The sequence below is a fragment of the Pelodiscus sinensis genome, chromosome 1 (assembly GCF_052426305.1).
Source record: "Pelodiscus sinensis isolate ZL-2025 chromosome 1, ASM5242630v1, whole genome shotgun sequence".
Classification (NCBI taxonomy): Eukaryota; Metazoa; Chordata; order Testudines; family Trionychidae; genus Pelodiscus; species Pelodiscus sinensis.
Window position 1 is genome coordinate 65,671,398 of NC_143052.1, and position 56,912 is coordinate 65,728,309.

General features: G+C 46.7%; 1 protein-coding gene and 1 pseudogene across 1 annotated transcript in view; both read left to right on the forward strand.

Annotated features, from left to right (window-relative positions):
• Positions 1 to 2,824: 2,824 nt before the first annotated feature.
• Positions 2,825 to 17,654, forward strand: LOC149525580 (lysozyme C-like; annotated as a pseudogene).
• A 35,408-nt stretch (positions 17,655 to 53,062) lies between these two features.
• LOC102463153 (lysozyme C-like) overlaps positions 53,063 to 56,912 on the forward strand; it is a 5,615-nt gene continuing 1,765 nt past the window's right edge. The window contains exons 1-3 of the mRNA XM_006121579.5: positions 53,063 to 53,290; positions 53,973 to 54,137; positions 55,663 to 55,741. Coding sequence (XP_006121641.2) covers positions 53,155 to 53,290; positions 53,973 to 54,137; positions 55,663 to 55,741 — 380 coding nt within the window. The 5' untranslated portion in view covers positions 53,063 to 53,154. The remainder of the gene's footprint in view (positions 53,291 to 53,972; positions 54,138 to 55,662; positions 55,742 to 56,912) is intronic.

Genomic DNA, 56,912 nt, shown 5'->3' on the forward strand with positions numbered 1-56,912 from the left:
AGCTGTGCATGAGGAACTGCAAGGAGAAGTGGTACATTTTTTTTAACAGAAGTCTGAAATTCCTGTGTCTACCTGGAGCAATCAGACCATGCAATACACACTGGCAATTCTCTCCTTTTTGCTGCTCGGTGGTGGCTACTTGTAACTCAAGGCCTGGTGGAGCCTCCCCTACCTTTTATGTTCTCTTTGTCCCTGGCTTAGGGATGATCCATAAGAGAGTGGATGTTGTGATCCCATCCCTGCAGAGCAGGGCTTTGCTCTAGCATGATGTACCACCCCTAAAGCTCCTTCCCTCCCATGGAGTTGAACTGCATCAGTTCTGCTACCAGATGATCTCTCCGTTGCCAGAAGCTTGGATTGTCCTGGAGTCTGGGGGGACACCTGCTGTAATACTCCACATTGACCCCGTGGTTTGACACTAGTCTATGGATCCAGGCCTGGATGAGGAATTTACCCACCACTCAGCTTACACAATGATTTTATCGGTTACTGTAGTGATTCTGAAATTGTGTAGGCACATTAAAACAGTCTACCGAATGCTACTGCAGTTCCCCCTGCGGCTGAGTATCCTCCATCAAGCTGACCAAAGCGGGTTAGCACCCAGCTAGATTCTTAATGGCCTGACAATTGTGTTTATGTGGCTATTGTGAGGTGAATTGGTCTTTCTTCATCCCTCCTTCTGTTAATACATGAGATCATGCAGTAGCTGAAAGGCCATATTTTTGGCATTAAGCAAAGGGAGATGGGGTGAGCATGATGTTCTTTAGAACAGGCAAGCCGGAGTAAAGAGCAGTAACCTCCCAGCAAGTGCTATCAGGGGCAGACGGAGACATCAGTGAAAATTAGAAGGGGGAAATGGAAGTGCTGCTGCAGAGCCCTCAAGGTAATCTCTGCCTGCACTTACAGCTTTTGCCCTGAAATATGGTGTAGTGTCCACCTGTCATGGTCTCATAGGCACAAATGTTTGGTTGTCACTCCTAATGGGTGTGCCCTGGTCTGTCATGGTTGCTATGGGAGGTGAGCTTATTTGTGAGCAAATGAATTAACATGTCAGAAATATCCTGCGGAACAGCAGCATCTTCTATGTAAACCATCAGCCCCACCTTCTGGTTCTGAGAGCCTCCCACATGCTTGGTCTTTCCGGTGAGCTTGGTAAATTGCACTGACACCTGTGGGCAGCCACACTCTAAGGTCTGGAAGTGGAATGGTCACACTGGAAAACAGAAGCAGTGAGTTGTATGCTCCACCAATATGAGAGCACAGAGGCTTAGTGCCACCCAAGTTTTGGGGCCAGGTCTCTCCTCAGTGCACCCCCCAACCCTGCCTCACCCCTGGGTGATTTAAAAGGACCTGGAGACCCCACTACTACCCCTGGCATTGCAATAGGGCTAACGCAGCTTCCTGCCTGCTTGCTTCTTGCCACTTCCGAATTCAGAAGCAACTGCTGGCATGTCCCTGTGGCCCCTGGGAGAGGGATGGGGGGTGTCAGCATTTTCCTCCACACTGAGCACCCCAGCAGCCAATGGGAGCTGCATAGGAAGTGCTTCCAGACAGATGCACATGGAGGCCCCATCATATCCCACTGCCTAGGAACTGCTGCCAGAGCAGGGGTGCAGGTGTCTTGCAGGAGCTCTCCAGGTAAGCGGCACACTCCTCAACCCCCGACCCAGCCTAGAGCATCCAAACTCTTCCAGAGCCTGACGTCTCACCCCTCCCATACCCAAAGTCCCTCCCACAGCCCACACCCCTCCTGCACCCAAACTCTCTCACAGAGCCTTAGGCAGTTGGGGAAGGGGTTGAACTTGAACCTCTTTTGGGTACCACCCAGAATAAAAATTGTACAAATCTGCCACTCCTGCTGGAAGGGTGGCAGAAAAGGGCAGCGTGTCCCTAAATCAAAGTCCAACCATTGGGCATTCTTGCTTTTATAACAACAAAGAACAAACCCTAAGTGAAGGAGTGCCTCCCCTTTTTCTCTCCAGTTGAAGATAAGTTTTAATTTTAGATTTTGGGATTTTATACCACCTGAGGAGAGTCCATAGTCCCTCATATGAAAGGATTATTTCTCAGGGGAACAAAATATTCAAAGTAATGCAGATTGTACACATCAGCTACTCCAGTGCAATAAATCCCAACAAGAACCTTGTCACTAGCCAAATGAAATAGATAAACATGGGAAATTCAGAGTAACTGATACATGGGAAAGTGTGTAAATTCAACATTAAGCTGCCCATACTAGACTCAGCTCTGGGCTTGTAGGCTAGTACAGAGATGTACTCAGTAACCTAAATGTGATGTGATCTCTTCACATTATTTTACTACAAAGTAACAAATGTATATTCATCCTTCTCCCTCTCCTGTCCAAGAAGTTTTGTTTCTGAACTTTTTAAGATGTCCAATTCAATTCAGGGGTATTAGTAAAATCTTTCCCCATAAACCTATTTTATCAGTTTTGAAGCCAATACTCTGGCTACGTCTACACTGGCCCCTTTTCCGGAAGGGGCATGTAAATTTCACCAGTCGTCGTAGGGAAATGCGCGGGGGATTTAAATAAAAATGTCCGCCGCTTTTTTCCGGCTTTTAAAAAAGCCGGAAAAGAGCGTCTAGACTGGCCCCGATCCTCCGGAAAAAGTGCCCTTTTCCGGAGGCTCTTATTCCTACTTCAAAGAGCCTCCGGAATAAGAGCCTCCGGAAAAGGGCGCTTTTTCCGGAGGATCGGGGCCAGTCTAGACGCTCTTTTCCGGCTTTTTTAAAAGCCGGAAAAAAGCGGCGGACATTTTTATTTAAATGCCGCGGGGGATATTTAAATCCCCCGCGCATTTCCCTACGACGACTGGTGAAATTTACATGCCCCTTCCGGAAAAGGGGCCAGTGTAGACGTAGCCTCTGTGTTTGGGCATTTTAGCTGGAGTGGCTCAAATCAGGCTTGTAATAGAAACACTGATAGCATTAACTACAAAGCAGCTATTGTCATTCCTCAGTGTTACAGAAACACAAGTCTCAGGATCTGAGCCTGTAGTGTTTATACAAACAAAATTTCCATTCGTTTTTTTTTAAGTTTACAGAGCACAGTCTGCAAAGCACTATAGGGATTTCAGATGTGACAAACATAGTCTGTTGGTATCACTGTAGATGGTGTCAGTACCCTAATGTACCTACATCCCTAAAATAAATGTGTTCTAACACTGGAGGATATTATAAAAGGTCCCTGTAGGGTGTAGAAAGCCAATCATTATTTAGACTTATAAGATTTTGTAAGTTACAAAATCGCATTTGATCAGAATAAGCATACCTAGTAGCTATGCAGAACATACCTGCCTTAGTTAGCAAAAACAGTAAGTATAAATATGCCTTTTCTGTATATGGGGAAACAGAGATGGGGCAAAGTAACTTGCTCAAGGTCACACTCTAGCCTTAGTATCCCACAGATGCTGCATCAGTTTAAGAGCTAACTACAAAGCCCACTTCTTCAAAGGAGACTTCTGGATAGTATTTGGTCCTGCCATGAGGGCAGGGGACTGGACTCGATGACCTCTCGAAGTCCCTCCCAGTCCTAGTACTCTATGATTCTATGAAACTAGCCTTCACCCAGTCCCTCCACCAAAACAAATACAATCAGAGGGAGGCAGCAAGGGCAGAGAGCAGGAGCTGGTGCTGGGGGGAGACAGCTTAAATCCAGTTCTGCCCCACAGCACCACCTCCGAGGGGAGGAGGGAAGGAGAAGCAGTGGTGTAGCAGGGGACTTAGCAGCTCTTACTACGTTTAAAAAACACAAGTGCAAACAGGGACAGCTGATTCCTGGCTCATGCCCAGTCCTCCCTGCTGCACTTCAGCCCTTTAAATGTATCAAGAGCCTAGTGGCTCTTGATACATTTAAAAGACAGAGCCACAGTGGGGTTAGTTCCTGGGGCTGGAAGCTAACCCCATTGTGACTCTGCAGTTTCCCCGTCGTAACAACTAGTTGGAAATTCCATCTACTAGTCAATTAGCTGATTAAACGCCATGTAATATCCCTAATTCCAACCTTTACCTCTGTCAAGACTGCAAAAAGTGAGCCAGATATGGTAGTGGGATTTGTGTGGGGCACATGGATGAATGCCCATCAGATCATGAATTCTTTATAAGCCCCTGTAGCAACCCCTGCAGGTTACTATTTTGGCCTGTTAAGTCTTGAATCAGAATTGTAGCAGGGATTGAGCAATAAAATACCAGGTGAGAGAGCTAGCCGGCTCCCCTTGACTAAGTGATTTTAGCCTCTGAGCAGTGACCCCAAGAGTATTGAGAAATGTTCAGGATGCTCATGTCCTGTTTCCACATAGCTCAGGAAGTGGAGCCTCCAACTATGGAGGAGGAGATTCAAAGGAAAGGGACACTGGTGAGCCTGTAGTCTTAGTGGAAGGAGCCTGGGTTTGTCAGCATGAAGGCTTTGTTAATCCTGGGGCTTTTCCTCCTGCCCTTAGCTGCTCACGGGAAGAAATATGAGAGGTGCGAGCTGGCAGGAGCCATGAAACAGCTTGGCCTGGATGGGTTACAGCCTGGGACATTGTAAATCTGCTGCCTTGGAGATTTCTGTGTGATTCTGTGGGTGGGAAGGTGATTTACGCATTGAGTTTATCCTTGACATTAGAGATGGAAAAACCTCCTAAATCATCTAATCTGTCCCTCTCCTGGCACAGACTGGTTCCCTGCAGTGTTTGCCTACTTCTGGGCTCAGTCTTCTTTAAAATCTCTTGTGTTGGGAATATCACTTCTCCCCTGAATCCTCCCACAGATTAATGGTTTGTGCCATCAGGAACCTTCTCCTGAAACCTGCCTGAAAGACCTTACCCCAATCCCATCTCATTGTTCCTAGTTACCCTTTGTGCAATCCCATGTTTGATGCCTGCACCCCTCTTGCACCCCACTCTTGGAGCCTCATGCAGCAGAGCAGCAAGGCAGTGCTGGACTTGGGAAATAGAACGTAGGGTGAAGGCCAGGTTGGGGGGGGGGGGATCATCATCAGCATCTCAAAGCTGCATCCAAGCTTGTGTGATTAGATAAGAGATGACGGGGTGCAGGAGATGGATCCCTAGAGAGTCTGGGAGGAGAGCAAAGTGCAGGGAACTTTTAGAGTGAGGAAGAAAGTGACATGGAGAAGGGGGGGGGGAATCTGGAGTCACAGAAGAGCATCTAAAGCCAGGTATAACTCCAAGAGCGAGAGAAGGATGAAGGCTTTTCTTCATTGATTAGCAATGACGATAGGAAATTATTATTAACCCAGTTTATTTGTAAGGTTTGTTTACCTGTGTCCTGAGCTGCAATACAGAAAGTTAAACACATGGGCTGTGTCTATACAGGCAAGTTTTTCCACAAAATCATCTGCTTTTGCGGAAAAACTTGCCAGCTATCTACACTGGCCGCTTGAATTTCTGCAAAAGCACTGACGATCTCATGTAAGATTGTCAGTGCTTTTGCGGAAATACTATGCTGCTCCCGTTCGAGCAAAAGTATTTTTCCGAAAGACTTTTGCGCAAAAGGGCCAGTGTAGACAGCAGAGATTTGTTTTCCGCAAAAAAGCCCCGATTGCGAAAATGGCAATCGGGGCTTTTTTGCGGAAAAGCGCGTCTAATTGGCCACGGACGCTTTTCCGCAAAAAGTGCTTTTGTGGAAGCGTACTGCCAATCTAGACGCGCTTTTCCGAAAATGCTTTCAACAGAAAACTTTTCCGTTAAAAGCATTTCCGGAAAATCATGCCAGTGTAGACGTAGCCATGATGTTCACGCAAGTAGGGCCGGATTATCTGTTAGGCACAACGGGCACAGTGCTTAGGGCCTACGAAAAGGTTTAGGGCCTATAGAAAGTTTAGGGTCTAAAAAAAATCATAATTGACTTTAAAATAAAACTGCTAAATCAAAGTTAATAATTTGCTGTATTTAGTCAACAAACAAAGTACAGGTATAACATACAATTAAATATTAGATGTATAGGTAATAGGGCATTTCTCCCTTATATATTTATGTATAGTCTAATTTAAAGGCCTACAATTATGAGAGTGCCTAGGATCTATGAAGACCTTAATCTGACCCTTCATGCAGCCCTGAATATCTCAGCTCAAAAGAACCCTTCCTTCTAACCTGGCTAATTCAGAACCATTTACAATAAATGAGGAAAGAATAAGGGTGCTTTGCTGACAGTTTCCCATCATTGCTAATGCGTATGCAGCCCCATTCATGGAAACAAAGATGGAATCTCAGCAGGACCTTTTTTCCTGCAGGATTGGACAACACAGTATTAAAATGCCAGTGGCTCCCTGGAGCCCTCCCTATAGGATATCTTTCACCATTGATCCTCTCCCACTCCGCTGGAAACAGCAGGAAAGAAATGTTCCATCTCATTTAAATCCACTTTTGGAGTGCTAGGGTAAAAGGGGAAATATTAAATTATTCATCACATGCAGAGGTATTCTCTGCCAGATAAATTTTGACATTTCCCCCATCTTTCCTTAGAAATACTTGTTGGTTTTGATTGACGTGTTTCTAATATTTTCTTTAGAAAGGTGTTCTGTCTGTAGAGCTTTGCACCCCAAAAGACGGGTGTTTCCTTCAAAGATGCAGGCCTGTGCAGTATTCAGATGACAATCAAAGGTTTTACATGCAGAATTCTTAAGGATTGTGAATTTGATCAGAAGAAAAGAAAGCATCCTGCTTGTGTGTGTGCTTTGTGTTAAATAATGATTTGCATCAGCTACAAACAGGTGATACATTGTGTTTAGATTTGATACTTCTCTCAAATGTCACCCTATATGAGGAACTTTTATAACTATAGAAAATACATCACTCTGTGTGTGGTTATTTATTTTTTTAATGGAACCTTCACAGGGATGTGCACAGCAAGATATGAGAGCAACTTTAACACACGTGCCACAAACTATAACAGACCTTCCAGAAGCACTGATTATGGGATTTTACAAATTAATAGTCACTGGTGGTGCAATGATGGAAAGATGCCTAGAGCCAAGAATAAATGTTGAATCCAGTGTCGTGGTAGGTGCAATATAATGTTCCTGCAAGTAACACTAAGAAGGCTTAATTCTGCCTTTGTACGCCATTTTGAGGTGACTATATTACAAAGTTATAACTGCAGCCACGTTTTGCACCTAGTATCCCTACATATAGAAAACCCAGTCCTCAGCTCTACAGACAGAAGAATGAGGTTGCAATGTTTGGGGATGTATGTGTACTATAAAAGACGGGTTCCCAAAGGATTTTTCCAGTAGGAATTGTGTTCCTCGTTTTTCAGACTTTCGGTTTTACATTTCTTCAGCAAAAACAATTCTCGTTCAAAGAAGCATTTGAGGACACACAACTTTGTTTTCAGATGGTGAAATTCACTGCTGTGCAGAAGGCCAGCAGAAATGCTAATTCCTGGCCTTGCTTCATTTTAAAAATAAGCATTTTAATCTTTGTAATTTAAAGACACATAACTTGAAATCTAACCCTTTCTGGGAAAGAATTAAGAGTAGTTTCAAGTATCACAATTTCTCCTCACTCCCCTGCCAGCGTTTGCATTTTTACAATCACTTTTTAAAAAAAATTTCTACTCTGTTGCTGTGAGAGAGACCCAAACAATACAGAAAACTGTCTGAATATACACAAAAGCAGCAAAATAACTAATGACAAGGAGTAAATCCAACCCTTTTGGTGAGGGTTAGCACAGGACTTACAGTCTTAGGGTACGTCTACACTAGAACCCTAGTTTGAACTAGGGAGGCTAATGAGGGCGACCAAAATTGCAAATGAAGCACGGGATTTAAATATCCCATGCTTCATTAGCATGTTCCTGTCCGGTTGCCATTTTAGAAACTGACTAGCCCAGAATAACTGCCCATGTCTACACGCGACAGAGAAGCGCAATTCCGAGATAAATCCCTTAGTTTGAATTAACAGTTAAACCTCATTCCAACCTCATTCCATGAGATTTAACTGTTAATTCGAACAAAGGGGTTTATCTTGGAATCGCACTTCTCTGCCACATGTAGACGTGGGCAGTTATTCCGGGCTAGTCAGTTCCCAAAAATGGCGACCGGCCAGGAACATGGTAATGAAGCGCAAGATATTTAAATCCCGCGCTTCATTTGCAATTTCGGTCGCCATCATTAGCCTCCCTAGTTTGAACTAGGGGGCTAGAGTAGACGTACCTTTACTGAAAACATATTTCACCCCAAAAGCTGTCAAGGGCACCAGCTAAAGAAGTTGAAAAAATACCAAACAATATTTTGTTCTCATTTCTTAAATGGCTCGTAGGTACTACTTATAGTAATAATTGTTTTTAAATGTTCCGATAAGGATGTGATATGCAAGCAAGTGGTGTGGCATCCCTTTACAGTACAGGCAGTCCCCGAGTTACGCGGATCCGACTTACGTTGGATCCGCACTTACGAACGGGGCTTTCTCACCCCGGAGCTCGCAGGCAGCGGGACCGCCCAGAGTGCAGCGGTCCCGCCACCTCGACCTCCGGGGCGAGAAAAGCTGCTCCGGGTGCCCGTGGTCTGCTGGGGACCGTCTCCAGCAGACCAGGGACACCTGGAGCAAAGCCGGGGAGGCGGAGGGGTCCCGCGCCTCTGAGGCTTTGCTCTGGCAAAGCCGGGGAGGCGCGGGACTCCACCGCCGCTGCGGCTTTGCTCCCGGTGTCCCTGGTCTGCTGGAGACGGTCCCCAGCAGACTAGAGGCACCGGGAGCAAAGTGGCAGCGGCGGCGGAGTCCCGCGCCTCTGAGGCTTTGCCAGAACAAACCCCGCCGCCGCTGCCGCTTCGCTCCCGGTGCCTCTGGTCTGCTGGGGACCGTCTCCAGCAGACCAGGGACACCTGGAGCAAAGCCGGGAGGCGGAGGGGTCCCACGCCTCTGAGGCTTTGCCAGAGCAAAGCCTCAGAGGCGTGGCACCCCACCGCCGTTGTGGCTTTGCTCCCTGTGTCCCTGGTCTGCTGGGGGGGGGGGGGGCGCAGCTAGTGGCCCCCCCCAGCAGACCAGGGAGACGTGGAGCAAAGCCACGGGCCTGTGGTAGAGCAGGTGGGGTGCTGCCGGTTGGTCCCGCAGCACCGCTCCTTGGCGCTACAGGACCAACCTGGCAGCACCCTAGCTGCTCTGCCCCAGGCGTCCCCAAGTCAGCCGCTGCTGAAACTGACCAGTGGCTGACTACAGGAAGCCCCTGCCCCGGGCTTCCTGGAATCAGCCGCTGATCAGTTTCAGCAGCAGCTGACTTGGGGATGCCTGGGGTTCTTAAGTTGAATCTGTATGTAAGTCAGAACTGGCGTCCAGATTCAGCCGCTGTTGAAACTGATCAGTTTCAACAGCGGCTGAATCTGGACGCCAGTTCCGACTTACATACAGATTCAACTTAAGAACAAACCTACAGTCCCTATCTTGTACGTAACCCGGGGACTGCTTGTACTAAAAGACATTTGCTTTGACATAAAATCATTATGTAGAATTTAGGAAAGAAACCAACGGAGAACAGAAACTGTAATGGAGAGGATTAGACCAGTAATCCTTCTAGCCTTATACCACAGATGTGGGGAACCTAAGGCCCAGGGGCCAGATGTGGCCCCTGGGTTTCCAGGATCTGGTCTCTGAGGCTTAGGGCTTCCCCCAGCAGTGGGGAGCCCGCACTGGCACTCCAGCCCCTCCCCCCCATTTCCCCTCTCCCCACAAACCTCCCTGAAACCTCAGCCCCTGACTGGTTTTTCTGTGGGTCAGTGGCCCCCAACCCAAAAATGGTTCCCCACCCCTACTATACAGTGTCTCCTAAAGCAGTGGCCAGTACTACATGCTTCAGAGGAAGGGCCAAGACACCTTACCGTAGTCGGTTATGGTGTAACTAACCCACAGACTGACACAATTCTAATGTTAGGACCAAATTGTGGAATTAACATCATGCTTGACTCTGTTACATTGTTCACTCTGCTTGTGGGTTCCTTTTCTCACACCAAGGGGCTGTCTTTCTGTTATATTGTAAGGGCTTCAAAACAAGGACCATGTGCTACTCTACTTACACAGTGCTTGACACCTTGGGCTTCATTCTTGGTTGCTCCTTAGATGCCATAGTAATAAACTTGATTAATAGATAAATAATAATGATGAAAACTAATTTCTTTATCAGTTTCAGGATGACAATAAAATGAAGAGGAAAATGTTTTTTCCCTCCCACTATATTTCTTTTTTAGCTTTACTGGTAGCAGACATTACAGCAAGTGTCAACTGTGCAAAGAAAATTGTTCGTGCTTCCAAAGGCATGGGTGCATGGTATGTTTCAAACGATTACGAGAACTAATAAGAGTGACATACTTGTATGTGTCTGTATGTATAAGTAGGGGAGAGACTACTTAGAGAAATATATTTGAGTATCTTAGGTTCCCAGGAGTTCAAATCCCAGATCAAAACCAGTGTCATGAATCCATAACTATCAAGAGCTTCAAGATTGTCTGTGCTACTTGATATTTCATGGTGACAGTGGGGATAAGGCTTACATCACCTTAATCCCCTACAGCTGTAGCTAAAAGGGAATGTGCAACTGTCTTTAGCATAACAGAACTTTAGGCAAAACTGAGCAAATGCTATTCCCTCCAGTAAAGGGCAGTCGTACAAATATCTCAATTTTCTGTGGCAGGAATAGCAGCTCATAAGTGGGCCCCTGGCAACTATGTGGCAACCTTTTAGAAAGTGTTCATAGACTCAAGATTTATTCGGGCATGCATAGCTCCAGGGACCAGCTGGGCTGTGCAAAGCAGGCAGGTGCTGAGCAACTACCGGTACCATGCCAGTGGCAAATTACCTATTAAATTAGCTTAGATGTCTGCAGAAAAGTTAAACATACATTAATGTAAAGTGGCGAGGAGTCCTGTGGCACCTTATAGACTAACTGAATTAGACTAGAATCAGAATTCTGGCCTGCATATTTATACCTGCCTCTGGAAATTTCCACTACATGCATCTGACAAAGAGGGTCTTTGCCCACGAAAGCTTATGCTCCAACACTTCAGTTAGTCTATAAGGTGCCACAGGACTCCTCGCCACTTTTGCAGATTAGACGAACACGGCTACCCCTCTGATAATGTAAAGTGGTTGTTTTTTTCCTAGGGGAGAGGGTCTCTGCATTAATGGATGTGCTTGCCATAATCAATTAACTTGATTTTTAACTCACACATGGTGGCATGGAAAAAGTACTGCAGAGGGCAAGATGTCTCTCAGTGGGTTAGGGACTGCAAGTTGTAAAATGTTGGTCCCTTGCAATAAGCAGCTTTCTACATAGAGCAAATGTTCCCTCTGCTTGCATCTCTTTTACAATGAATCATGTTCAAAACAAAACAAACTCAAGAGAGAGGTTTGTAGGGCAACTGGGTGGGGAAATGCAAATACTGTACTCCCTGCTGATAAGACTGTGCTTTCCATGTAACAAGTTACAGTAACTTATTTTTGTGTTATCCACAGTTTAAAAGATGCATGATTATTTCTATTCCTGGGGGGAGTCAGCGGTACTGCATATGTAGATAATTAATGTGCCACTCCGATTTTCAGAGACTGGGAGGTTGGTTCAGAAACTACTTCTGCTGGAAAGTTGTTGGAGTTTGACCTTTGTCCACCAGAGGACACTGTGGTTCTAGAACAGAGCAGCTACTTCTCACCAACCTCAACAGAAAATAACTTTGGCTGGAAAAACAAAAAAGCAGTCATGTAGCACTTTAAAGACTAACAAAATATTTTATTAGGTGATGAGCTTTCGTGGGTCAGATCCACTTCTTCAGTTCATATGTCTATTCACTTTCAGAATGACCATTTTATAATAGAGGGATACAATGAAAGAAGGTAAAAAAAAATGACAAACTAACAAATAGGTTCATAGAACAGAAGGTGGGGGCCTAGGGGGGAAGCGACAAGGAAAGAGGAAATTGCTTACTGTAAGAGCCAATTAAGTTGCTAATGTGGGGTCACTACGAATATCAAAAGGTAGGGAGGCTGTCTTTGTAATGTGTAAGACAATTATCATCTCTGGAAACAAGTTCCAGAAGGGTAGCTGTGTTAGTCTGTATCTGCAGAAACAATGAGGAGTCCTGTGGCATCTTAAAGTCTAACAGATTTATTTGGGCCTAAGTTTTTGTGGGCAAAAATCCGCTTAATCAGACGCATATCACTAACAATTCCTCCCCCATCAGATACATCTGACAAAGTGGGTTTTTGTCCACAAAAGTTTATACCTAAATAAATCTGTTAGTCTTTAACATGCCACAGGACTCCTTATCGTCTTGGTTGGAAAGTTGCTGCTGTTCTGCCTTTTGCTCACCAGAGGACACTGTGGTGCTGGAACAGAGCAGCTGCTTCCAGCCAACTAGGGAGGAGAAAGAGCCTCTACTGCCTTCTTCACAGTGTCTGTTGGCCAAGGTCGGGAGACAGGAGATAAGGGGAGAGTGACAGCATGGAGCTGCTGAGGGGTCAGAGACAGGGGCTCTTAAGGGTTAGTGGGGGAGAACAGACTAAGGCAGGGGTTGAACGGGAGTGAAGGCACTGAGCCACAGAGGGGAGAGAGATGCAGGGCCATGTGATGTGGTACATGGTGCAGGGACACATAGGACAGGAGAGAGGGGTGCTGTAGTACATGGGAAAGGGTGGCTGTGTGGGGCACTGTCACATGGGGGAAGGGCGTTTAGGGCCACAGAGGAGTAGAGGGAGTGGGCTGGCTGAGTGGAGGGACACGTGGATGAGCGCAGATGTGACTGACTGAATGGGAGAGGTTAGGATTCAGCCAGGCTCTGAATGAGGGAAGCTCACTAACAATCCCTCCCCTCCTCATAAAAAACCCATGTCCACACTTTTCCCTTCCGCACCCAATAACCCTCTGAATCAGAGGTGGGAAAGCTAAAGCCCTTGCCTGGATCTGGCCCCCAAGGCTTGGGGCTCCCCTTCCAGCCCACTTGTGCACTATTCTTCTTACCCACACTCCAAGCCTGCTTCCCAGCAGCCCCCTCCCTCCCACACAGTGAACCCTTCATTTTGGCCCCACCCCAGGGCCATGGGAAGGCCACAAAATCTACTAGCCGTCCCCCACCCCCCGGCTCTGGTGTACAAGGGGAATGTAAGGAGTGTCTTTCTCCTCAGTTGGAGGACCACATCATTTTTATGTGGCTCCTGACTGATTTTTCTGTGGGTCAGCAGCCCCCAACCCAAAAAAGGTTCCCCACCCTGCTCTAAATTCACAGCCAGGCTCCTTCCCAGTAATTATTTCCCTCTCCCTCCGCTCCTCCTCAATCCCTGACTTCCCCAAGCCTTTGCATTGCTACTGAGGGATATGGAAAATTTGGTTCTGTACTGTACTTTAAATGAATTAATATTCAGTTCTGTATTAATATGCCTAGCAAGGAATCTATTTATCAAAAAACATTTCCTGAATCTTTTTTGTTGTTTTTATTGCTGGAGACATACTGGCTGACAAAGATTTAGAATTAAATTACCAAACTAATTGAAAGTGGTATGATTATATTGTGTTATTTTGACCAATAAACTATGCAGAATTTTGAAGAATTTTAAAATATTGTGTGCATAATTTTCAATTTTTGGCACAGTATCTTTAATTTTTTTGTCACATAATTCCACCAGGGCTACGTCTAGATTACATCCCTTTTTTGTAAAAGGGATGTAAATTAGACGTATCGCAATTGCTAATGAAGCGGGTATTTAAATCTCTATGAAATAAGGGATCTTTCGGAAAAGGCTTTATTTTCTGCAAGATCAGCGTCTAGACTGGCGCATTTTTCCAGCAAAGCTCCGTGCCGAAAAAAAGCAGCAGCCATTTTTATGCTAATGAAGTGGGGGAGATTTAAATCCCCGCTTCATTAGCAATTGCGATACGTCTAATTTACATCCCTTTTACGAAAAAGGGATGTAGTCTAGACGTAGCCCAGGACTGCTCTATATTATATCTACACATTAGGCTAAGTCAGATCTGTTTTTCCTACTACTGTTTTATTGTACTAACTAATAGTATTATGTCATCTTGCGTGAGAGCTTACATTCATTACAAGTAATAAAATACTTAATTTGCACATAGTTTTTGTGATTGTTTTTTGGTTAGTATACAAAAGAAACTGAATATGAGTTTAAGAACTTGGGCCCTTAGTAGAACTGGGTCTGGTGCTATGAAACAGAGTGTAAAAGAAGCATGTCATTAGGGAGACCTAAATATTTTATCTCTTGAATATCATAGTTTGTAAAAGTATGGTGGGGAATTGTAATGTATAATATAATTATATTCAAAAAATGAATGTGTGGGTTTAATAAAATTTAAGTTTCTTAAGCAAATACCTAATATCCCTCATTACATAATTTACACACCCAAGCACTTCAAAGCAAAGAAACTGAATTGTCCATAATACCAGACCTCTTACATTGTCTACATGGCAAACATACACATGCTGGTCCCGGTTTAGCAAGGTATTTAAGCACCTGTGTCATTCACTGAAGCCAGTGGGAGAGAAGAGGTTCACCCAGTACTCTGCCTGCAAACACAATCTAACAGGTGCTCCCTGGAGTGGAGACCATTCCCAGCGGGCAGAATTGACTCTCCACTGGAGCTGGGACACAATAAGAGGAAAGAGAAAGCAGGGAGCTGTCATCACTAATTGATGGTTCCCTCCTCTTCTGTGCTATGCCAAGTGGAGTTCTGATGCAACAGAGAATCTGGCCCAGAATACCTTCCTTGCCTTCTCTTCTCTGTTCTAAAATAGTCAAATTCATCAACATTTCTCTACATTCTTTAGTTCTGTTCCACATGCTTTTGAAGTAAAACAGCCCTGCTCCTGTGCTCGTAATGAAGATAAACTCAGTAACACAGGAGGGCATTATTTCACTGCTTCTCCTCCTGAATGATAAAACTGCTTCATGAAGTTTGAGCTCCCTTTCAAGTTAGAATCGCACCTGGTACTCATGATGAGGTTCACTCAGGATGCTGTTATACCTAAAGTTGGGTGAAAATTTTCAGCCAAAACTTTTTTTGGGGAAAAAATGTAAATTCAGTGCCACCAAAATGGTTTGCAAATTTGTGTGTTTTTTGCCAAATTGCTCATTTGGAATTTAAAAAAATGGGGAGGGGACATGAATAAATGTTTTATTTTCACATTTTCAAAAGGCATCTTTTTAATTTCCTGGGTTGCAATGCCTTTTTTACTCAAAATTTTCTTCAATTTTATTTAAAAAAAATGCAAGAACATTTGAAAATGGTTGAAATCAAATCATTTGAAATAAATTTGTTACTTTTCAATTTGCAGAAAATTTTCATTTTCTATCTGACCCCAAGCTAAGTTTTTCCCCCCCTACTTTTCAAAATTGACAATAAACCAAACCACCCCCTAGCTACCCTGTGTTGTCACATTCCAAATACCTGGCTACTGATGTGAGTGCTGCTCAGGAGAATTCCCTTCTTGCTTCCTCCAGCACTTTGCTAAAGCCTTGCACTCCCCAATCTTTGCTGGCCATTCCCCAGTACAGGAAACCTATAGCTACCTTACAACATGGTAATCCAGAAAACTTCTCCTCTCCAATGTCCTTCTCTAAGACTCCCTTAAATAAAATCTTGGGAGACAGTAACCTTTCCCAGAAGGGATCTATGAGCTGGGACATCAGTGGGAGCTGGTGGTTTAAGAATCACTTCCATGCTCTGTTGATAGGAGAATGCCTCTTCTGTCCCCAGATCTCTCCAAAAGAGTTTACTTGTTGGGACCATGACTGGGCTTTACTTTAAATCCAGCTTCATGAATCCTTTATAACTCCCTGTCCAATGCTTCCAAATTCTCTTCCTTGGGGTCTCAGTGTAAACCAGGATGTTATCCACATAAGAAATCACACATTCTCTTTCCAGCATCCCATTCCACATCTTAACTACTGGGACATGTCAAATAATTGGGGCATTGTTCCAGCCCAGGAGGATTCTGGCAAAACACAACTGCTTCCCTTGAATGATAAAAAGTATATATGCCCCCACACATCTTGTAGGTATAGTATTCCATCCCATCTAGTGGCACCAACACCACTTGGAGAGAGAGTAGTAAGTCTGCTCTGTAGCCTTAGCTAAGAGATGTGTGGCTTTTGGCTCATGTAATAGAGCAGGGGTCAGCAAACCAAAGAGCCAAACTACATCAAAATCCAGAACAAGTGATCAACAAAGAGCCGATTAAGAATGTCCATTTGCATGACTTCAAATATACAACTTCATATTATTGATAATTGACATAATGATTAATTTAATATATAAAGGAGAATGTTTCTATGTTTGTGCGCTAATACCTTGGACACTATAAGACCTACCGCAACCAAACTTTGCATGGGATAACCTTTTATCCAGGAGAAGATTTTAAGGTACTGTGTGAGGGAAGAGATGAGAGACCGACACCTCTCCCCGGGGCTGCACAGAGCTTGGCAGTGCAGGGAAAAACGGCTTCCCAGGGAAAGCGGCGGGGCCAGTCACTCACTAAGGCCGGCGGAGGGACAAGGAACCGGAGGGCAGGCTCGGGCGCTGGCAGCAGGCGTGCGGCTCCCTTCCCCCTCCCTCCCTTCAGGCTCCTCACCTCAGTTGATATAACTGTCAACTTATATTTCAATAATGTATACTGACAAAGAGCAAGGACAGTCACTTAAAGTAGTTGGAACTGATTTGGAGACATCTTGCTTTTCACATGGACTCTATGTCGCGTGTTCAAGAGTTGGAAGTGGAAAAAATTTGTACATATTTGTTAAGAATAATGAGATGAAATATAGTTTACAATAAAGTTTTTTATGATAACATAAAATTGGTTGTTTTATACTTTTTAAATATATATATTAATCCCTATAGAACTCAGTGCAACTTTTCTACCATTCAAAAAATGATAATGGACTACTGTTTTTCTGGGGATGTGAGGGCGCAGGAATCTGAGTTGGGGTCTATGAGGGGCTCAGGGCAGGGAGTTTGGGTGTATGATGGACTTGGCACAAGGTTGGGGTGTGAGGGGATGCAGGAATATTATAGCGGGGAGGTTGGGATGTGTCTGGGTTGAGGTGTATAAGGGGCTTAGGGCTCGGATGTGGTGGGGTACAGGAGTGTTATGACACTGTGGCCAGATGGGGGCTGGGCCTTAAATGGGGACTTGTTGGCCAGGCTTTATTTTTAAATAAAGTAAAATATTATGTCCGACACAGAAGGTTTCAATGTTTTCTTTATTTATGGCAAAGGGAGGGGAAGCTTTTATGGGTCAGGGGCCACTGACCCTAGGGACCACACAAGTGAGAACAAAAAAAAAATTCTCCAAAAAACCCCAACCCTCACTGATATGGCCCCCAACTGAAACACCTCACTCCCCTGGTGCTCCAGCCCCATAGTGGGTGGAGGAGCAGGGAGGAGTAAAGTTCAAGGCCTCAGGCCAGGTTAACTCTTTTGGGATTCTAGGGTTCGTGGATTTTGTGGGCCCCCTAGTCTCTAGGTTGGGGCCAAAAATGAGGGGTTAAGTGTGCAGGTCAGGGTTGCCAGTGAGTGGGATACAGATGGGGTGCAGGATCTAGGTGGGAGGTAGGGTACAGGAGCAGTCTGGGAGTAGGGTGCCTAGCCGGGGGGAAGGGGCAGGAGCAGGGTGTAGGTGGGTGTCTGGCCAGAGGAAGGGGGCAGGAGTGGGCTGGGGGTGCAGGCTCTTGGTATGGGAGGAGGATGGGGGTGCAGGATCTGGGTGGCACTTACTTTTTTTTCCAATTTCTGTAACAGGGTTTACTGTAACAGATGCAAGTGACTCCCACGTGGCAGCCAGCCACTGCTCCACACGGGTCGTGGAATTGGTTAGCGGCACAGAGGCCAACTGTGGAATGGAGGCTGCACAGTGCAAGGAATCTGGCCGGTGGGCCTGGGTGCAGATGGGAACCATCCCACTCAGTCATGCTTCTGGTAGCTCTCCAGGCTGGCCAGGATCCAGCCCACCAGGAAGAGGGTGATCAGGCCGATGATGGACTCCAGTGGCCCTCGGGGCTTTCCGGCAGGTGCAAGTGCACGGCAGACACAGCGGCATGAGGCAGGGGCAGAGCCATGTGCACAGCAGTGGGGACCCGGCCTTGGCAGCAGCGGGTGCCTCATGGGGAGATGGTGGCCTGGCCTGCTTTTGTGTCCCGCCCTGCCCTCAGGCTTCCTGACCCAGGCATGGCTCCACTCTTGGGGGGGGGGGAGGTGTGAGGCTGGATTGCCAATGCCAGGCTCCCTGTTGCAGAGGGAGGGGAGTGCGGGGGGCTGAGCCTGAGCTGTGAGCCATATTTGGCTCCTAAGTGAGCCATGTATGGCTTGTGAGCCAGAGCTTGCCAACCCCTGTAATAGAGGCTCATATGCTGAGGTCTCAGGTTTGATTCCGCTTGCCAGTAACCAGTGTCCATTGATGTTACATAAAACACAGTCTACAACAGTGGTCCCCAACGCAGTGCCTGTGGGTGCCATGATGCTCGCCAGGCCATTTCTGTGCGCCCTCCGACTAATCAGGGCCAGCCCCGCCCCCGGGCGCATAGCACATGGGCAGCCCCACCCTGGGCGTGCGGAGCATGGGCTGTGTCAGCCCTGGGAGCGTGACCTATGGGCATCTCTGTCCCTGGGCATGCAGCACAGAAGCAGCGCTGGCCCCAGGCACACGGTGCATGGGTGCTGCCGGCTCCTGGGCGCACAGCACAGGAGTGGCGCCGGCCCTGGGCATGCAATGCATGGGCTGTTCCGGCCCTGGGCGCACAGTGTATGGGCAGCTCCACCCCTGGGTGTGCAGCACAGGAGTGGCGCCGGTCCCAGGAGTGCGGCGCATGGGTGGCGCTGGCACCGGGCATGTGGTGTGTGCACGGCCCAGCCCCCGGGTGCCCGGTGCATCAGTGGCCCAGCCCCTAGGCGCCCAGCAGCCCCAAAAGGTTGGGGACCACTGGTCTACAATGTCCCCCACATGGCTGAAGCACCAGCACCAGCTCACCCTGCTGCAGAAGTGATGGGAGCCCCAAGTCTCTTGGAATGGAACAAAGTAAGTTGCCAACTTGTGGGATATAAGTTCCCCATCCCTGTTTTACCAGAATTAATAACAGACACATACATACGTGTCCACTTAGAAAGAGGCTAGTTAAAAGAGAGAGACTACAATCTTCTTTTGGATAAACAAGCTTGTATAGAAGCAATAAGCAGGTTGCTAATATATTCATGCACATTTATTAAAATATCTGAACTCAGAACTTGTAAACGAAGGGTTCACAGCACACTGCATTTACAGACACCGAGAATTCCTCAGTTACAATTGTATTCAGTGTCACCTGGCCCTTTGCAACAGCAGTTGAGATAACACTCAGATCTTCCTGTTCCAAAAATCTCCTACCACTTGGACGGAAAGAGAGTCTCTATTAGTTGTTAAAGGTCCATGACATACCGATGACTGGGTTTGATTCCATCCAGTACAGGCCACTGGCTCTGTGAATGGGACACCTTCCCATCTGCTCCAAACAATAGCCCAGGTGCCCTGTGTAGGGTCACAACTCCCCTATTTCTGGGGTTTGACTTTGCCAATGAACAGCAGGACAGCACAAATGCTGCTGCAACCTTTCCAGCAGACTTGGTGCACCTGACAGTTCCTAGCTCAGGATGGCTCAGTCCAGCCCTGGGGTCCTTTCAGCTTCAAACCAAAGATCTCTCTCTGAAGCCTGCTTCTTCCCTCTTAGTTCCTTGCAGACTTGCTACATGCTGGCAAGTGAAATGGGATTAGCTTCAAGAGAGACAATTAACCTCGCCCTGGTCATGTTCAGTGGAGCACTTGTCCACCACATCACAAGCTCCCTAGACTTTTCTCTAAGTAGAGTAACTTTCTTGAGCATCTGAGGCTTCCCCAAGATTTCAAACACCAATGTAACAAATCTATAACCAGCAAGGACTTCAAGATGCTGTCCACCAGGAGCTTGATACTTCCTGTGGCAGTGAGGACAGAGCTTAACTCATCTTTCACCAGAAGCTTTGTCCCCGTCAGCTGGAGCTAAGAGGGAATGTGCAGCAGTTCTGCTTAGCAGGACATCAAACTGAGCAGAAAGCAATGGTGCAAATGCATCAATCTTCTGTGGCAGGCACAGCAGCTGATTAGTGGGCCTTTTGACAATCACTGTGGCAATATTTTAGACACAGTTGATAGACTCAGGATTTATTGAGGCAGGTTCCAGGATGCAGGATTCAGGATGCAGGATCCAGCTGGGCCACGCAGAGCAGGCAGGCACTGTGCCAGAATTGGGCTAGGGGCCAATTAATTGTTATACTAATTACACTCTCTGCAGTGATATTAACTATGTACATATATTAAAAGTGGTTGTTTTTCCCCTCAGGAGCCCTTGCACTAATTGATGAGTTTGCCCTAATCAATTAACATGATTTTAACTCACACAGAGTGGCAGAGTAGAAGCTCTGCAGAGGAAAAGATGTCTCCCAGTCACTTGGGGGCTGCAAGCTGTGAGTGTTGGGGCTTATCCCAGCTTGGTTCCCTTGCAAATTAGCAGGGTTTTGCCCAGAGCAAAATGTTCCTTCCACTTGCTTTCCTTTTACAATTAAGTACAGAATCATAGTACACTAAAACTGGAAGGGACCTTGAGAAGTCATTGAGTCCAGTCCCCTGCACTCATGTTTAAAATAAAACAATCTCAAGAGAAAGATTTAGTGCAACTGATGGGTGAAATGCAAATATTCTACTCCCTGTAGATAAGACTGTGGATCTTTCCATGTGATGAGCTCCAGTAACTAATTTTGTGTTCTGCACAGTTTAGAAGATCTCTTATTAGAAGAGGAGATCTCTTATTCTCTGGAAGATCTCTCTCTACATATACACATCAGAATAAGTCAAATCTGTTTTCCCTGGGAGATCCTGCTATTATTTTCTTCTGCATTGTTATAGCATTGGGTCATCTTGCTTGCAAGCTTACATTCATTACAATCAACAAAATTACATACTTTGCACATAGCTTTTGTGATTCTGGGTTAATGCAGAAAACTGAATATGAGATTATGAACTTGGGTCAGCTCCTTAAGGGTATTTAGATGCCTCGCTTTCCCTGAAATGAGTGGGAGTCAGGTACCTAAATACCTTAGAAAAGCTGGGCCTAGTAAAGAGTATGAGAGAAGCAGCTCATTGGAGAGACCTAAATATTTTATCTTGGTTATCATATTTTATAAAAACGTGGTGGGGATTGTAATCTACAATTATGTTCCAACCCCACAAATTTGGGTTTAAAAAAAATCTGTTAAGGTTCTTAAGCAAATACACGGATATCACTCAGCATGTCATTTACACAACCTGGACACTTAAAAACAAAGAAATGAATAGTTAAAAAAACATCGACCTCTTCGTTGTCCACATGACAAACGCATACACTGGTCCAATTTAACAAGGTACTGACGCACATGTGTCATACACCGAAGCTAGTGGGAGGGGGGAGGTTCATTCAGCACCCTACAATCCCCAGCTGGCAGATGTTCCCCTAGAGAATGTTACCAGCCGGCAGAGTTAGCTCTGCACTGTGCTGCTGGAACTCTGTGCAGTGTGTTGTGGTGAGATCTCCGCTGGCCACGCTGTGAGGGCTCTGTCGGTGTGAGAGTCCTGGCTGGGTCTTGGTGGAATAGGTTGACCCAGGTACCCCCATTACCTGCTGCCAATCCTGCCTGCTTCCCTGCTGCTACTTTGCTAACGTCTTGTATTCCCCTACCTTTGCAGGCCATTCCCCAGTACAGGAAACCTACGACTGCTGCACATCATGGGAATCCAGAAAATATCTCATCTCCGATTTGACGCCTTCTCTAAAACTCCCTTAAATAAAATCTTAGTAGAAATTAACCTTTCCCAGAAAGAGTCCAAGAGCTGGGACATCAGTGGGAACAGGTAGTTTAAGAAACACCTTCACGCAATGCAGCTTCTGTCCCCAAATCTCTCCGAAAGAGTTTACTTGTTGGGACCATGCCTGGGCTTTCTTTGGCTTTACTTTAAACCCAGCTTCCTGAATCCTTTGTAGTTCCCTGTCTAATGCTTTCAAATTGTTTTCCATAGGGCCGGAGTGCAAATCAGAATGTCATCCACATACGAAATACACTGTCTACACTGGCAAGTTTTGTTGAGGAAAAGAGCCTTTTGTTAACAAAAGTGCATGAGAGTTCACACTGTAACATGATTTTTGTCATGAGAAATGGCAGTTTTTGTCGACAAAAAACTTCCTGCTCCACGAGGGACTTTTGTCCTTCCCCCTCCTTGTGTTGTCAACAAACATGGCACTGTGGACACCTTGAGTCATTTTGTCACCGAGTCTGTCTTCCAGGAAATGGCCCACAATTCCTAAGTAGCCGCTCTGGTAAGCAGTTTCAACTCCGCTGCCCTGCAGCCAGGTGACCAGCTATTCGCCCTTTGCAAGCTGCACAAAGTTTAAATCTCTTTTCATGCTATTTGAGCACCTGGAATCTCCTCCACTCTTGTGCTGGGCCAGCGCGCAGTGGTCTTGTGGCATCTTCCCAGGTGCTCACACCTGGCCATCGCGCCAAACGCTCCTCTGCTTGGACTGGATCAGTGTATGGGGAGAGGAGTCCGTCCAGTCCCAGCTGCGAGTGATCAATGAGTGCTGGGAAATGTATGGGCACATTTTGTGAGCCGTGCATGAAAAGGGGTATTAGAGGGACACACTGTAGTGCAGAGTGAAGATTAACGAACTGAGACAAGCCTATCGTAAGGCCTGTGAGGCAAACTGATGCTTCAGTGCTGCACCGAACACCTGCTGTTTTTATAAGGATCTGGGCACAATCCTCAGAGGATACCCCATCTCTCCTGCCAAGAGCCCCGTAGGTACTCCAGAGGGCACAGAGGCAGTGCACGGACGACCTCACGTGAGGATGAAATCGTAGACAAGGAGGTCAAGATAGACGAGGGCCTTGAGGGTCTAAGGTGCATACAGTGGCGGCTCAGCTATTCTGGGTGGGGCCGCGTGTCTGGCTGCTGCCCTGCCTCAGGAGCAGCAGGGCAACCACCATGTGGCCCTAGCCCTAGCTTCAGCCCTTCCCCAGGGCTAGAGCTGTGGTCTGTGTGGTGGCCAGAAGTTGCTCCTCTGGCGGCCCAGCTGGGGCCATAGCTGGAGCCACGTTGCGGGTGATGGGCAGCAGTTCCTCTGGCGGCCCAGTCGCAGCCAGAGCCGGAGCCACATGTGCCCCTGAGTGGTGAGTGGCAGAGGCTCCGGCAGTCCCGGTTGGGGCCAGAGCTACATGTTGGCAGCAAGTACCCCAGCCCTGGGGAGCAGCCATTGGCAGCAGCTCCCACTGCCGCAGGGAGCAGCTGCCCCCCGTGCCGTGCGACCCCTGCTGCTTCAGGCCGGCCATGAGGAGCAGGTGGTGGACAGTTTGCACAACCTCTCCTGCCCTGGGCTGGCCCTGGACTCCAGCAATACTAGGTAAGTCTTCTAGTTAATAAATAAATGCATTAGGTGGCTGAGGCAGCAGTATGGGTTGAATGAATTAGAGCTTAGCTCCATTTTGTAATAGCCATAATTCAGCAGTTGTTGGATGGCAGCTGATGCATCTGCTCCAGTGCTGACTCCTTAGGCTAAATAATAGCACATCCAGGAATTTAGGCTAGTTAACCCTTTTTCCATTGGGATAATCCCTGATTAGCTCCCCCAGTGCAAATCCCAATTTGCAATTGTCTATATTTAGGAGTAAGTATAGATGCAGCTAATGAACAACTTAACTGTTCCTCAGTGTTACCTCAATGAGCTGAGAGTTTCAGTGGCCATCCAGGAAAGATTCAAATGTCACCCAGCTAATTAGCACAGCACCCACAGCCAGCAGCATGTATTTCTACTGGTGGTGCACACGTGTACATGCCTCAGTGCACATAAAATTTATTCTGCACATGGATGAAAAAAGTTAGAGGGATACGGTATTCTGGAAAAACTCCGCCGCATCCAGGGAATGTGTTTGCTTTTTTGGAACAGTTTCTGAAAAAGCAGCCACATTCTTTCGGCACACCTATATTCCTCTCAGTGAGAGGAATAAGAAATGTTCTGAAACAGGCGGGTTTTCCGAAATTTGGCCCTGTGTAGACAGGCCAAATTTCGGCAAAACCTCTTCTGAAAAAAAAGAAGCGGAAAAAGATTCACAAGTTGTGGTTCACAATTTGCGTATCTTTTTCCAAAAAACCCCCTATAGTCCAGACATAGCCTACGATGCCTAGACCTACGCGCACTTGTGATTTGTAACCTTTTGCCAGCATCTCCCTTACCTTGTGGGTGGGGCAGGTGTCGTGTTTCAGTGGACTGCTTTCTAATGAATAAAGGCACACTTTCAGAATGATTCAACACTTTTATTTACTGCTTAATGTCACGTACCAGTCACTGTGACCCCAGCTGCTGGCATTAACGGCATGTTCCCAATTACGTGTGGCACTGAAGGTGAGGAGCGTGGGAGCAATTGTTACAGAGGTTTACTTCAGTGCTCCTCATTTTCCAAGTGCACCCTCTAAGCCTCCCTGATGTTGACAGCAGGCCTTTGAGCTCCTCAAGTGTCTGGCTGCTCAAACTCTGCAGCTAAGCCCCATGCCTCAGTGCCCCAACCCTCAGCAAACACAGATTTCACACAGATGATGCAAAGTACAACATGCCACAACAACCATGGGAATATTGTCCTCAGTGAAGGCCAGCCTGCCATAGAGACACCCCCATTTTGCCTTCCATCTCCCAAAGATGCAGTCGACCACCATGCGACACCTGGTCAGCCTGTTGATAAACCACTTCTTACTGCTGTGCAAGTGCCCCATGTGCGGTTTCATGAGCCCTGAAGCAGCACAGTTCCAGCTGTGGATTTCCCCACTCCAAACTGATTAGCAACTGACCTGCAGCAAAGAGAGATTGTAGAGTTCTCCAGCTTTCACTCAGCAATTGCCACACACTTCTCCACCGAGAGGGCAACTCACTTTCTGGTGTCCTTGTACCGCAGGTTGGGGGTCAGTGCTGTGGTGCTGAGTGCAGGGTTCTCTGATTGAAGTTTTATATCCTGGTGCGTTGGCTTTTTGGAGACAAGGACACTATGTAAATGTCTGTCACACACAAAGACTCGGAGATCCTGTTAATGTTGCCTCCAAAACAACATTTAAAACAATATATTTGGGGTATTATCTTCACTAAAATGCCATGGTTGACATTTTTCATATCTTATGAGGTTAGGAATCCTGAACAACACTCCTTAGGACTCTCCGGATTGGCCATACAGGGTATGGAAAAGAACTTTCCATCTTTGAGCCACATCCTCAGTGTATGTAAATTGGTGCCACTCCATTGAAGTCACTGATTTTTCCCAGTTGAGAATCTGGCCTTTGATCTCCAGGTGTTGGGCCAGCCTGGGAAAGAAATAGCACTGGAGACCAATGTTGTGTAGAATGTGCACTCAGCCCCAGCTGAAAGAGACACGGGGAAAAGGAAAGGCCTCTTGTACCAGCAAGCTTTCCATCTGAACTGGCATTGATGACTTGGGCAACCACCAGCTGTTGGATGGGAGGGGTCATGGGCAGCGGGTGAAGGTGGGGGAAGGCCCTTCCACCTGAGGTCCTGCCCTTTCAGCAACCTTCCTTCCCCCCACTCCCCCGTCCCGTCCCGACTCCTGTGGAGCTAAGTCCCATCCAACCCCAACCCAATCCTTCCTGGCCATCTGAAGGCTGGGGCTGCTGTGCTGAGGCACCAGTCTTCCCCTGTGGCCGGGGAACGTAGGCATTTTTGGGAAGGCAATGCCTTCCCTTGCCTACATTACCTGCTGCCCACGAGAGGGGCATTTTAGGACCCAAATCTTCAAAAGTATTTAGACACATAAGTCCCATAGATTTCAGTAGGGCTGTGTATAGACTGGCAAGTTTTTCCGGAAAATCATCTGCTTTTCCGGAAAAACTTGCCAGCTGTCTACACTGGCCGCTTGAATTTCCGCAAAAGCACTGACAATCTCATGTAAGATTGTCAGTGCTTTTCCGGAAATACTATGCTGCTCCCGTTCGGGCAAAAGTCTTTTTCCAAAAGACTTTTGCGCAAAAGGGCCAGTGTAGACAGCACAGTACTGTTTTCTGCAAAAAAGCCCCGATCGCGAAAATGGCGATTGGGGCTTTTTTGCGGAAAAGTGCATCTAGATTGGCCACGGACGCTTTTCCACAAAAAGTGCTTTTGCAGAAAAGCATCCTGCCAATCTAGATGTGCTTTTCCAAAAATGCTTTTAATGGAAAACTTTTCTGTTAAAAGCATTTTCGGAAAATCATGCCAGTGTAGACGTAGCTCTCGTGTTAGATGCCTAAATACTTTTGAGCATCAGGGTCTAGGATTCCCAAGTCTTTAGGATACCAGGTAGCGAATAAAATGTGAAAGTAGGAAAGATCTTGTGACTCCAAAAATGGCTTTAAGGATTCCCTTCTCTCCCCATCAAGGAATAACCTGTGATTTAGAATGGAGACAGTGCTGGATTTGGTATTACACTGTTAAAAATGGAACTAGAGACATTTAGACACCCAGCTTGGCAAACTTCTGCAGTGCTCTGTCAAAATAAAGTTGTTGACAAATGAAACAGCATGGATGTGTCTAGACTGGCATGATTTTCCGGAAATGTTTTTAACATTGGATTTCCCAATAAGGCTTTCTTCATAGTGCTGTTCCCTTTCTTGCTTGTATTTGCAGAATTACCCTGATTACGATGAAAATCAAAACTGTAGTATTCTGGGGTGTTTTCCCCCTTCATAGCTATACATTGCAGTATAGTAACATACAAATCTAAGCCTGGAGATCAGGAATGGAGCATGTTACCTGTATTTGTTATGGAGAAACTGAAGCCGATAGTACAGAAAATCCATGGTATTTAATTGATTCCTATCATAGAAGTATGTGAGCACTGTATGACAAAATAGGAAACAAAAGCACACAGAGATGAAATGACAGCAGAAATCTGTGGCATAAATTGGAAGTGTATCCCCAGGCCCTAATTTAGCACACATCCCTGTAATAAAAGTGTTTATTCCACCATTGCAGAAAAAAGAATAAGCTGTTCCCTTATTACTGAGACTTATTACTGTAAGTCACAAAATAGCCCTTGATCAGAATAATACTACCTAGTACTTATTCAGAGACTCTAGGCCACAGGAAAGGTGTCATTATTCCCTTATTGCATATGGGGAAACTAAGGCAGAGGTGAAATATTTTGTCCAAGGCCACCTTGCTGCCCAGTGGCAAAGCATGGACTAGACTGTAAGTCTGTTGGATCCCAGACCCATGTTCCATCCATGAGGACACATTGCATCTCCAAAGACATAGCAGAAGTCAGAGGTGCCACAGTGGACTAGACAAACATTGCCATTCAAAGCTGGGAGCTGCAGAGAGGGGCTGCTATTTAGCTGCTGGGACTAGCAGGAAGAGCAGCTGAGAGCTGCAGGGGGGTTTGCTCAGTTCTAGGAAGGGTGTGTCTTGAAGTGCTCTGAGTTGTTCTTCCCCTCCATCAGCAGACACAGGTCATCTCTAGTGCCAGTGGTAAGTCCCTGGGTTGCTACACTGCCAGCATGAAGGCTTTGCTAATCTTGGGGCTTTTCCTCCTGCCTCTGGCTGCTCATGGGAAAATCTACGAGAGGTGTGAGCTGGCAAGAGCAATGAAACGTCTTGGGCTGGATTGATACTGGGGCTACAGCCTGGGACACTAAGTCTGCTGCCTTGGAGATATCCATGTGGCTCGGAGGGGCGGGCACGGGGAGGGAAAGGGGATAAGCTGCCAGGCATCCGGTCTTTGACTGGAATGTCCAGTCAAAAATGGGACATGGCAATGTCCAGTAAGATGTCCAGTGACAGGTGGCAGGCTCTGAGTCAGACTGTAGCTCCTGGCCCTGCCCTGGCGCAGAGGGAGCCCACCTGGAGGGTTGGGGATGGAGGATGAGAGTCTCCAGTAACAGGGAGATGACAGAGGGAGAGAGAAGAGTAAGTGGTGCGGATTTGGGAGAAGAGATGGGACAGGACCTCGGAGACCTGTTTTTTAGCAATAAAAACGTTGGCATCCTTACCCCAAAAACCCTGGTGTTTCCTTCAGAGTGACAGGCCCCCTGTGGTGTGCATATGACAATACAAAGTTGTACAGGAAGAATGGCTTTTCTTGCTATGCCTATTGAATAAGGGTTGTGAATCTAAATGGAAGCAAAACGGCCTGTGTGGGCTTTGTATTAATCATTCATTTGCATCAGCTACAAACAGGTGATACAGGGGCATTTAGATCCCTATTTCTGTTAACTATCAACCTATGAGGAGTTTTTATCACCGGAGACAATACGTCACTCTTATGTTTTTAACGGAACTTTCACAGGGGTGTGCACAGCAAGATTCGAGAGCCAGTTTAACACGAGCGCCATGAACTATAACCGAGGTGACCAAAGCACCTTTCAGAAGGTTGAAAAAGCTACCAGAGGAGAAGCTGTTCTGGATTTGGTTTTAACAAATAGGGAGGAACTAGTTGAGAACTTGAAAGTGGAAGACAGTATGGGGGACAGTGATCATGAAATAATAGAGTTCATGATCTTCAGGAAAAGTAGAAGGGAGACCAGCACAATTGAGGTAATGGATTTCAGGAAGGCAGATTTTGATAAGCTCAGAGAACTTGTAGGTAAGGTCCCATGGGAAGCAAGACTTAAGGGAAAAACAACTGAGGAGAGTTGGAAGTATTTCAAAGGGACGTTGTTAAGGGCCCAAAAGCAAACAATTCCGCTGTGTAGGAAAGACAGAAAATATGGCAAAAGACCAGCTTGGCTTAACAAGGAGATCTTGCATGATCTCAAAATAAAAAAGGAGTCATATAAAAAAATGGAAACTAGGACAAATAACAAAGGATGAATATAGGCAAGCAACACGGAAATGCAGGGGCAAGATTAGAAAGGCAAAGGCACAAAATGAGATCAAACTAACTACAGGCATAAAGGGAAACAAGAAGACCTTTAATAAATACATTAAAAGCAAGAGGAAGACCAAGGACAGGGTAGGCCCACTGCTTAGTGAGGAGGGAGAAGCAGTAACAGGAAACTTGGAAATGGCAGAGATGCTCAATGACTTCTTTGTTTCGGTCTTCACCGAGAAGTCTGGAGGTGTGCCAAACGTAGTGAATACAAGCAGAGAGAGGGTAAGTTTAGAAGATAGGATACACAAAGAACAAGTTAAAAATCACTTAGGAAAGTTAGATGTCAGCAAGTCATCAGGTCCTGATGAAATGCATCCCAGGATACTCAAGGAGCTGAGGGTATGTCTACACTACAAAGTTAGTTCGAACTAACGGACGTTAGTTCGAACTAACTTTAATAGGCGCTACACTAGCGCTCCGCTAGTTCGAATTTGAATCGAACTAGCGGAGCGCTTAGTTCGAACTAGGAAAACCTCATTTTACGAGGACTAACGCCTAGTTCGAACTAGCTAGTTCGAACTAAGGGCTGTGTAGCCCTTTAGTTCGAACTAGTGGGAGGCTAGCCCTCCCCAGGTTTCCCTGGTGGCCACTCTGGCCAACACCAGGGAAACTCTATGCCCCCCTCCCGGCCCCGGACCCCTTAAAGGGGCACGGGCTGGCTACGGTGCCCGTGCCAGGTGCAAGCCTGCCAGCACCCAGCTAGCAGACCCTGCACCTGGCACGGCACAGAGCCACCCACCCGATGCCCCCCAGCCCACCCCCTCTTGCCGGGACCAGGCTGGTGGCTCCCGGGAGCTTGCCCTGGACCGCAAGAGGCGGGCACCTTCCTGGGCTAGTGCGGACATCGTGGACCTCGTCCACGATCTCCTCACTAGGCACAGGAAAGTGGCCGTCTAGGGCAGGAGAGCTGCCAGCCTGGCCACCCAGGACCAGGTGTGCATGAAAATCAAGGGGGTCCACTGAGACCCCCGACCCTGAGCCCTGAGCTTACAATGGCCGTACTGGGTCAGACCAAAGGTCCATCTAGCCCAGTAGCCTGTCTGCCAACAGCGGCCAACCCTAGGGACCCTGGAGGGGATGGACCGAAGACAATGACCAAGCCATTTGTCTCGTGCCATCCCTCTCCAGCCTTCCACAAACTTTGGGCAGGGACACCACTCCTACCCTCTGGCTAATAGGACTCCATGGACCCAACCTCCATCACTTTATCTCACTTCCCTTTAAACTCTGTTCTAGTTGTAGCCTTCACAGCCTCCTGCAGCAAGGAGTTCCACAGGTTAACTATTTGCTTTGGGAAGAAGAACAACTTTCTCTTACTAGTTTCAAGCCTGCTACCCATTCCTTTCCTTTGGTGTCCTCTAGTCCTTCTTTATGGGAACTAATGAAGAGCTTTTCTGTATGCACCCTCTCCACCCAACTCCTGCTTTTAGAGCCCTCTATCCTGTCCCCCCTCCGTCTCCTCTTTTCTAAGCTGAGAAGTCCCAGTCTCTGTAGCCTCTCTTCATATGGGACCTGTTCCCAACCCCTGATCATGTTAGTTGCCCTCCCCTCTCCCAGCCTTTCTCTTCCCCTCTCCCACCTCCTTTTCCCAGTCTCCCCCAGTTTTTTTTCAATAAAGACAGAGTCAATGTTGGAAGAAACGTTATCTTTATTTTGTACATCAATAAGAAGGGGGGCTAAGGAAGGGTAAGTGGAAGGAGGTGAGGGAGGAATGGGGTACGAGCCCCCGATGGGGAGGACTGGGCTGGCTCTGCGGGCTTCTGGGGGTGGAAGCTCTCCTGCAGCCCCCCAATTACTCCCTCTCCGCAGATGGCAGCCTGCGGCAAGTGCAGCCGGGCTGATGGCCGAGTGGTGTGATGTGCCCAGTGTGGGCACTCAGGGCACTCCAAGCCAGAACTTCTTTGCAAGCGGGGCACCCCTTAGAACTGTGTGTCCGGGGTGGGGGTCGGGACCCTTTAAGCGCAGCCCTCGGCTAGCCTGAGACAGCATCTCCATGCTCTAAGTCCTCCTTTTATGCCCTGCCGGCACTGCTTCCGGCCATCCTTAAGCCCTGTTCAGAGTCCACTCAATGTGGACTTACTAGTTCGAACTAGCAAAACGCTAGTTCGAACTAGTTTTTAGTTCTAGATGCGTTAGTTCGAACTAGCTTAGTTCGAATTAACTAATTCGAACTAAGTTAGTTCGAACTAGCGCTGTAGTGTAGACGTACCCTGATAGAGGAAGTATCTGAACCTTTAGCTATGATCTTTGAAAAATCATGGCAGACAGGGGAGATTCCAGAAGACTGGAAAAGGGCAAATATTGTGCCCATCTATAAAAAGGGGAATAAGAACAACCCAGGAAACTACAGACCGGTCAGTTTAACGTCTGTCCCAGGGAAGATAATGGAGCAGGTAATTAAGGAAATCCTATGCAAACACTTGGAAGGTAATAAAGTGATAGGGAATAGCCAGCATGGGTTTGTGAAGAACAAGTCATGCCAAACTAATCTGATAGCTTTCTTTGATAGGATAACGAGCCTTGTGGATAAGGGAGAAGCAGTGGTTGTCATATACCTAAACTTTAGTAAGGCATTTGATACGGTCTTGCATGATATTCTTATTGATAAACTAGGCAAATATAACTTAGATAGGGCCACGATAAGGTGGGTGCATAATTGGCTGAATAAGCGTAGTCAGAGAGTTGTTGTTAACGGTGCTAAATCCTGCTGGAAAGGGATAACAAGTGGAGTTCCTCAAGGGTCTGTTTTGGGACCCGTACTGTTCAATATCTTCATCAATGATGTAGATATTGGGATAGAGAGTACGCTTATTAAGTTTGCAGATGATACCAAACTGGGTGGGGTTGCAACTTCTTTGGAGGATAGGGACATAATTCAAAATGACCTTAGCAAGTTAGAGAAATGGTCAGAGGTAAACAGGATGAGGTTTAATAAAGAGAAATGAAAAGTGCTCCACTTAGGAAGGAACAATCAGTTCCATACATACAAGATGGGAAGCAACTGTCTAGGAAGGAGCATGGCGGAAAGGGATCTAGGGGTCATAGTGGACCACAAGTTGAATATGAGTCAACAGTGTGATGCTGTTGCAAAAAAAGCAAAACTTGTGAAGTCATTCTGCCGCTCTACTCTGCACTAGTTAGGCCTCAGCTGGAGTACTGTGTCCAGTTCTGGGCTCCACATTTCAAGAAAGATGTGGAGAAATTGGAAAGGGTACAGAGAAGAGCGACAAGAATGATTAAAGGTCTAGAGAACATGACCTATGAAGCCAGGCTTCATGAACTGGGCTTGTTTAGTTTGGAAAAAAGAAGATTAAGGGGGGACATGATAGCGGTTTTCAAATATCTAAAAGGGTGTCACAAGGAGGAAGGCGAAAATTTGTTCCTCTTGGTTACTGAGGACAGGACAAGCAGTAATGGGCTTAAAGTGCAGCAGGGGAGGTTTAGATTGGACATTAGGAAAAAATTCCTAACTGTCAGGGTGGTCAAATATTGGAATAAATTGCCAAGGGAGGTGGTGGAATCTCCCTCTCTGGAGATATTTAAGAACAGATTAGACAGACATCTGTCAGGGATGGTGTAGACGGAGCTTGGTCCTGCCTTGAGGGCGGGGGGCTGGACTCAATGACCTCTCGAGGTCCCTTCCAGTCCTATTATTCTATGAAAGCACCGACTATGGGATTTTACAAATCAACAGCTGCTGGTGGTTGAAAGATGGCAAGACCCCAAGAGCCAAGAACATGTGGCATCCAATGTCATGGTAGGTGCAACATAATGTTCCTATAAGTTACACTATGATGGGCTAATTTTGCCTTTTTGTGTGAGGCCTTAGCATTTTTTGCCTGACGCCTCCTTTTTTGAGGCATAAGGGATCCTGTGCAAAAGGGCTTTTTTGGCCAAAACGGACCCGTCTATACTGCTTGTTTATGTGCATAAACCTCTTGCGCAAAAAGCATCAGCAGAGATATGCAAATGACAGCGCAACAAATGCTAATGAGCTCTTCATTAGCAAACTCTCTGCTGGCAAAAGCCGGTAGTGTAGACATAGCCTATGATGGGCTAATTCTGCCTTTTTGTGTGATGCTGTAGCATTGCCAAGTTATAACAGCAGACAGGTTTTGCCCTTAGTAGCCCTACATTAAAAAAAAACAATCCCTAAGGGTATGTCTACACAGCAATGCTATTTCGGAATAACTGACGTTATCTTAACTAACATAGTGCGCGTTTATGCTACATGCAGTTATTTGACATAATGTCAAAATAATGTTGAGCTGGAGGACTTTTTAGTCCAATTCCTGTAATCCTCATTTCACGAGGAGTAAGGGAAGTCGGAGGAAGTGTGCTCTTCCTCGGACTGCCTGCTGTGTAGACAGCGCCAAAAGCCAAATTAAGCTATTTCGACTTAAGCTATGCAATTGACATAGCTGAAGTTGTATAGCTTATTTTGGCTTTAGCCCTGCTGTGTAGACATGCCCTTAATCTACAGACAGAAGGGCAGTGTTGCAGTGCGTGAGGATGTATGTGTGCTATAAAAAGGGAGGGAGGGAAAGGTTCCAAAAGATTTTTCCAAATAGATTTGTGTTCCTTGTTTTTCAGACTTTCTACTTTTAGGTTTCTAAGTAAAAAAAAAAAAAAAAAAAAAAAAAAATTCCCTGTTTGAGAAGCATTTCTAACTTAACCAGTTATGTTGGTGTGAGAACATTTTGTTATGAGAGGATGAAAGTCCATGCTGTGTGGAAGGCCAGCACAAATGCCAATTTTGGGGCATGGTTCATTTTAAAAATACATTTTTCAAAGTTTCTAATGTAAACAGACACAATCAACTTGAAATCTAGTACATTTTAAAAAAGGATTAAAAGTAGTTTCAAGTGCTACAACTTCCTCTTATTCCAAATACCAGTTTTTGTATTTTTTACTATCACTATTTTATTCATATTTCACCCCAGTTGCTGTCAGGGAACCCAGTAAAGAAGATGGGAAAAATACCAAACAATATTTTTTTCTCATTTCTTTCAATTTCTCGTGGCTCTTAGGTGCTACTTGTGGTAATAGTTGGTTTGAAATTTTCAGACAAGCGTGTAATATTGAAGCAGATGATGTAGTATTCCTTTATAGTACCCCTTGCGAGGGGGAGGTACTTCATGCATTCGCCCGTGGGATGGGGAAGGACATGAGGTCTGTCACCCTACCCTGCTCTGCCAGGGTTGTGCGGTGGCCGGAGGGAACCACCAGCCCTTTTGAACAGCTGGTGGTTCCCTCTGGTGCCATGAACCCCTGGCGGGGATAGGAGACTTTGTGTGCTCTCTTGCCCCCAGGCCAATCAGAGCCAGGAGGTGGGGGAGCATGTGACGTCTCCCGCTCCTTCTCATCTGGGCACACAACACCTAGAGAGAACCACAAGTCATTTTGAACAGTCTGGTGCCGTGAGCCCCTGGCAGGGTAGGAGACTTCACGTGCTCCCCTGCCCCCAGTCCCAATTGGTCTGGAGACTGGAGTGCAGCAGGGTTGGCTACGAGCCAGATCAAATGGCTTGTCAGGCCAGATCTGGCCGGGGGCTATATCTTGTTCACTCCTGCACTAGAAGCTATTTCTCTTAGGCTATGTCTACACTGGCAGCTTCTTGCACAAGAACAGCTTTTCTTGCCCAAAAACTTGCTGGGTATCTACAGTGCACACGTGTTCTTGCGCAAGGAAATTTACAGTATAGCGTCAGAAAACAGGGCTTCTTCTGGAAGACGTATTCCTCTCCCCATGAGGAATAAGCCCTCTTGCGTAAGAGGGCAGAATAGACAGACAATATGAATTTCTTGTGCAAGAAATCCCTATGGCTAAAATGGCCATCAGAGCTTTCTTGCGCAAGAGAGCGTCCACACTGCCATAGACGCTCTTGCGCAAAAGCTCATCTCTTGCACAAAAGCACATGCCAATGTAGACGCGTTCTTGTGGAAGACTTTTGAGCAAGAACTCTTCCGCAAAACAGTTCTTGTGCAAGAAGCTGCCAGTGTAGACATAGCCTTACCTATTTGGCATGGAGAAGCAGCTCTGTTCTAGCATTACATTGTCCTCTGGTGGCTAAAAGGCAGAACTGCAGTAACTTTCCAGCAGAAGCTATTCTCTGAATGACACGTTAATTTTGTGCATGCACAGTTGTGTAGTTTTCCCCCAGAAGTGTGTATTAGCACTGGCCAGTACCACATGATTCAGAGGAAGATACAGAACACAATACAATAGTCAGTTATTGTATAACTAGCCCACAGATTGACAGCATGCTAATGCTAAGACCAAATTGTGTAACTATCATGATGCTTGACAACACCACATTGTGCTTGTAGATTATATCCCTTTTCCCCACCGCACCTTCCTATTTAGATTCTAAGATCTTCAACACAAAGGCATTGGCTAGTCTGTGTAGATATAGTGCCTAACACCAGAGGCCCCCATTCTAGATTGGTCCTTATATATTACCTTAAAGCAAGATTAATAAATAATAAATAAAGTTTAATTTCAGTGCCCATTTTAAGATGACTCATTTAAAACAAAGAGGAAAATGTTTGTCCCCTGTTTCATAGCACTATATTTCTTTGTTAGATTTACTGACAGCTGACATTACAAGTAGTGTAAATTGTGCAAAGAGAATTGTTTGCGATCCAAAAGGCATGGCTGCATGGTACATATGAAACCTCTTACTAGAACTGATAATGACACATTTGCATGTATACAGGCAGTCCCCGGGTTACGTACAAGATAGGGACTGTAGGTTTGTTCTTAAGTTGAATCTGTATGTAAGTCGGAACTGGCATCCAGATTCAGCCGCTGCTGAAACTGACCAGCGGCTGACTACAGGAAGCCCGAGGCAGAGTTGCTCTGCCCCGGGCTCCCTGGAATCAGCCACTGATCAGTTTCAACAGGCTGAATCTGGACACCAGTTCCGACTTACATACAGATTCAATTTAAGAACCCCAGGCGTCCCCAAGTCAGCTGCTGCTGAAACTGATCAGTGGCTGATTCCAGGAAGCCCGGGGCAGAGCAACTCTGCCTCGGGCTTCCTGTAGTCAGCGCTGGTCAGTTTCAGCAGCGGCTGACTTGGGAACGCCTGGGGCAGAGCAGCTGGGGTGCTGCCGGGTTGGTCCAGTAGTGCCCAGAGCGGCGCTGCAGGACCAACCGGCAGCGCCCCAGCTACTCTACCACAGGCGTCCGGAGAAAACCCTGGACTGCTGGGTGTACTAGCTGTGCCCCCCCCCCCCAGCAGACCAGGGAGACGCAGGAGGGGGACTGAGACGCACCGCGGTCCCGCCGCCCGGGTCCTCCACGGCTTTGCTCCGCTTTTCTCCCCGTCTCCCTGGTCTGTTGGTCTGCAGCAGACCAGGGAGACCGGGAGCAAAGCCGCGGAAAACGCCGACAGCGGGACAGCCGCGGCGCGTCTGGGCTGTCCGCCTCCCCGGCTTTGCTCTGGGTGACCCTGGTCTGCTGGGGACCGTCTCCAGCAGACCAGGGACACCGGGAGCAAAGCCGCGGAAAACGCCGACAGCGGGACAGCTGCGGCGCGTCTGGGCTGTCCGCCTCCCCGGCTTTGCTCCGGGTGTCCCTGGTCTGCTGGAAATGGTCCCCAGCAGACCAAAGGCACCGGGAGCAAAGCGGCAGCGGCGGAGGGGTCCTGCGCCTCCCCAGCTTTGCTCTGGCAAAGCCTCAGAGGTTACCCGGAGCAGCTTTTCTCGCCCCGGAGGTCGAGGTGGCAGGACCGCTACGCTCTGGGCGGTCCCGCTGCCTGTGAGCTCTGGGGCGAGAAAGCCCCGTTCGTAAGTGCGGATCCGACATAAGTCGGATCCGCGTAACTCGGGGACTGCCTGTACTTAGCCGAAGGCTAGTTAAAAGAAACTATACTAATCTTTTGGATAAACAGGTTTGTATAGAAGTTAATGAGGATTTTGCCTATATAAAGTTTATTTATTAACATATTTGAAATTTTCGGAGGGGTAGCCGTGTTAGTCTGTAACTGAAAAAACTTAAAAAACAATAAATAGCCCTGCAGCACCTTAGAGACTAACAAAAAATGTAGATGGTATCTTGAGCTTTCGTGGGCACAACCCACTTTTTCAGATGAATGGAGTTAAGGGGGCCAGGTTTCAAAATCAATAGCAGAGAAAAAAAGGGGATGGGGAGGGAAAGAGAAGGAAAAAAATGGGAAAAAATTGTCAATTAGAGTGGTCCATGCTAATGAAGCTAAGTACTCTTAGGTAGTAGTGCTTGGCTTTTTATGTCATTAGGGTGTGTAATGTAGCAGATAATCCAGTTAAGGTCTTTGTTTAAATCTCTAGGGGTATGTCTACACTACCACCCTAGTTCGAACTAGGGTGGTAATGTAGTCAACCGGTGTTGCAAATGAAGCCCGGGATTTGAATTTCCTGGGCTTCATTTGCATGTTGCCGGGTGCCGCCATTTTAAAATGTCCGCTAGTTTGAACTCCGTGCCCCACGGCTACACGCGGCACGAACTAGGTAGTTTGGACTAGGCTTCCTATTCTGAACTACCGTTACTCCTCGTTCCAAACTACCTAGTCCGAACTACCTAGTTCGTGCCGCGTGTAGCCGCGGGGCACGGAGTCCGAACTAGCGGACATTTAAAAATGGCAGCGCCCGGCAACATGCAAATGAAGCCCGGGAAATTCAAATCCCAGGCTTCATTTGCAACTCCGGTTGACTACATTACCACCCTAGTTCGAACTAGGGTGGTAGTGTAGACATACCCTCGTGTAGATATCAAACTTGTAAATGAAATTAAGTTCTGCAGCTTCCCTTTCATGCTGTTTTTTAAAATTGAATTGTAATAATATGGCAACTTCAAGATTCATTAATGAGTACCTGGGCAAGTTAATATGTTCCCAACAGGTTTGTGTGTTACTTTTTTGAATATCTGATTTGTGTCCATTAATCCTTTGTTGTAGGTGTTTTTGTCTGTCTGTGGGATTGGAGCAAATCCAGTTGTATCTGAGGGCCTGGCTATAGACAGTTGATTGGTAAATGTGTCTTGGATGGAAGCTAGAGGTATGTAGGTAAGTGTAACTGTCAGTAGGTTTCCAATATAAGTTGGTGGAAATGTGGCCACCGTGTAATTGTACTGTAATGTCAAGGAAGTGGATTTCTTGTGTGGACTGGTCCAGGCTAAGGTTGATGGTGGGTTGGAAGTTGTTTAAATTCCTGTGAAATTCTTCAAGGGTCTGTGTCCCATGGATCCATGTGATGAAAATGTCATCAATGTAGCGTAAGTAGAAGAAAGGTGCTGGGGGTGAGAGCTGATAAAACGTTCAAGGTCAGCCATAAAGATGTTGGCCTATTGTGGGCTATGTGGGTGCCCATAAGTGTGTTGGTAACTTGAAGATACAAATTGTCCCCAAATTGGAAATAGTTGTGGGTGAGGACAAAGTCGCAGAGCTCTGTAACCAGGAATGCTGTGGCGCCATTGGGGATAGTGTTCCTGGGAGCCAGTAATCCATCCTTGATAGGAATGTTAGTGTAAAGAGCTTCTACATCCACGGTGGCCAGGATGGTGTTTTCAGGAAGATTTTTGATGTTCTGTAGATTCCTCAGGAAGTCATTGGTGTCTCGAAGGGTTCACAGAAAAATACATTTATGGACACTGAGGACTCTCAGTTATAGCTACGATATAGGCCTCTTGGACCTTTATAGCAACAGATCTTTCTCCTCCAAAAACTCCCACCACTTGGATTGAAAGAGACTCGCTATTAGTTATTAAAGGTATAGGGTCTATGACATAGAATTGACTAGTATAGGGTACTAGAACTGTGAAGGGAAATCTTTGCCACCTGCTATAAGCCACAGTCCAGGTACCCTGTATAGGTTCACAACTCAGGTACTTCTGGGATTTGACATTTCTAATGAAAAGTGAGATGGTGCAAAATTTGATTTACACATTCTTCACAGAGTTGGTTGACCTGACATCTCCTAGCTCAGGACCACTTAGGTCCCTGCAGCCCAGACCCAAGATCCCTCTGTTAAAGGCTGGCTCTGAAATCTGCTTCCTCCCTTTTAATTCCCTCCAGACTTACTACTGCTAGCAGGTGAAATGGGACCAGCTTCAGTCTTCAGGACAGACAATTAACCCCTTCCTGCCAAGGTTCAGTGGGGGACTTGTCCACTACAGCAGCATAGACACTCTTCTACTCAGGGAAATGTATTTGCTGAGTATCTGAGTTCAAAGCCCAGTTCAAACACTTCATGTGGCAGTGAGGACACAACTTAAATCATGGTTCTCTAAAAGCTTAGCCCCCTCCAGCTGGAGCTAAAATGGAATCCGCATTAGTTCTATTCGGGCAGGATAGCGCTTATGGCACAAAATTGAACGAATGTGATTCCATCCAGCAGAAAGCAATGTCCCAGGCTGCAGCTTCCGATTTTCCATTGGGGTGTTCAAGCCCTGCTCAGCCTCAGGCCCTGTCCCCTCTCCATCCCTTCCCCTGACCCCCAAATCCCACCCTGCTTCTTCCCACCCCTTCTCCAGCTCTACCCCCGCCCCCATTCTACCCTTTACCTCATAGCTCCAGTCTGGCCACCTCTTCCTACTCCTGCTCCACCTCCACTTCCCTTTTCCCCCTTCTCTTTCTGCTGTCCCCACCTCACCCAGTGTGCCCTATCCCTGCTCCTCTGCCTCCCTCCTAGTGCCTCCTGAATGCAGCAGAAGAGCTGAGCTGTTGTGGGGAGGAGATGCTGGGAGTGACTGGGAGGAGTTGATCTGCAGCGGTGTTCATAGATTGGACGTTGGGAAGGAGGGAGAAGCTTCTATTTTTTTCCATTTGTGCTCCAGGGCCCACTGAGTTGGTCCCTATGAGCAGTGTCACAAACTCAGCACATTTCTGTGGCAGGAATACCAATTGGTAAATGGGCGTTTTGACAACCTATTGGCAACCTTTTAGAAGTGTTGGAAGACTCAGGATTTCTCCAGTCGGGCATAGCTCTGGGATCCAGCTGGGCCCTTCAGACTAGCCAGGTGCTCTTCTGGGATTGGCCTGTGTCACGTTACTGGATTTTGAGGGGAGCAGCCAGATCACTGATGCACCCATGGGGGGGTGTTGGCCCCAAAAATGGTATAAAAGGGGGCCATGTGAGGTGTTGAATAGAAGCTCACGGTCTGCTAATCCTATGTACGCTATTCATGTGTTTGTATAATGTCTGTGTGTACAATTATTAGCATGTACTTGTATGGATACTGAATATTTCCCTGCATGTGGTTGAGCATTGGGCAGGGCCTGGCCTATGGACATGCTAATCAGCATGGCCCTGTGGGACAATGGCACTCAATGGGCCAAGGACTCACCTAAAGAATGAGTGGTGACTCATATCTAAGGGCTACCAGCAGGCAACACAGGAATAAGGTGGACCAGGTGACCTGCTGTAGCCAAGAAGAGACTAGGAAGGAGGGATAAATAGGCCATGTGGTGGTCTCCATCTTGGTTCTCAGCTCAGCACTTCATCCCAGAGGCAGCAGTGCAGGGATCGAAGAGCCGGAAAGACCTGTGAACCCATCCTGATTCTAGGGTGTGCAACAAGGACTTTTAAACCAGCAGCTGTGACATCTCTGCTAGAGCCTTCATCGAGGACTGGGAGATTCGATGCATGTAATGTACTATTCTTTAACAACCTTACTCTCAGGCGTTTCTTTATTGTAATAATAAACCTTTAGATGTTAGATGCTAAAGGATTGGCCCAGCGTGATTTGTGGGTACAGTCCAGAGGGTAAATTGACCAGGGATCTGTGGCTGGTTTCTTGGAACCCGACAGAACTTGTTTGGGGTAGGTGGGATTGGGTGCTAGGACCCCCCCACCTGTGTATGAGGCCCGGGGCCATCTGGGGCACGGATATTGCTGGGGTGTTGGAGGGGTTTTGCTCGTGAGGCTTCAGGCAGGCAGCTGAAGTGCTCTGTGGGACTGGTTTGTGGCCTGTTTGGAGAGGTCACCAGTCTGGGGGCTGTAAGGAGCCCCGGATTTGAGCAATTTGCCCTGAGCGGACGCCCTCAGCTGTGCCCAGACACGGCCCGGTCCGTCACAGCCAGTAGCAAACTACTTGTTATATTAGCTTAGTGCTCCACAGAAAAGTCAAATATACATAAATGTGAAGTGGCTGGTTTTGTTCTTGGGTGAGGGGACATTGGGTGAGTTTGCCATAATCAGCTAACATGATTTTTTACTCACGCAGGGTGGCATGGACAAGGAACTGTGAAGGACGAGATGTCTCCCAATGGATCAGGGGCTGTGGGGTCTAAAGTGTTGGGGTTTATCCCAGCCTGGTTCCTTTATAAATAAGGAGCTTTTCACATAGAGCAAACTATTCCCTTCACTTGCTTCCCCTTTACAATTAATCATGTTCACAATAACACAAACTCAGGAGAAAGATTTGCAGGGCAACTGACTGGGGAAATGCAAATATTTTACTGCATGCTAGATCTTTCCATGTGACCAGCTGCAGTAACGTATTTTGCCTTGTACACTGTTTAAAATATTGCTTATTATCTCTTTCTTATGTGTATATAGAATAAAGCCAGATCACTTTTTTCCTATGAGATTCTGCTACTATTTTGTTCGGCCAGTTAATGTTATGTATTATTGCTTGAATGTTCACCTTCATTATAACCAATAAAAATGCTTCATTTGTGCATAGCTTTATTGGTTAATAAACAGGAGAAACTAAATATGAGATTCTGAGCTTGGGCCCACGACCTCCGATATATTTAGTCTCCTAACTTCCATTGATGTTCATCGAATGGAGTCTAAGGTCTGGTCTACCCTACATCGGAAGGTCGAAGTAAGATACGCAAGTTCAGCTACATCAGTTACGGAGCTAGAGTCAATGTATCTTACATTACGTTTCTGTTCCGTCCATACAGTGGAGAGCCGATGGGAGTAAACAGTCCCATTGATTCCCCTTACTCCTTGTGAGGAGCAGGAGTACCAGTGCAAACGGAGGCACTGTTTCAGTTCGATCCAGTGGGTCTATGCTAGTCTTGCTAAATCAAACCCCAGAAGATCGACTGCAGCAGCATCAATCTTCTGCATAGTATAGGTGTGCCCCAAGAGTATAAATACTTCTGAAGAGTAGGGCCTGGTATTATGATATTAAGGTTGTGGGAGAAGCACATAATTAGGGAGACCAAAACGTTTTTTCTCAACTATCATAGTTCATAAAAATAAGCTATTGAATTGTAATCTGTAATATATAATTATTAGAAGACTTACCTGGCATTTCCTGTGTCCTTCAGGGCAGGGGACTGGCAGCGTGGGGGGTGCAGGAGTCAGAGCAGGGATATGGGGGGACAGTGTAGGAGGCTGATGGTGGGAGGGGTGTGAAAAAGAGGGCTGGGAGAGTGAGGAGGGGCTCAGATGGGTGGTTCCACCTGGCATGGGCCTTTTCTCTTCCCCCAGATACCTCCCCAGATGCCAGGGGCCATTTCTTTCCCCTCAGCCCCTCCCCAGCCACCAGGGGTCTTTTCTCACACTCACCCCTGGCCACCAGGGGCCTTTTTTCTCCCCTAGCTTCCCTCGCTTGTCAAGGTCTAGGAGAGGGGGAAAGGGTTTGGGGTGGGGGCTACTTACCTGGTGTGCTGGCAGGCAAGTTGGCAGAGCCCCTGCCCTATTGGCCATGCCCTTGGTGGTTCGGCTAAATAGCTCTCCTAGGAGGGCTTGCTGCCTCCTGTGGTCACTCTCATATTGTGTCCCTCTGCGAACCGCAGTCCTTTTCCTGGGAAAACAGTCCCTGTCCTGGGGCTTTCAGTTGTCCTGGAACAACCTGTGGCAGGGTCAGGCCAGGGAGCTGCTGCAGAGAGGGGAAAAGGCAGCCCCAAAAGGGTAAAAAAAAAAACAACCCTGTCAGGCCAATTAGATGCAGCTGGGAGGGAGCTGGCTCAGGCTGATGGGGGCCAGCTGACTCCTCTATTGGCTGATTGAGGACCTTCAAAAGCCTCAGCAGTTGGAAGCTGGAGAGAGAGGATGGAAGGGAGGTGGTGGAGAAACAGGGTGAGGGCAAGAGATAGAAAGAGGTTTGAGAGAACAAGCTCATAACAGCATTAAGTGGAGGCAGCTAGGGAGGGAGTCTGAGGAGGTATGGCTGGGCTCCCTACCACAGAGACCTGGTGTGAACTCCAAACTCTGGGGTTAGGAGCAAGATACCAGCCCAGTGATGGCCTGGGTGAGAGGGGCCCTTGCCACAAACCAAACCTTGACCTTGATTTAAATTAGGAAAAAAGGAACTGCATACCAAGTTTGGTGGTCCTAGCCCTTATCATTTATGAGGAATTCTTGAACAAACAGACTCATGGACACATGCAAATCTCCAATATATACATATTCCTAAAAAGTATAAATTTGGATTTAAAAAAAATCTGTCCAAGGTTCTTAATCAAATATACTGATGTCACTCATCACATCATTTATACAACCCAAGCACATACAAGCAACCAAATCTATAGTGAAGAACTCTGGAGTTTTTACACTGTTCACACAAGAAACACAGATGCTGGTCTCAGTTTAACAAGACATTGAAGCACATGAGCTGTCTACTGCAGCAAATGGGAGAGGAAATGTCCACCCAGAACTCCTGCAAATGCCAGCTAGCACATGCTCCTTTGGAGCTCTTCACTGGCACATATCAGGTAAGGGATTTCAGGGAGATAAGGAAGATGGTGAGGAACTGTTGGGACTGCCATTAGTGTGTCCTGGGGAGATGTATCCATGAAGGGCAGGTACACAGAAAGGGGATTCTAGGAAGGAGCTCCAGCATACCAGACAACACTTCAGCTGTGTTGCCAGAGTTCTGTTCCCATCTGTTGTGATGGGATCCCTGTTGACCCAGGGTTGGAACCCTCTGCCACTGTTAGGGCTGTCAGCTGGGACCTGGTAGAGGTGGATGAGCCAAGGCCCCCTTATTCTCTGCTGCCAACCCCATCTCTGGGGGGGGGGGTAACCTCCCCACCACAGGCCAAGAGACCTGCCTTTGACTATGTTTAGATGGCGGAGGGGGGCGGGTCCAGAAAAAGTTACGCAGATTGTGAACTGCAATTTGCATATCTTTTTCTGCTTTTTTTTTTTTTTTGGAAGAGGCTTTTCCAAAACTAGGCCTGTCTACATGGAGCCAAATTTTGGAAAACCCTCCTCTTTCAGAACATCCCTTATCCCTCTCACCGAGAGGAATACAGAGATGCCAAAAGAACATTCATGCTTTTTTGGAAACTGTTCCAAAAAAGCGAACGCGTTCCCTGGACGTGGCAGAGTTTTTCAGGGATGGTATCCCAGAAAAACTCTGCAGTCTAGACAAAGCCTTAGTCTGCCATTTCCTTGATGCAGGACCTCATGCTCTAGACTACCTGCAGCTCTGCTCTCGAACTACTAGAGCCCCTCCAGTGCTTTCAGCTCTCCCCGTGGAGAACTTGCTCGTCCACCCTGCCTGAAGGCCTGAGCCCTGGACTATTTGTTGCCTGACTCCTGCACTGGCAACTGTGACCATGGAGACTGCTAATCCTCCTTTGAATCGGTCTTTTCAGAAATGTGGGAGCAAGGGAGCCTGGCCTCTCTCTGGGGCTGGTAGGAAGGGACGGCTGCAACATTCCACCCCTCAGGTCAGAACATCCCCCCAGAGATTGCAATGGCAATTAGGCAACTATCTAGTGTAAAAAAGGATCTGGGCCTAGGACTCCCAAGTCTTTAGGACAGCAGTTAGAGAAGAAAATGTGGAACGAAGAAAGATCTTGTAGCTTCAAAAATGGCTTGAAAGAGTCTCTTCCCTCCCCATTAAGGAAAAACCTGTAATTTCTAAGGGAGACTGTAATGGACCTGGCATTACACTGGGTCAAATGACACTAGGCCAAAGATAGACAGCCACGACTAGTGAGGGGGTCACAGAGATGGCTTTCCATCGCCTCACTGGGCAACATGACCAGTTGTGGGCAACCTGATGCCTGTAGCCCACTGGGGTTCCACCTGCTGCTCATGCACCTCCTGTCTGTCCCCCTCCCTCATGTGCCTCTTACACACTGGAACACTGGAGATCCACACTTCCTACTCCTCCCCTCACCTCCCCCCTTCCCGCCAGCACTTTCAGAGCACCATGAATCCGCTGAGCCATGTTCTATCCATGCTCCTTCCCAGAACTTTTAACAGACACAAACAGCTGATTCATGGTGTTCCAGCTCAGGGAGGAAGGGGGAGGACAGGAATGGAATGTGAATCAGCAGATTCATGGTGCTCCAAAAATGCTGGAAGAGAGGAGAAGGAACAGAAAGTGTGGGGCGTCAATGGCTAGCGTGCAAAAAATATGTGGGCAGGGGACAGACAGGGAGTGCGCAGGTAGGGTTGCCAAATGGTTGAATCAAATATATCGAACCCCCCCCCCCCCCCAAAAAAAAAAAGATACTGGGGAAAAAATTCTGCTGAGGGAAGAAAAAAGGGGGGGAGGGAGGAGACCAAAACTGTTGAACAAAAAAAAAGTAAATAATAAAACAGCATGGCCCCTTTCAGAGTGAGTGCGTTAGAATAGGGATAGGAACAAGAGAGCGGTTGAACACTAAGACCCAGGGAAGGCATGGCTTCCCGTTGGTCTTTAGGGTTTTTGCTGGCAGCCATTTTGTGTTCTTGTCCAAGTCAGAACGTAGCTTCCCTGAGGAACCAGGTGAGCATGGGGTCTGGGGCCAGGGACCTAGGGGTCTCTGGGGCCAGGGACCTAGGGGTCTCAGGGCCCAGGTGGGCGGGGGAGTCTGGGGTAGGGCCTGGGCGCTAGGATTGCCAGGTGTCTGGTATTTTCACCTCCTGGCCAGGAAAAAAATCAGAAAATACCGGACATTTTAGGTGTCTGGTATTTTCTGCATTTTTTGTACCAGACAGGAGGCGAAAATACCAGACTGTCCAGGTCAATACCAGACACCTGGCAATCCTATGCGCAGGCCACAGATGAAACCCAGTGGGCCGCATGTGGTCCATAAGGCTGCAGGTTGCTCACCACTGCACTGGGCATATTTATTAATACACACAAGTTCAGCAAACGTCGGCAGTGCTCTGTTATCATGTAACTGGTGGCAGATGAACAAAGAAATGAAACTATGTTTGTTTTGCCTTTACAAGTAGTTAGAAATAGTAATTTGGGATTTCCCAAGAGGCCTTTCTTAATAGTGTTGCTTTTTTTCCCAGCATGTAGTTGCACAATTCTCCTGATTAAGATGCAAATCAATAAGCCATGTTCTGGGGTGGATTTTGTTTTCAATATCTAGAAATTACATGTGTAATAAGATACAACTCTAGGTGTGGAGGCTAATAATGGAACATTGTAGCTGTATTTGTTTTGTGGAAACTGGAGCCCATGCCACATACAAGCAATCTATGGCATTTATATGGCTCCTACCATTGATGTATGCGAGTGCTCTATGCCACCTCCATGAGGTGCGTCCCAAGCCAATGCCCCAACCTCTGGGACATTCTTGCTTTTGTAATAACAAAGAACAAAATTGGCCAGATCTTTAACTTTAGGTGTTGGGAGTTTACAACATCTGGTCAGAGTCTATTATCTTCTCTTTCAAAAGAATTATTCCAGGAAAAAAACATTGTTCATGTGATGTTAATGCTGATCATACACATCAGCAATTCCAGTGCAATCAATCTCCACAAAAACCTTGTCACTAGCTAAAAGAAACTTGGGAAATTCAGACACTGATAAGTGTGGAAAATCAACATTAAGACATATAAACTAGATTCATCTCTGGACCTGCAGAGTAGTGCACAGATGTACTTGGTAACCTAAATGTGATCTCTGTTCACATTACTTTAGTACAGACTGATAAATAAATGTATACTCTCTCTCTCTCTCTCTCTCTCTCTCTCAGGAAGAATATTTATTTCTGAACTTCTGCCTATAGGGTGTCTAATTCATTTCAGGTTTTTTAGTAAAGTCTGCCAGGCCTATGCTAAAAGTTTTGAAGCTCACATTCCTGTCATTGGGCATTTTAGATGGAATGGCCCAACTCAGGAACATTAACTACAGGGCGGTTGTTGTTATTCTGCAGTGAAATGTTAGGATCTGAGTTTATACTTTTACACTGAAAAATTTCACATTCTTATTCTTATTTAATAATTTATAGTCCATATGAGAAGTAACAAGTGAGGAGCAGCACACTGCTCACATGATTTTAGGTCTGATGAGCAAGGCACATTGGAACAGGTGTATATAGCATCAGTGTTGTGCTTAAAAGAAGCACCCGGGATCTTTTTCAGGGGGATAAGGCAACATGCCACATTTATTGAACGTACGTAGATCAGTCAATACTTATCATATGCATATGATCAGGGCTCACCGAACCGCGGTGAGCCCCGCTCGCCAGCCGTGCTGTCTGGCGATCTGCGCATGCACAGATCGCCCGAACCCGGCTCTTCTGGGTTACAATCTACTCGCGACGGGTGAGTAGATTGTATAATTTGTCGAGCCCTGCATATGATACATTACACTCATGCACTCTCTCACACATACAAGCACACTCCGTCTTCTTGTCACCAAAAGTTGCTCTCCCTAACTGCACTGGCCAGGTGAGTTAGATGGGGGAGGGGTGGAGCTGGACTTCTGCCGATCTGGATCCATGCTCCCATGTTGACAAGATGAAAACCCGGGGTCCCTCTGCAAGATGCCTCATATTTATCCTCTCATGCAGCCAATTAGTCATCACCTTGCCTTTCTCAATGCTGCTTCAAATAGAGTTCTTCCAAGGGCAGGCACTTGCTGCTTGACTCCCAAGGCTTCTGTATGTCCAGTCTTCTTAATGAGCTCACATTACAGGTATTGTCTTGGATCTGGCCCCCAGACCTTCTCCACCCTTGCAACTTCTGCTGGAGGTGCTCACCTTTCATTCTCCATTCACACCTCATTCATTTCAACAAGACAATCAAGGAAAGGGGAGAGCTCAAAAGACATTTTTTCTTACAAGATCTACATATATAAAAAGGAAAGTTTATCTTAATACTAAGTTATAGGAGAAATGTTACAGAGATTCTAAAAGAACACTTAACAAAGATATATCTAAAAGGACAAGATCTTAATACAAAGTTATATGAGATGTTCCAGGTTCTGCCTCTCCATTAGGAACAGGCCAAGTTGTGTCTGGTCTCAGAGACAGGAGCCTGGGTTTGCTACGCTGCCATCACGAACTATGGGGGAAGCAGAGATGCTGGGTCATTAACCAGCACCAGCCCCTGCACAGCTAAGGACACCACCTACCTGCAGATGCTTCGGGAGATCAACCCAGCCTCAGAGCAGAGAGCTCAGCTGTTGGGAGAGGGAGGATATGGGGAGGGTGACAAAGAGTGTGGGGAGCAGTGAGAGATGGGATATGAGGAGAGAGGCATGAGTTGGGGAGGGGCTTCAGGATGCTGAGGAACTGCATGGCATCAAGTGTAAGGTTTTCAGCAACTAGAAATTAGCAACTCTGTACCCCAAAACACTGGTGTTTCCTTCAAAGAGATAGGCCTCATGGGGTGCGCATGTGACAGTCAAAAGACTTCTGTGTAGAATGGTTTTTCTTATTATGCATCTTTAATAAGAGTTGTGAATCTGATCAAATCAAAAGGAAGAAAAACTGCCTGTGTACAGTTTGGGTGCGTCTAGACTGGCAAGATTTTGCCCAAAAGTGGCCGCTTTTATGCAAAAACTTGCCAGCTGTCTACACTGGCCGCTTGAATTTATGCAAGAGCACTGACCTTGCAATGTACAAAATCAGTGCTTCTTGCGCAAACACTTTCATGCTCCCACTCAGTAAAAAGCCCTCTTGCGCAAGAATACTTGCGCAAGAGGGCCAGTGTAGACAGGGAAGAATTGTTTTGCGCAAAAAAGCCCCGATGGCTAAAATGGCAATTGGGGCTTTCTTGCACAAAATCATGTCTAGACTGGCCATGGATGCTTTTGCGCAAAAGCACTTTTTGTGCAAAAGCATCCGTGCCAATCTAGACATGCTTTTGCGGAAATACTTTTAACGGAAAAACTTTTCCGTTAAAAGTATTTCTGCAAAATCATGCCAGTCTAGACGCAGCCTTTGTGTTTATGACGGGGCGCTTTGGCTCCGCACTATAGAACAGACTGTCGGCTGGGCCCAGCTGGCTGAGAGCACTCCGTTCCCATGGCCTTGCCAGGCATGCTCATTGGTGAGCAGGAGTATAAAAGGCCCTGAGACAGCTCACTCAGGGCTGACTGCTGAAGGGGAAGGACCTGCAGAGTGAGCTCCAGAGTGAGATGAGCCAACACAGCCAGAACCTGATACTACAGCGTCAGCCCCAGCCACAACTATTGTAGCCCCAGCCACGGCCCTGGAGGTGGGCTGGAGTTACAGCAGCGGAGACAGGTGGGATGGTAGGAAGTGGCCCAGGGCGGGAAATTGAAAACCCAGAGGCTAGAGAACAGCTGTTCTTGCACAAAAACTCGCCAGGTGTCTACACTGCACTCACGTTCTTGTGCAAGTACATTTACAGTATAGTGTCGGAAAACAGAGCTTCTTCCAGAAGAGTTATTCCACTCCCCATGATGAAAAAGCCCTCTTGTACAAGAGCTCTTCCACAAGAGGGCAGTGTAGACAGGCAACATGATTTTCTTGCACAAGAAGCCCCTATGGTTAAAATGGCCATCAGAGCTTTCTTGCGCAACAGAGCATCAGCACTGCCATGGATGCTCTTGCGCAAAAGCTCATCTCTTGCGCAAAAACACATGGCAGTGTGGACGTGCTCTTGTGAAAGACCTTTTGCACAAGAACTCTTGCACAAAACAGTTCTTGTGCAAGAAGCCTGCAGTGTAGACGTAGACCGAGTGTTTGGCATGTTGAGGGGGACGAACCCCTGGCTGAGCAAGCAGTGGACCGACCCACTGCCAATAGGCCCTGGCTGGGACCTGGTGGCGTCCTCTGGAGCAGAGGAAGTCCAGAGGCCTGTGGACTAGGCCTCAGGGCCATATTTATCCCAATATGGGGGGCAGCACTGCAAGAACAAGGCCTCAGGGCTGTATTCACCCCAATAGGAGAGCCTGACAAGGACTAGGCCTCAGGGCCGTGTATTCACCCCAACAGGGGGAGCTGGTGGACTAGACCTCAGGGCTGTATTCACCCCAATAGGGGAGCAACGCAAAGACTAAGCCCCAGGGCTGTATTTACAACATAAAGGAGACATCGCAAGGACTAGGTGGCAGGGCCGTATTTACCCCCAAGAGAGGGGCCTCTGGCAAAAACTGAGCTGCAGGACCATATTAACTCTGACAGAGGAGTGTTGGAGACTCGGATGCCGGCCGTTGGGCCACGCAGATCCTGATAGGTGGATCTGTGTGGGATTTCAACTGAGACCCCCCACACAAGGGGGATGTGCCCTCAACAGTGTTAAATAATGATCCACATAATCTGAATCAGCTGTTTAGAAATGGGCATCTAGATCCCTATTTCTTTAAAATATCAACATAAGAAGAATTTTTATCACTAGAGAAAACATGTCTCTCTGTGGGCTTGTTTCTTTTAAATAGAACCTTTACAAGGGTGTTTATGGAACCCGCACACCTAGTGTGGTTCACCATAGTTACATTTACAGCAATTTATGTGAGTAATTATAACACAGGTGCCACAAACTATAACTCAAATGATTAATGCAAGTCTTACCAAAGCATACCTCCAGGCAAGAGCACCAAGAGAAGAATATGGAAAAAATTGCAAACAAGGGTTTTCTCTCATTGCTTTCAATTCCTAGTGGCTCTGAGGTGCTACAGGTAGTAGTATTTTGTTTCACATTTTCAGACATTCCCCTCACATACCAGAGCCTAGGTGGGTCTGAGCTAGTAGAGTTTGCGGTTCCCCTTGCTTCTGGGATGGGGCAAAAATGAGGGGTTCAGTTGGTAGAAGGGGGCTGCTGGGAAGTGGGCTTGTGGGGTGGGGTCTGGGTGGGAGGGTGGTTGCAGGAGTGGGTTGGGGATTGGTGGGTCTGGAATGGAGGTAAGGCGAAGGAGCAGTCTGGGATTGCAGGGTGGGTTGGGATGTAGGGTGCAGGAACACAGTGGCAGAGCCCATGGGGCCATAGGCTCCCCACCCCTGCTCAAGTCCTATGGAATGTCTCCATTTGCAGTGGGCAGTATCACATGCTCCAGAGGAAGAGACAAGGTCCCTTGCAGGAGCTGGCTATGGTGCAACTAGCCCACAGACTGGCACCATTCTAAAGCTAGGAACAAGCTGTGAAAATAGCAGGATCTTTGTCCCTCTAACATTGTCCTTCTGAACCAGGACGCTTGGTGTTCTATGCTAGTACAGTTCCCAACACAACTGGGCCCCTTTCTTGCTTGTGCAAACACAGGCAGGGAAGAAAACAGCCCTATGAAGAAAGCTCTGTTGGGAAATCCCAAATTAAGTATTTCTAACTCCTTGTTAAAAAAGAGAAAAGAAACAAATGGGGGAGGGGTGTTTCAGTTCCTCGTTCATCCCCCAACAGTTGGCTTATAAGAGAGCACTGCAGAAGTTTGCAAAGCTGGGTGTATAAATGTATGTGACTAAGACCCTTTGTGTCAGTGTAATATCAGGTTCCTTAATATCTGTATTATAAATCACATGTTTTTCCTTCACTTGGAATGGAGGGATCCTTCAAGCCATTTTTGGTACCGCAAGATTTTTCCTACTTTCACATTTTCCTTTCTACCTACTAGCCTAAAGACTTGGGAATCCTAGGGCCAGACCCTGCTAGGTACTTAGGTGTCTAACTCCCACTGAGATCTTTGGGGCTGGACATTTGTTCTCAGCAGAGGCCATCAATGCCAGTACAGCCAGAAGGATTGCTGATACGAGATACTTTTCCCTCTCCTCAAGTCTCTGTGAGCAGGGGATAAGGGCTGGTCTCCACCTATACCATTGCTCTCCAGTGCTATTCCTTTCCCAGGCTAGTCCGAAAGCTGAAGATTAAGGACCAGATACCCAGCTGGAATAAATCAGTGATTTCAGTAGAGCTACACTAGTTTGTTGGGTTGTGTAAAAAATCAATAGGTCTGAAATGGATCTATATTAGTTGTTCAGGAGTTCAGCCACAGTAGGCATTACCCATGGACATACTCTTTCCCTTCATTTTTGCAGCCTAGAATAATAGATAAGCATGCAGCTGCTCTATTTTATGTCTTTGGCTTATCCTCATTGGCTCTGCATAATACGTTTTCAGGGTCAAATTCCTTTTAATGCATGTGACCTGTTAGTTTGTAGTATAAGAAACTGTTGATTCAATTAGAAATTGCATAAATAGTAATTAATGGTGGGTATAATTGTGTTTCTTATTTGCGAATTAATATTGATTATATGGGAGTTAACATTACTAAATAAGATTTTAGGAAAAGTAGTGATAGATGTGTGAATTAACACATTAAAATAGATAAAAGCATCTGACTAATGCCAATTTGTTGCCACTCGGACATTGTGTTGAATATCCGAGATAAAAGTTTGTAGGCAATAAAGTAGTTTCTTTTACCTCATCCGCCTCTGGGTCGCATGTTTCTTTTCTAACATAATTTACATCCACTGAGGATTGCATCCAAAGTTGAAAAGGTTTTTCTTCCCCCATACCCTGCATGGCCAATCAGGAGAGCCTGAAACAGTGTTGTTCAGGATTGCCTACTTTCATGAAGTATGCAAAATATTAACTATGGAAATTAAGTGAAGATAACATCCCTAGTAACAAGTCAGGAGCAACAAAGTACTGAGAGTCACAAAATAGCCCTTGATCAGAATAATAATACTTAGCACTTATCCAGAGCATATAGGCCACAGGAGAAGTGTCATTATTCCCTTATTGCATATAGGGAAACCAAGGCAGGGATGAAACATTTTGTCCAAGGTCACCTTGCAGCCCAGTGGCAAAGAATGGACTAGACTGTAAGTCTGTTGGATCCCAGGCCCGTGTCCCATCCTTGTGAACACACACCATCTCCAAAGACATAGCAGAAGTCAGAGGTGCCACAGTGAACTAGACAATCTTTGCCATTCAAAGCTGGGAGCTGAAGAGAGGGGCTGCTATTTAGCTGCTGAGACTGGCAGGAAGAGCAGCTGAGAGCTGCAAGGGGCGTTGCTCAGTTCTGGGAAGGGTGTGTCTTGAAGTGCTCTGAGTTGTTCTTCCCCTCCATCAGCAGACACAGGTCATCTCTAGTGCCAGTGGTAGGTCCCTGGGTTGCTACACTGCCAGCATGAAGGCTTTGCTAATCTTGGGGCTTTTCCTCCTGCCTCTGGCTGCTCATGGGAAGATCTACGAGAGGTGTGAGCTGGCAAGAGCAATGAAACGTCTTGGGCTGGATGGATACCGGGGCTACAGCCTGGGAAACTGTAAGTCTGCTGCCTTGGAGATATCCATGTGTCTCGGAGGGCGGGCACGGGGAGAGAAGGGGGATAAGCTGCCAGGCATCTGGTCTTTGACCGGAATGTCCGGTCAGAAATGGGACATGGCAATGTCCAGTGAGATGTAGTCACTGGAGACTAAGGCAATCAACCTGTTCCAGAGAGGCAGCAGGATCCGAGTCAGACCGTAGCTTCTGGCCCCGCCCTGGTGCAGAGGGAGCCCACCTTGAGGGTTGGGGATGGAGGATGAGAGTCTCCAGTAACCGGGAGATGACAGAGGGAGGGAGAAGAGTAAGTGGTGCGGATTTGGGAGAAGAGATGGGACAGGACCTCGGAGACCTGTTTTTTAGCAATAAAAACGTTGGCATCCTTACCCCAAAAACTCTGGTGTTTCCTTCAGAGAGACAGGCCCCCTGTGGTGTGCATACGACAATATAAATTTGTACAGGAAGAATGGCTTTTCTTGCTATGCCTATTGAATAAGGGTTGTGAATCTAAATGGAAGCAAAACGGCCTGTGTGGGCTTTGTATTAAACAATCATTTGCATCAGCTACAAACAGGAGATACAGGGGCATTTAGATCCCTATTTCTGTTAACTATCAACCTATGAGGAGTTTTTATCACCGGAGACAATACGTCACTCTTATGTTTTTAATGGAACTTTCACAGGGGTGTGCACAGCAAGATTCGAGAGCCAGTTTAACACGAGCGCCACGAACTATAACCGAGGTGACCAAAGCACTGACTATGGGATTTTACAAATCAACAGCCACTGGTGGTGCAATGATGGCAAGACCCCAGGAGCCAAGAACGCATGTGGCATCCAGTGTAGCGGTAGGTGCAATATAATGTTCCTATAAGGTACACTAAGATGGGCTAATTTTGCCGTTTTGTGTGAGGCCTTAGCATTGCAAAGTTATAACAGCAGCCAGGTTTTTCCCCTTAGTAGCTCTAGGTTAAAAACGCCTTAATCTGTAGACGGAAGGCCAGATTTGCAATGTGTGGGGATGTATGTGTACTATAAAGGGGGAGGGGAGTTTCAAAAGATTTTTTCAAGCGGAATTGTGTTCCTTGTTTATCAGACTTTTTCTTGTAGGTTTCTTTAGTTTAAAAAAGTCCCTTTTGGAGAAGCATTTCTAATTCACCCCTATGTTGGTATGAGGACACTTTTTTATTATGAGACGATGACAGTCCCTGCTGTGTGGAAGGCCAGCACAAACGTCAGTTTGGGGGCATGCTCCATTTTAAAAACACATTTCAAAGTTTCTACTGTAAAGAGACGCAATCAACCTGAAATCTAGTCTATTTTTAAAAATAATTAAAAGTTGTTTCTGATTAAATAGCTGCAGATCTGTGCTGCTGTGCAGCTTAGAGGGAACCTTCGTCCACGTGTGTCCCTCCACCCCCCCACTCACCAGCTTCTCCCCGAACTCTCATGTGGTCCTAAACCCACTGTCTGTGTGTCTGTGCTCCATTCAGCCACTCTATTCCCAATGTAGCCCTGCAACCCCTTCCTCCTGTCTCATGTGTCCCGGCATCCCCCCATCCCATCCTCGGGTGGCTCTACACCTACCTCCATGTCCCCATGTGGTTCTGCTTGTCTCTTCCCCCTGTGACCAGGCACCTTCACTCTCCTTGAGCCCTTGCTCAAGTCTGTCCTCCTCCACCAGCCATGAGCCCTTGTCAGTGACTCCTCAGCAGCGCCATGCTGTCACTCCCCCCATGTCCCCTGTCTCCTGATCTGGCCCGACAGGCTTTGTGAAGAAGGTTCAAGAGGCTATTTCTCCTACCTACTTGGCCAGGAGAAGCAGCTCAGTTCTTCCACCACATTGCCCTTTGGTGAGTTAAAAGGCAGAAGTGCAATAACTTTCCAGCAGAAGCTATTTTCTGCATTAATTATGTTCATGCGTAGTGATGCAGGTTTCCCTCAGAAGTGTGTATTAGCTCTGGCCAGTACCACGTGGTTCAGTGGAAGATACAAGACACCTTTTGATAGTCATTTACAGTACAACTAGCCCACAGATTGACAGCATTCTAAAGCTAAAACCAAATTGTGTAACTATCATGATGTTTGACAGTACCACATTGTTTATTCTGCTTGTGGATTATATCCCTTTTCCCCACCCCACCTTTCTATTTAGATTCTAAGATCTTCAACACAATGGCATTGGCTAGTCTATGTAGATATAGTGCCTAACACCAGGGGGCCCTATTCTAAGTTGGTCCTTATATATTACCTTAAAAGAAAGATTAATAAATAATAAAGTTTAATTTCAGTTCCCATTTAAAGATGACTCATTTAAAATAACAAAGAGGAAAATGTTTTTCCCTGTCTCATAGCTCTATATTTCTTTTTTAGATTTACTGACAGCTGACATTACAAATAGTGTAAACTGTGCAAAGAGAGTTGTTCGCGATCCAAATGGCATGGCTGCATGGTACGTATGAAACCTCTTACTAGACATGATAGACACACATTTGCATGTATACTTAGTGGCAGGCTAGTTAAAAAAAAGAGAGAAACTATAATAATCTTTTGGATAAACAGGCTATCATTGAAATAATGAAGATTTTGCTAATAGAGATATGTTTATGATTAACATATTTAAACTCAGAATGAGTAAATTAAGGGTTCACAGAACAATATATTAATGTACATTGAGGAATCTCAGTTATAACTATAGTTAAAGGCCTTTGGACCTTTATAGCAGCAGTGAAGATAGAACTCAGATCTTTCTCCTCCAAAAACTCCCAACACACTGACCAAAAGAGACTGAGGGTATGTCTACACTACCCTCCTAGTTCAAACTAGGAGGGTAGTGTAGACATACCCTGAGAGAGTTATTAAAGGTATAGGGTACAGGACATGCAATTGACCAGTTTTGATTCCATCCAGTGTAGGGCATTGGCACTGTGAATGGGCATCTTTGCCATCTGCTATAAGCAACAGTCCAGGTACCCTGTGTAGGTTCACAACTCAGGCACTTCTGGGGTCTGACTTGTCCAAAGAAAAGTAAAATGGCACAAACCAACCAATAGATTGGACTAAACCCTCTCTGGACTAAACCTTGGCCGACCTGAGAGCTCCTATTCAGGACCACTTAGGTCCCTGCAGCCTCAGATCCAAGATCCCTCCTGAGATGGGCTCTGAAATCTGCTTCCTTCCTTTTAATTCTCTCCAGACTTACTACTGCTAACAGGTGAAATGGGACCAGCTTCAGCTTCAGGCTATGTCTAGACTGCAGGCTTCTTTTGGAAAAAGCTTTTCCGGAAAGGATCTTCTGAAAAAACTTATTCCAAAAGAAAGCGACCACACTGCAAAACGCATCAAAAAAGCGCTCTGCTTTTTCAACAGATAGGGTGTGTCTAAACTACATGGCTCTGTCGATGGAGCCATGTAGATTAGGCTGATCGGCAGAGGGAAATGAAGCCGCGATTTAAATAATCGCAGCTTAATTTAAATTTAAATGGCTGCCGCGCTCTGCCAACCAGCTGATGATCAGCTATTTGTCGGCAGATCGGGGCACACTGAATGGACACTATCTCGCAGGTAAGCTGTGATAGCTATGGGTGGAATGGACACCAGGGCACCTGTGCTTTTTCCTCTTT